The sequence below is a fragment of the Euprymna scolopes genome, chromosome 16 (genome assembly GCF_053919585.1).
Source record: "Euprymna scolopes isolate OS-2025 chromosome 16, ASM5391958v1, whole genome shotgun sequence".
Classification (NCBI taxonomy): domain Eukaryota; kingdom Metazoa; phylum Mollusca; class Cephalopoda; order Sepiida; family Sepiolidae; genus Euprymna; species Euprymna scolopes.
In genome coordinates, this window is record NC_136497.1 from 46,207,091 (window position 1) to 46,278,100 (window position 71,010).

The 71,010-nt window shown below is 31.3% G+C and overlaps 1 long non-coding RNA gene across 1 annotated transcript; it reads right to left on the reverse strand.

The window, feature by feature from the left end:
- Window positions 1-8,284: 8,284 nt before the first annotated feature.
- LOC145295933 (uncharacterized) lies at window positions 8,285-60,227 on the reverse strand. The gene is made up of 3 exons (XR_013869915.1): window positions 59,143-60,227; window positions 23,905-24,160; window positions 8,285-10,941 (listed from the first exon to the last, which is right to left on the reverse strand). It is a non-coding gene; the product is annotated as an uncharacterized LOC145295933 (long non-coding RNA).
- Window positions 60,228-71,010: the final 10,783 nt, after the last annotated feature.

The window sequence follows — 71,010 nt, forward strand, 5'->3', positions numbered from 1 at the left end:
GTGCCTACAAATATACCGAACTGGAGATTCCATCCAAGTTGGAATTAAAATAATTTTTCGAACTGTATTTTTCCACCATCTTTATTGTCACTTATATAATAACTAAATTGATATCAAACATTTATGTCTAGAATCATCATGAATTATTCTGGTAAGAATGTATTAAACAATTTGTTATTTGATTAAAAAAAAAGTCTTTAATAAAAAAAAAAACGGAAGTTCATGAAGTGTTAAAAGGGAATTGGAATTCCAGTAATATTGGTGTTTAATCACTATGAATCACAGATCATGTAAATCTGAAATATTTGAATTTTAGAGTTTGTGCCCAATATGTTACGTAAATAACCTGTAAAATATTTTAGGGAAACCTTCTATATTTACGCCGAATAATTATTAACATTTTCAAATATTTCGATTCATAAGTCTCTGGCGCCTTTTAATCTGGATGGACGAAAGTAAATTTGTCTAAATATAGCCATATAGGAATTGTATTCCAAAACCCGTAAATGTTGTTTACTTTGTATAGTAGAAAATCGAGTACACACACACACACATACACACACACACACACACACACGCAAACACACACACATGCATATATATATATATATATATATATATATATATATATATATATATATATGCACCTTTATATCAATAATAAAAATAATAAATTATCTTTTATAATGATTTCTCTATTCCTAACGTAGACCAGAACGTCAGCTACGGGATACTTAACAAATAAAATCTAAAACAAATCGAAAATTAAATAAGATAAAGGAGTGAAAAAGGTCCAGGAAAACGACTATCATGGCGCTCTCACAACAGAAGCCAGAGTTCATTGGTCGCCGCGTGTCACGTGTCACCAAGCGATGTCAAACCAATTAAATGTCTTCTTTTCGTAGGGCACTTTTACGTCAAGGGTCGTCTTCCGGTATCATGTTGACATAACCGGCGCTCGCTGGTGTCGCACGACATCACGTGATCGACTGTAGAGGCGTAATCTGCCTGCGGGGGAGCATCACGAACTGCTTGACTTTGTGTAGACACTTAGGAAAAAGGGCGGGAAAGAGTGGGAATAAAAATGGAAACGCGATTACAAATATGACGGCTGCTGAGTGATGGAAGGCAGGATGAAGAGAACAAAATATGTAGAATGGGAAGTATGGAATAAAATGCAATACAAAGCTTTTATCTGCGTTGAAATGTTAACAGAAATATGAATCATAAAATGGCTAGCAGGGAGACCCGACGTTTTCCGGGATTAAATTAATATTCCACAATCACACCTTTATACTCATCGAAATTGGTGAAATTCCACATTTTTCCATCAAATCAATTGATTGCCAGCTGATGACAGACTGATTGCTTTCCTGCAGTGATTAGTCGATAATACACTGTAGTCTACGTTGGACTGTAGAGAACCCACTGTTGATTTTTTAAAAATATTTTTATATAATGACTGTAATTAACGTTTAAAAATTCAAAAGAAGCATCATGGTTTTTCTCAACCGAAAAAAAAAAAAAACTATTTCGCACGTGCCTTTGTGTCATGGAAGAACTGATTTTGTACGTTGGCACTTACTGCTCGTGTGGTAATAAGCCTTCTCAAATCTACATGTGATGTTAAACTTTGTTAAGTGTTCACTTTGTAAAAAACAAATCAGACTGTTTCTTCTTTAATAAGATTTTCTATTATCGATGGACGATTTCCAACATTTATCAGAGTTATCCCGATACAAAATGGGAGGACACTCCCATATACATACTGTATATTTCTGCTAAATTTCAGAAAAATCGGCCCAGCCCTTTCGGGGCCCATAGGGATCTTTCTGTTTCTCACACACAGACAAAGCGACATTTTATATATAATTAGAGATAATAGTAATAATAATATCCCAAACAACAACGAAAACAATAACAACAGCAAAAAAAAAAAATAATAATAATAATAATGATAATAATAATAATGAGAAGAAGAAGAAGAAAAAGAAGAAGAAGAAGAAGAAGAAGAAGACTTGACAATGCAAATGTATTTGCAAATGTTATCGAAAAAGTTGGAGATTACTGGAAATCTGAGGAGATCTGTTGGCACTCGGCTTCCATGGAACACCACAGGCTATTTTGAAGGAGCGATCTTTGATAACTTGTGTGGAAGCTCTTTGTGAGCCAATAATAATAATAATAATAATAATAATAATAATTATAATATTAATAATAATAACGACAACAACAACAACAACAATAATAATAATAATAATAATAATAATAATAATAATTATAATATTAATAATAATAACGACAACAACAACAACAACAACAATAATAATAATAATAATAATAATAATAATAATAATAATAATAATAATAAACGAGACTGTGGAAATTGATGTGTGCTTCTTTATATATCTATTACAAAGTGTACAAATGTAATTGCTTTTAAACAATAAATATCCACGTAAAAAGCAAGAGTCACGTGACTATTCCTCACATAAACGCTATTCTTGCCCCGATTTATATATATTTTTTGATCGCACTGAATTAGTAGAGGGGACGACATGATTTGATTTTGAAACAATTTTTATATGAGCAAAGATGTTCTTTTGACCTCAACGAGACAAGATAAATCAGCAATCCCTTTATCGGTTGATCTCATTTGTTCATGTGTGTAAACAGTGATAACATGTACAGGAACACGTGACTGTAAATTACATATTCGTTCAATAAAAAGAACAGATGTCACTTTCACTTCAAATGACTTTGTTTTACTTGACAGAACTATATAAGTTAAAACGTTTTTTATACTATGAAACAGGAAAAATATCTACTACTATATCATTATTTTTCTATAATTTTTAGATTTATTGTAGGCTTTATTCGTTTAAGCTAGTTCTATTCTTTTTTCTTGTTTACTTCATAAAGTCACTGTTGATGTATTGCGTTCTAATATTCTTGTATTCTTCGAACTGAATGTTTGTGTAAATCAAAATATATAAAGTATTTTCTTTTACACATAGTCATGTTCTTTTTTTTAAGAACGTTAATAGGCATATTCTATTTTATGGGTTAACCATCTTTTGTCTGTTGTCTTGAATAAATAAAGTGGCTTCATGTTTCGTCCGTAGCGACTTTCATTAAAAATTCAACTATAAAAAATATAGCATAGAGAGAAAACAAAAGAGGTAGAAGCGGAACAACTAAGAAAATTAAAAAAATAAACGTTAGACTTTACAAAGAACTCCTGATCCTAAAAAAAAATCCGATGTGGGGATTGAGCGAAGAATGCAGTTAAATCAATGTTAATCCTTAGTTTTCATTTGAAAACAAACAATCTGGAATATAATAGAGTTATTTTAAACCAGACGCAAATCAAGAATGAACTAAAGGAGGAAATATTGTAATAAAGCAAACAAAAATTGAGAAACCGAAACAGACAGAAAAAAGAGAGATTGTGGGGGAAAGACGTAGAGGAAAACCAAGTAAAATAGAGGGAAGGGAAAAAGTATTTTTAAAAAATGTAATAATGAAGAAAGGTTAATAGAAAAAAAGGGAATGTACATTGAAAGGAACGCAGGAAACTCTCAGAATAAGAAAGAATAACGAATTACAGTAATTAAAGAAAGCATATAAAGAGGGTGAACTGGTAAGAGAAAGAAAAAAGATAAAGTCAAAAGGGAAATATAGCAGTGGACGCTGACAAAAGGAGTGAATAAATTATTTCAAATGAAATGATGAGTAGGAAAAGGAAATTAAAAAAATGTTTAATGGATATGAGGAGGGATAAAAAATTAAAATTAAAGAAAGAGAAAATAAGGAATTAAAAATAGAAAGAAACAATGGCCGGAAAGAGAAGCTAATAGAAAGTAAATGACGAAATAAAAATAAATACTGAAACAAAACGACGAAAATAAAATAAATAAGTATTTAGTGAATGAGATAACGAGGGAAAGAGGAAAAAAGCAAAACGAAAGCAGAAAAAAACAATGAGTGACAGGGTTAAAATGGTGGAGAGGAGATAATCTGAAAAGGCATGAAGAAAATGGAAAGCATGAAGATGAAAAGGATGAAGATAAAAAGAATGAATAAGATGAAAAAGATGAAGATAAAAAGAATGAATACGATGAAAAGGATGAAGAAGATAAAAAGAATGAAGAAGATTAAAAGGATGAAGAAGATGAAAAGGATGAAGAAGATAAAAAGCATGAAGATGACGAAAAGGATGAAGAAGATGAAAAGGATGAAGATTACGAAAAGGATGAAGAAGATAAAAAGCATGAAGATGACGAAAAGGATGAAGAAGACGAAAAGGATGAAGTAGATGAAAAGGATGAAGTAGATGAAAAGAATGATGAAGATGAAAAGCATGAAGATGACGAAAAGGATGAAGTAGATGAAAAGGATGAAGAAGATGAAAAGCATGAAGATGAAAAGGATGAAAAAGATGAAAAGCATGAAGAAGATAAAAAGGATAAGAAGATAAAAAGGATGAAGAAGATGAAAAGAATGAGGGAGATGAAAAGGATGAAGAAGATGAAAAGGATGCTTTCACAAACATTCAAGGAAACAAAATATGGAAAAGGATGAATTGTGAAAGAAAGAACAAAAGAAAGAATGGAAACTCTATCATAAAAGCAATGTGCATTTATTTTTATATATCAAATACAAATATGACTGGACATAAAATACTTCTTGATTAAAAACAATCCTTTCTAATACTAGGACAACACCATTGCAAATGGTTACTTGAAATGAGAAAGTCAAACAAGTTGGTCACCTATTGAAATGCAACTAGAAATGAATCATAAATATCGGAATAAAAAAATAAAATAATACTAATTTCAGAATGAAAGAAATGTTAACAGAAGATATAAAAGACTAAAAATTAAGAAAGAAAGAAAGAAAAATAGATGAAATAACGATGAGAAAGAGAAGATAAAAAAAACTGAATAAAAGAACTAGTTTATATTATTCGGATTATTCAAACTTCTTATCTTAGATTGTCGTTTCACTACGCTGTGACCAATGTAATCTACCACCTTCTGTGGTGGGCACATCTTGGTTTTACATCGAATTCGTGAGATAATCATGCGGTTAATGAGACGAACCGAGGATCTAGGTGTTCCAAGAGCAATAATAAATAATAATAAATACCTATGGCGTAGCGGGTATAAGTCCCAAGTAATAGTCTGTTTCATGAGATAATGTCTTGGCGTTTCAAGTTTCAATCCCATGTGTAGGCTATATCAATAATGCAATTATGAATTACTGAAGACCTCAAGGCTGACAAGGAATATAAGAAAACTATCATCCGTGGATTAAATAACATGTTACATTTGAAATTCCGTACGGACATCCGAGTCTGATATAAAGATGCTCCTGTTCGAAATGATGTACCTTAACAAAGTCAGAGGTTACATCGATCATAACGTTGAGATAATAATATCCAAGATGAGAACAGTAGTCTGAATTATTTAAATAACATAAATTATGAATCTTTATCTAAAAAATCTGGAACATAATAGAAATAGCAAATACAACAATAAAAAAGAAATACAGACATTTTTTTTTTAAATGACTTCGGCAAGTTTAAAATATTTTCCAAGCCACGTACTGATGTTAAAACTGAATAGAATACAAAAATAAATATGAGTAATGGTTGACCAGAAAAGGCGAACTCATTCAAATTTCTATTTAATTCTTTTTAAAACCATTCAACATAATTTTTGTTTTATTTGTAAGGGATTTCGACGATTCTCATTCCACACAAAATCATAAATAGTATAAGACAAAAAACATGGCAAGGTAAAAGACAAAGAAAGAATATGACGTAATTTATAATAAACATCGTTTAATGCTTTTACATTGTTTTTTAATGTTTTTAATGTTAACTTCAAGTTTCTAAAATTATATTTATGTTTTGTTTTGATGCATGAAAACATAATGCTCAAAAGAATTTACATATTTTTAATGAAATTATCAAATTGTGAAAAAGAAGAAGAGGAACAACAACAACACCACCACCGACAACAACAACAACAACAACAACAACAACAACAAAACAATCTCAACAACATCAAAAATCCTTATTTGTACCCAGGCGATCCGAATTTGATTCGCGGTGTGGGAACGTTCTATTTTTGGAATTAAATGAGAGGAGATTGCAGGGAACCGCAATGATAACATCATCTGAAATTTTTACGAAAATCTTTGCATTCGGCTACCAAACAACATAAACTTTGAACATTAAGCAACAAACAACTAAAAAGAATTGGAAGTGCAGTTTATATATATATATATATATATATATATATATATATATAAACTGCACTTCCAATTCTTTTTAGTTGTTTGTTGCTTAATGTTCTATATATATATATATATATAGAGAGAGAGAGAGAGAGAAAGAGAGATAGAATAGAATAGATAGATAGATAGATAGATAGATAGATAGATAGATAGAAAAGTATATAAATTATAAAAAAAGGCATCGGTTTCAGCTGATAACACACAAAATAAATGTAAAGCGGCAAGGAGGATTGGAACATTACAGGCCTACATTAGAATAGTTCTGAGATAATCGAGGCCTTGGAGAGGCTTATTGCAAACTAAATCCCGATAAAAATTAATGGTTATTGCCAGCGACTGTAATAAGGCAATGCCGTTCTCGAATTTCTGCAAAGAGGTAGAGAAGTTTTGTTGTCACAGATACTCCAGAGAACAACTCTTGTTGTTAGAAGTGAGTAAGCTCTGATTATAACCCGTGTATACTTCTAGTGCCTACATAATGATTAGAGGAAAAATACAACTACTATTAATAATAATTCTACTATTACTACTACTACTACTACTACTACTCCAATTGAATGGAGATCAAGAAATGTTATACACTTTCACTATTTTTATTGTCATCAAAATGGATGATATCGCCCATTTTTTAATGAAATCGATTCCTTGCCTCCTCTCGGCGGGAGCGTATCACGATGCGACATGATGAATCGTCATATGCCTCTACGTAGTGCCTAAGTCTACAATACATTTTAGTCTATTGCATTGCACAGAAACTAATGTTGATTTTATGAAATTATTCTATCTATTGATTTGAATTAAATGCAAAAGTTGTGTATCAAAGTTCAACAGGGATCTAAAAAAAACATCATTTGAAATGCGCCTTTGTCTTATCAAAAGATCTAATAGTTATTTTGTACCATTGTACTTGTGCGTTGATAAAACTTCTTAGATGCATCACAGATGTTAGTCTGTATCAGAGTGTTAACGATTGTCAAAATCGGGCCGTTCCTTATTTAATCGGATTTTTTCGATTATCGATTTTTTAGTTGGAGAGGAACGCGACTGTTACCCTTGATGTGTAATAACACAACAGGGCTTACAATCTCACCGACGTTTTTCTCAAGTAACTATGTGATAATTATCATCAGCTTCCGGTGATTAAAAATAGTATCAATCACAAGAATATGAGTCAATCGCACGACTGAATTACTCCAAGCGAAAGCGTACGAATTGGCGGAAATCTTATCTGGGGTTTTACTTCATATTCTATATATGATGGATTCCCGAACTTGTTACATTGAAACGTTAAATACACAGAACTATTTATCTGATCAGGTTGCAACCGTTTCATAGTGGTTACTTTTATCAAAGAACAGGAAATAATTACAAAAAAAACTAGAATTCAGAAATTATAATACCGTAAAAACTTCGGACTTGGCAGTACTTTTACAAGTCAACTTCAAAGTTTAACCGCCAAAATTGTGCAAAATGTAGAACTTCATTGACTACAAAATGGGTCACAAGGACTTTACAATGAACAGAATCATAATTATCACAAAAACATGATTTCCACTTTATTTGGAAGTGGAACTATAAATTACAAAATTAAATTATTTCTAAATAAAACATTCGACAATCTTTTGTGACAATTAGGTAAGTGATGTGAACGCTACCTTGCAAATTATAAAATGCGATCGAAGAACCTCTTTGGCGGAGTAATATTAATGCTATACATAAGAAGAACTATTTTCCAAATGATAATATAAACGTAAAGATAACAAAACACAGAGACAATAATCATATTCAATTAATAATGTAGATTTGATATCTGTTTCAGACCGGAAGTATACAGTTACTAGATTCTAATACCCAATAACAACTTCCAATACTATTCTTGATGTACTAGCTTTTAATGTTCGATTAAGGTGGAGAGGCAGTGGTACGGTATATATTCTATTTCCATGATACTATTATCATATGATACCTGTATTTTATTCTTTCTTAAAGTAGTTCATCAGTGTTGTATCTGGATAACAACAAATTTGCTGTATGCGTTTTGTCAGCTGATGTAGGATCGATCTGATGCGCTAGACTAAAAAATTATATTGGGTTTTCCCAATCAGGTTAAGTGGCGGTTTATTACGGTTTTGTTCACATGCGCACATGTGTGGAGCATTTTAGAATTTGGTGGTTAAAATGATATGCTTTGATTGCAAATTATTATTTTAATAACAGAAAGTATTAATCTCCGATAGTTCTGGATGGTTATATCGATAATAGATTAGTTTGTAGCCATAAAATTTCGAAATCATAATAAAATTGGTGCTCAGCATATACTGGCCAGTGCGTAAGGAATTGGTACCTTGGAAAGACACGAACGTCATAAACGGTGGGCAGAAACAGAATACTTTTCCCAATGCTTCACAAGCCCGGCTTAATCAAGCAGTTCACCTGACTTTAGACAAGTATTGTGACTGCTTCACTTGCTTGTGCCATGCTTCTCCAGGGTTGACTATGAAGATGAAAGCTGAAGATGTTTGACAGTACTCAGATCCTGCAGCTCAACAGAGATCTAGAGTTCGAAAGCTCAATAAATGAAATGTAACTGGAAGCGTGGAAGTCATTTGTTCTGGCAATGAAGAGTTTTCCTGGAAATAATCAAGCCATAAACTACACAGAACTTGTCAAGAACATGCTGAGCGCTTTCTGAAACGTGGGATGCAACATAATCTTTAAGATTAACTACCTATTTTTACACATGGACAAAATTCCTGTATTCAATGACTGATGAGTAGAGGGACCGATTTTATCAAAAAACGAAAGAAATGGAGACCAGATACCAGAGTCGCTGAGACGTAATCATGATGACTGACCACTGTTGGAATCTAAAGAGGGGCCCCTACGCCGCTGTGCAACCCAGGAGATCGAAGCAACGACAGTTCAAATCCTGACGTTTGAACTGAACTGTGGTGAGGCAACATACAAGTTACATGTGTTTACTTTTATTAAATGCCCACCGTTTACAGCAATCGATGTTTCGGTCACGTAACCAATATACGTTGTTGAAAAAAAATACGCTTTCCCTTAAAATCATATTAGGATAATATGTGTTTACAAAAATCATATTAGGATAATATGTGTTTACAAAAATCATATTAGGATAATATGTGTTTACAAAAATCATATTAGGATAATATGTGTTTACAAAAATCATATTAGGATAATATGTGTTTACAAAAATCAGCTGATAACGCCACAAAAATATGATCAATATCTTCATAAGATCTGGTTTTTGTTGAATCAACTTAACCCAAAAACCTGACCTGATGGAGAAAAGCAAATAAGATTTCTGAATTTAGCAGCGCAAAACTACTTTAAGTCAGTTGTAAAAATCTGGACAACATTCAAAAATTAAATAGAAAATTGTTACCCAATATTATAATTATGTCATTATCACAGTCATAATTTTCTGCTTGTGGGAGAAAGTTTAGTATCTGTTCAGTACTGTGTTGTCATTATATCATCTAGCATTATCTCATCATTCTGGAGGTAGTGTGGAACCGGTCCTGTTGTCATAACATTATTATCGTATGCATTACCTCCTTCTTTGAGGGGGAATTTAGCATATGATCGTTCTCTATGATGGTGTCTTCCTACAACTTTATTTCGGCTTATGGGATGGTATTATCTTATGATTTTTTTTTCTTTTTTTGTAATTTTATAATTTTTGACAGCATTATTTCTTTTCTATTTTTTATTGATGATACCTTCTCTCATGTGATCATGACATTTTCCTCCGAAGAATCGCCTTCTTTTTTGAGGGAGCAGGGTAGTATTTTTCCATTGTTATGATAAATATTCCCTACTCGGTGTTTTGCGGGACGAGTGAGCAGTATATTGTACACTTTTGTTCGCCAGGGAACATTTTTCTCAGTGATTACAAGCTTTTATAGTTTTGTTTAGGGGTGAGAGTAATATAGGTCTTGCAGTCATAGAAAAAGTCTCTCTGGAATTGCCTTTTTGTAGTGAGAAAGTTTGATATATATTTTCATGACACCGTCCTCCTAAGCACTGTGTCCTTTATTTATTCTTCTATGGGGGAGATGTTGTATATGTTCGTACGTCATGACATCTTCACCCTAGATTAGCAAAATATCTGTGTGAAGCAGCATGTACTTACTAATAATAATGATGATGATAATAATAATGATAATAAGAATAAGAAGAACAAGAAGAAGAAGAAGAAGAAGAAGAAGAGGAAGAATTCGAAAAATAAGAAGAAAATAATAAAGATAAAATAAAGGACAAGGGGAAGAAGAGGAGGATGAGGAGGGGAAGGTTAAAAACACTATGTTCAGCATTCACTATAATTGATGGGCGAATAAATAAAATGAACAAATGTAAGATGGACATTTTTTTATTTTTATTTTCGGCATTTATTTATTTTTTATTTGTTGAAAATAATGTTAATGCGTTTGTTCCGTCGAGTCGATATTTGGCAATATGGCACCATCGAACAGCGGTAGTGGATTTGCTTCTTAGACATCGCTCTTCTTCTTTTTCTTCCCCTGCTCCTCCTTCTCCTCCTCGTCTTCTTAGTGTGTTGTTGTTCTTCTTGTTCTTATTTTGGCAGGGCATTTAAAGTGGGCCGCACTGCAGACGACGACAGCCGAATGACGGAAAAAGTAAGTGGGGAGGTGGGAGAAGAATGACAGAAAATAAAGCGAATGCAAAGAAAGATGAAAAAAAAAGAGAACTATACGGAATAAAAATGGTTTTATTAAAGTATTTCAGATTGTCCAACAAAAATATAAACAACAAAATAAAAATGTCGAACGAGACTGACTTAAAATGTGGCTTTTAGAAACATCCTAACATAGTCACCAGATACCCCCACTCACTATCTATCTATATATCTATCTTTCTTTCTTTCTATCGATCTATCTATCTATCTGTCTGTCTATATATATATATATATATATATATATATACATATATATATATATATACATATATATATATATATATATATATATATGAAAGTATAGAGAATAATATAGATAGATGTAGAGTAAGATAGCTGGATAGTAGTACCGTATAACACATACCCGTAATATGCATTTATAAAATTAATGTCGCTGTGTATAAGTGTTTTTTGTGGTGTTCATGTGTCCTTTATAGAAAAAAATGTTAAGGAATCTGCGCAAAAAATAAAAGTGTATTCTAATGTAAATCTTACAATGATTACAATATAAGTAGAAAGGGCGATGAGGGTATAACGTCCTTAAAGCTCTACTATGAATCTATCTTATATCTAATTTATATGAAATTTTAATTATGTATATAATTTTTCCTTGAAAACACAATGGATCTGGTGGTGGCCATATAAGTGCACCCCAATCTAACGAAGCTGCAAGGTCCATACTCACTTTAAAATTTAAAATATATTTTATTGTGATAAAAGTGTGGGTATATTCATGCAAAGTTTTGCTATGCAGAAACAGAAAATAGTTTTCAATCTTTGCATCACTTTCTCTGCCCGTAATACCTGCGTACCTCCGAACATACGTAACTGATGATGGAAAACCACCCTTACTACTTCAAATAAAACGTCTGTGCGATTTTAATGAAACCATACGTATGAGACATTTGATCACAAAGTTTGCAAATATTTCATTTTATTAAGTGGTCAGAGAACGGTATAGTAACTCAGTGGAAAGCGCGAAAGTTAAATAGTATTAAAATGATAGTGAAATAGCATTAAGTAGTGATTATCATTCAATACTGATAAACATCGGGTATTACTACTAATTATATATAACTCATCGAAGTATATATATATATATATATATATATATATATATATATATATATATATATATGTTCATTTACCAGTGGTGAAAAAACCGGACTAGAGTGCTCAATGTGTAGTCAGAGCAGTATATAGGAAATTTATTACTGTAAGTCAAGAATGAGTTTACATATTGTTTCGGCTAATAGTGTTGGGACAATCAATAGGAATCGAAACGGAATCGGGAATCGGAAAAATCGGAAATTTTGTCCGTTATCGGAATCGCAAATGTGTTTATTTTCCAATATCCAAAAACGATTTACTTTTGATTATCTTTGTTTATATGATTTCGTGTAAAACAAAATATTCAACTCCTAATATTAACACAAAAATGATAAATATTTATTGATTTTTAACTACTAGTAAAATTGAAACCAATAAATAATAACTTCAGCAGTCTGTTTATATTTTTAAGGAATATCTACACATTTAACGGGTGTTTTAGAAAATAAGGAAAAACTAATATATCGATAGTTAAATATTAAATGGTTTATAAAGAATTGATATCGGAAGCAGAAATCGTATCGAAATCGGGAATTTAGTGCAGAATCAATAATTTTATAGGAACTGGCAAAAATATTAGAATCGTCCCATCACTAATATATATATATATATATATATATATATATATATATATATATATATATATATATATATATATATATATAAGTGAAACTGTCTGTGTGTCTCTCTGTGTAAACTCCAAAAACTCTGTCAATTTTCGGTTTACAGATTCGACATTTGACATAAGGGGTACTGAGATTTGGGAAAATCTTTTTAATCGGTTTTCGCTCCTTGCAAAAATTTTCAAATCGTCCATATGCATCATGTGGTTACTTTTTTCCTCTGTGTTAGAGAATTATATCCGGCTTGGCACTTTCTCAGAATACTGTTCAGGGGCATCATGGTTATGATGAACAGCAATGATGATAGTGAATCTCCTTGGAAGATGCCTCTTTGTATGTTAAGTTCTGTTATGTGTTATTCCAAGCTGTCAATTCGAGTCTCCATGTTCTCAATGCATTTTCTATTACGTTGGTGATGCCGCTTGGTAGTTTATACATTTTAAGCATTCTATTATCCATACTTGGGTGATCCTGTCGTAGGATTTTTGGAGTCGATCCATGCCATGGCTAAATTGTTTCTTCTTGTTTTTGCCACATTAAGGATCTTTTAATCTATACATAGCAGACCAAGTGTTCCTCTTTTTCCTTTTCGGCATCCTTTCTTTTCCTGGGGGAGGAGTCCACGATTATTCCGGGAGTGGTAGATTTGTTCCCTCAGTTGTGCTGTCAGTATTTTCCACATAGTGGGTAAGCACGTGATCGGCCTATAGTTGCTGGGGGCAGTTCCTTTATCTTTGTCCTTCTGGAGCAGTGTGGTTCAGCCTTTTATCATCCAATCTGGCACGCGTACTTCCTGTATGCATCTTCTTATATTTTGAGCTAGCCTTTCATGTAAGGTTATTATTATTATTATTATTATTATTATTATTATTATTATGATTATTATTATTATTATTATTATTATTATTATTATTATTATTTCTACTAATTACATATGTGTCCTTTGTGTTAGTTTCATTTTTGTCATGATGTCCAGTTTTTAATTGTTTATTTTGTTATTGCTTTCATTTAATATTTTGTTATTATGTGCTTTTATTATCATGTCTAAATTTTCGCAGCAGCTGGGTGATAACGTTAGGTTATTTTTATAGAAAATCTCGTGTAAGGGGTTCGTTACGGAAAGTGTTTTCGATGAGATTATATAGCGCCGAATACCTGATTATATTTCTTTTTCTTCTATTTTTAATTGTATTATAGTTATTGCTGTTTTTTTGCTTATATTTGATATCAATATTTTCGAATCCACTATTTTTTAGGGCTGTTTCGTAGATATTGGTTGACCTGTTAAATACATTTTAATCGCTTGAGTTATTGCTGAGTCTACTTACGATCGAGTTAGGAATGGGTTTTATAATTAATGGTGGGTGATTGGACTTAGCCTTATCTTCTAAGTAGGGTTTATATGTGTATTCATCTTAATTTAAGGTGACGTCCAGGAACTTCTTTATTGTTATGTTTGCTAGCACGTCCACTTTTAGGTCTTATTTTTTCATTTCCGTGTGTATTATTTTCTAAAAGTTATCCCCCTTGACTTTGTAGGAGTCTTTTATTATAGCTAGTTCATCATTTCTATATAGGTCGATATACATAGTATCAAATATGTTTGTGAGGGTATGTAAAATGAATAATCCCACAAGATCTGATACCTCTGCAGAATCCAGAGCACCCATCGCCAAATCAAAAGAATTTGTCATTTTGGTATTTATCAATCGATATTCTTAGCTAATTCTACCTATTTCTGGTTTAGTTGGGGTTATCAAGCAAATGATGTGGTTAATATTGAAGTCACGTTTGTGGTCTTTCAGCAAAATGTATGTTTTTATAGGTTTCAATTTGCCAATTTTATTGCTAATTTATAATTTATCGGTGATTCGTTTACTTTCAGTATTTATTATATCTATGTAGTCGTATTCGTTTGTATCCAGTTTTCTGTAGTTTTTGTAATGTTTTCTGTGATTAGTTTGTTGTATTGTTGTTTATCTATTTTTAAAATAAATCTAGTTTTATCTGCTTTTCAAAGATTTTATTAGAGTTGTTTATATTTCTAGCTATTTTGTGTGGCTTCCGTTAGAAATTGTTCTGTTTGTTGTGGAATTCTAAATTTTTAATTGCGTTTAAAAAGTCATTTTCAAAGTCTATTAAAAGGTTTTTTGCTTTTGCATTTTGGGTTTTTTTTAAACCATAGGATTCCTTTTTGTTTATGTGTTCATTTTTAAGGAAGACATTTGATCGCCATCGCATTCGGCATATTAGTTTAATAACATAGCTATGTTTGTTAGGTGTGGGGATGTTTTTTAACGATGTTTCAAAATTAACCTTTTCCATATCTATTTTTGGTGTTATGATATAAATTCTTTGAGAGTGTTCAACTGTTCCAGGAGCTAAGTATGATTACTTCATTTAATCAAATAAATTAATATACGAAAGTATAATTTTATGCGTAACATTAAGTATTTACTTCAACAGTGCTCAATGCATATGTAGAGCTAGGTAGTTATAAAATATATATATATGGCAATAAAGCTACACATAATATTCCGCGTTTCATCCACGCTCTGATTCGTCAAGCTTATGCAAAGTGTTGTGGTTATCTCGCGATTTTATATACGCACATTTTATTGAGTTTTTAATTAGCCAATCAGCTTCCTAGTTTCGATCGCGCCGCTCCTAATCGGCCAATGGGCAGGCACTTACAGGACAAAGAACCAGTTGACCATAGGTTCAACCTTTCCTTCGTGTGTGATCTAGTGATCAAAACTATTTTAAACCTAGGTGTAGTTAAATGTGTTTTTCTTGTCTATATATATATATATATATATATATATATATATATATATATATATATATATATATTAATATTATGTTAGTTTATATATATATGTATATATATATATATATATATGATAATTTATGGATATCTATGTTCATTTTATTTATTTATTTTCTATTATGTTGTTAGTTTTAAAATTATTTTGTATCGCTATCACAGGTAGAGACCTAAACGATCCATGTAGATTATGTCTTCATGAAAAATTTGCTATCCTGTACTTTAAAGAACTTCAACATCTATTAAACTGTAGGAGAAAAATAGCGAACCACTGTGTACACAGGATAAACTGTACTCTAGGATAGCGATACAAAAGAATTTTAAAATTAACAATAACAATAGAAAATATATATATATATATATATATATATATATATATATATATATATATATAGCGAGAGAAATAAGGCGATGGAGAGAGAGAGATCATATATTCGTCATACAATGGTTAACTATTATTCCTCTAATCTACCAATTCTGTCATTGTAAATGTGAAAATTACCATGCCAATGCTAAAGCGATCTTTAGAAAATATTCAAAATTAAGGAATTATGATCAATTGCTGTTTAATGCCGATGTCTTTGAATTATTTAAATTTCAAATAAGACGCTGTAAGTATTTTATATTTCCCCCCAAAATCTTTAACATAAAAAAAACTTTCTTATATTTATGGATATAAACAGTGAACAATGTCGGGTCAGTCGGAGATATTAAGGTCAAGGGTGAACAAGTGCTGCGATTTCATCAGAACACATACTGTAAAAAATACTCATAAAACAGACACCTATTCAACGTTGCAGAGATTGTGTTGTTGGAGTTGTATTGAGAGTATGAATCCGATTGCTTTCCATACAATTTTAGACCCTGCATGTATCTATAAAAAAACGAGAGTGTTTGTAATTCAACCAAGCAGTTAACCTAAAACACGTGATTGAACCTTCCGTTTCTTAAACCAGATTCTGAAGAGTTTTAACCATCGCTACGAATCTGCGCCGTTAACTTGAAAAACAAATCATCCTTTATCTTTCACTGACGTTTGGATCTTGATAAACAATGATTGATTTGTATGTAAAAACAACTTAATTTTTAAATTAAAAATGAAGTTGTTGATATATAAGTTTCATAATAAAAGAGAGTCGAATAATATTTTCTTTGAATATCTGTACAATTACCTATTCTGTTCGCAATGAACTAAGTATTAGACCACTCACGACGAGTTTTAATTTTTTTTTTAGAGTATTCTTCCTGAGTGAGCTGGCGATTTACCATATTTAAAATCTACTTTTTCCCTAGCTTGGTCTAGCAAGTAAATAAGGGCAGCACATTCTATTACGTACAAAATAGAAAGGAATCAATGAATCAATGAAGCCAAAATCGCCATATGAATAATATAAATGGAATTTCACAGTCAGCAGTTCGAAGAATTTCTTACCTTTTACGATTTTAAACTTCCTTGTTTTTATTTATCTAATATAGCATTTTGTTAATCGATTAAATAAATAGCACCTACACGTTCGATCTGATTGCACCTGATAACAGATCTTAGCTTTTAGTGGCAAATGAAAATTCGTCTTTATCGTTGTCATCATCCCAAAACGATATTTTATTTTTGAAAGAACAATTTTTAATATCTTATTGGCGTTTGTTAACATAATATAAAGAATACCCGAACAGTCGAAGACTGAAACGAAAAATCACAATACTAAAAGCTAAGAATCTAAAAAATAAATATCAAAATAGAATGAAAGCACGCCTACCCTTATTTCAGAAGAGCTGGGTGCCCCCCTCTTCGCACATACACATTAGTAACGACCTTGGATCACAGTCACCTTCCTAGGGAAGCAAATGACTTCATAATACTATAAAACAGTACACGCATTCTTCAAACCACTAAAAGAAAACACACACACACACATCCAACTCTAAAGGAAAAGAAAAAACACAAGCAGAAAGAGAGAGTGAAATAGAGAAACAAAATACAGAGGTGACCACAGGCAATAAAACAGTAATAAAAATTTAACAGTGTTGGAAACGTCTGAAACGCGTTAAAAACGATTTCAATGATTTAAAAACATTATTACAATGATCTAAACATAATTCTCAATGAAAAACCAAGACACGGAATAATAAAATAATGTTTAAAAATGCACATTATTGGTGACCACCTTCTTATTTAAATATAAATCTTTCTTTCGTTGGAATTTCTTTCGTTGGAATTTCTTAACCCATTTTATATATATATATATATATATATATATATATATATATATATATATATATATATATATGAGAAGTTCTTTCGTTGGAATTTCTTAACCCATTTTATATATATATATATATATATATATATATATATATGAGAAGTTTTTTTTGGAAAAAAGAATTCCAGCAGAGTGCTCAATTAAAAGGAAAATATTGGCTGAAGAGAGCTTGATAAGGATACCTTAAACGGGCCTTATTATCGGGATTGAAACCGACGGTACCAATGATCTGTCTCAACTAACAACTTTCTGTACACAATATATATATATATATATATATATATATATATATATATATATATATATATATAAGTGCAATTGCCTGTCTATCCGTCTGTGTGTGTACATTTACCAATCAACTACTCTGTCAATTTTCGGTCTAGAGACTTGAGATAAGACATAACAGGTATTGAGATTTGGGAAACTCTTTAAATCGGTTTCCTGCCAGAGGTTTAGCTGTCAAAAGAGCCAAAGTTATATGATTTGACCTTTTAAAATCCTACCAAACTCCTCCGTCAATTTTGAGTATAAACATTTGAAATTTTAGATGTAGGTTACATGGACATGGATCAAACTTGCTAATTTGATTTGAACTCAAAACAATAAATATTAAGTGGTTTAACTGGGTCAATGTTTAAAAAACAAATTGACCTCAGCGGTTTCTACCAAAGTACTCAACTAATTTTTGGTCTAAACATTTGAAATTTTACGTAAACTGTATTCAGACTCAGGGAAAGCTTTTTAATCGGTTTGTGGCCGTAAATTGGTCTGCAGCAAGCTCTTTAATTAGTTTTTGGGCGAAAATCTGGGTGCCAAGAGGACAAAGTTGAAAGAGTTGAACTTCGGAGACTAAACACTTGAAATTTTAGATGGATATAAAAAAAGCATTTTACTATATATATATATATGTATATGGATGTATATATATATATATATATATATATATATATATATATATATATAGATATATATATATATATATATGACCATAAAGTTATGAGTAGTATATAGGGCCCGAGAAGAGCCAGTCTGAACTGCTAGTGCATATATATAACCCGTAAATTAATATACAAGAAATAATGTTATGGGTACATTTTCAGTATTCACTTCAACAGTGCTACATACATAGCTTGAGCTAGGTAGTGAGTTATGAAATTATATGACAATAAAAGCTATACAGAATATTCCGCGGTTCATCCTTATAAGAAATCGTCAGGCTTATGCATAAGCCTGACGAATTCTCACGATGATATAACGCGGAATATTGTGTGTTTTCTAAATAGCCATATATATATATATATATATATATATGTGTGTGTGTGTGTGTGTGTGTGTGTGTGTGTGTGTGTGTGTGTGTATTAAATTGTGATTCAATGAATTTCAAAAAACCCTTATTGAAGTGAAGTGGTTCAGTTTCATATCAAAGATTTTTATTATTCTAAGCAAGACAAAGAATACTTTAGTATATTAATCTCCTTAACCTATAGGGTTTCGATGTATACCATTTCATCAGAGGATAGAAAATATTAGCAAATATTTATAAAGGTATGTACCCTATTTGCTAAAGTCAGTGAGACGTGGAAAGTCAAAGTCAACATAATTAAATTATCTTTAAAATATTAGAAGTCCTGTAGCAAGAGGATGTGCAGAAAAACAAACTATTCCGAAGTATATATATATATATATATATATATATATATATATATATATATATATAAACACACAGACCTATATATATATATATATATACTTTAAATGAATTAAAACTATTTTAAAATTTTAAAATTTGATATTGCATTTTATTAAGTTTTGGAAATAATTTCTCATGAGAAGCTATGAAGTATTTATTATGTAAGTAAATTCTAAAAAAAAACTGTGCCTGTGTGTTTTTGTGTCTGTGAGGTCACTGTATATATTTGAAACGTCGAGATCGATTTTTATGATATTTCATGCGAAAGGTTCCTTGATAGGTTTTGTATCGTAATAACTTCGATAAGTATCCATAAGCGATAATCCAAATAATCCGATGAAGACAGAAACAGGTGATTTTGACCAGAGTTTACACCTTACACAGCCTCACATTCTAAGTGCATTATAGAAGTTTTATTAGCACACACACACTTTATTAGCACACACACACACTATAAGGCAATAGATAAAACATCAAATATAGGTTCGTTGATTCGAAATGAATATTCTTGTTTAGAGCACGATTGAAGCATGATACTTGACTTTTGTATTTAAAACTTTAATATGATTTAATTCATAATACATTATAGTCTACATTGCAATGTAGATAACAAATATATTCTGGACTAAATCACTGCGGAGGGTAAGTGGAGCTTCCTCCCGGTGTTCAAATATGGTTCCCCAACTAGAACAGGTAATCAATGGAATTGATTGAAAAATATGCGATTTCACCGATTCCGATGCCGATAAAAGTATAGGAGTGTGAAACATTCAGTGATAATCATTCAATCCTGGGCAATATCGCGTCTTCCGCTCGTATATATATATATATATATATATATATATATATATATATATATATATATATATATATACATATATATATATATGTGTGTGTGTGTGTGTGTGTAATTAAATTTATTTTTAATTATTCAATAGCTATTCCCAAAATATTTCATTGAATAAATGAATAGTTACTCCAAAATTATTTCATATTTTGTTGGGATTTACAATCTACCGTTGGTTTGAGAAACTTCATTTTCGTAAGAAAAACCATAATTAACTATAAGTAACTATTAGTACTATAGTAACTATAAGTATTGGTGTTGTCTGAAAAAAACTGCATATAAGATATGCCTGAGCGATTAGATTGGGTTGACCTTCTTCTAATGGGTTGAGGGTACCGGATTGACAGTTCCTGGCTGCTGTTCCCGACTGGTAGTACAGGAGCCCTAACTCGTTGGTAGCGCTTAGAGCGGCTGCTCCATCAACAGTTGAATAATATCGGGTTGTTTGTAGTGCCATGACGCGCATGGAAAGGGACCCTGCACTCATCCCCGGTGGGATTTCCTGAGGCCACAATCCTAATTGGAGAAAGGTCAGCTGATGGTCTACTTGTGATGCATGTCTGAAGCTCTGCATAACCTCTTGTTTAGCTCCCCCTTACCGAAACTTTAAAAAAAAATATGACGACAGTACAATTTAAAAATAAGCTTAAACCAAGATTAGGGACAAACAAATCCAACTTGCCTCCTCCCTTGAGGCTCTCATTCACAAATATCCGTGGGCTTAGAACTAACTTAGCTGATGTTGAAGCATTTCTCTTAACAAATACCCCGGATATCTTAGCACTAAGTGAGACTAACCTACACTCCTACATTCCCTCTAACCACTTTAACATGCCTGGATATCTCCCACTCTGCCGTAAGGACTCTGACAGACATATGCACGGACTTGGAGTTTACATTCGTAATACCCTTCCTTTGATTAGAGAAACAAACCTAGAAACAGATGATCAAGCCTTTATGTGATTTAGACTAAACATGCAACACAATATTAGCTACTATTATTTTCTCTACCGCTCTCCCTCGAGTCAGGACTGCTCCATAATAAACAAAGTATCTGACAGCATAGACACGGCACTGTCCCTCGACACTAGCGCACAAATACATGTATTTGGTGACTTTAATGTCCACCACAAAAACTGGCTTGGATTCTCTACTCACACAGATGCAGCGGGCAGCACAACCCATAGCTTCGCTATATCTCACTCCCTATCACAGATTGTTACGTTTCCAACCCGTTTCCCTGACCAGGAAGAAAAACACGCATCACTTCTAGATCTGTTTTTGACCACAGTTCCCGATGACTGCATAACGGAGGCCCACAGCCCACTTGGGAACGCTGATCATGCAGTGATAATGGTTGAAATCGCCCTAAACTCTAGACCCAAAACTGAAGAGCCAGTGCTCAAAACAACGAGATATTATAATAAGGCTGACTGGGAAGCCATCAGGGAACAAATTAGAGATGTTCCATGGAAAAATATTTTCTCTCTCCCTGCTGAACAATGTGCAAACGAGACCACTGACTGGTTCAAAACTGCAATCGAAGCGCATGTTCCCATGCGGAAATGTTATAGTAAGCCCCACTCTCCCCAATGGTTTACGTCGACTTGTGCAACTGCCATTGCTCAAAAGCAGCATGCATACCGTAAGTTTAACCGACATCAGTCTAGTTCAAACAGACTGAAGTATATAGAAGCTAGAAATAACGTTAAGAAAGAAATAGCGACAGCTAAGAGAGAATTTACGGAAACCACTAAAAAGCGCATCGAAGCACAAAAACTAGGAACTCGAGACTTATGGAAAATCTACAACAATGTAGTAAATAATGGACAATCAACAATTCCCCCACTAACCAACAATCACGAGGTTGTCTCCTCAGCAACTGACAAGGCTAACATGCTTGCCAGTCGGTTTGCCTCAAACTCCACACTGGACCCTTCCAACCACCCCCTACCTGACTTTCCTATGCGGACAGACGCCACACTAGACGATCTGAAAACCACCCTTGCTCAGGTGCATGCTATCATAAAAAACCTTGACACCTCAAAAGCATGTGGACCCGATCTTATCCCAGCTGTGCTATTAAAGTAAAATCAGATCATACGGTATCACTGGTAGAATACTTAACATAATTAAATCCTTCTTAGATAAGAGAAAAATCCAGGTTGTCCTCAACGGTCGTACATCTAAACAATATGATATAAATGCGGGGGTGCCCCAGGGTTCTACCCTGGGACCTCTATTGTTCCTGATATTCATAAATGACCTCCCCGACAACATTGCCTCTGAGATGGGTATATATGCTGATGACACTACACTCTATGGCAGGCACGACAGGAAGACGAATGAACACATTTCTAAAGAAATGGCAGAAACACTAGAGGAAGACCTCCAATCTGTAGTGGAATGGGGTCAAAAGTTGTTGGTCGCGTTCAATGCTGCCAAGACTAAACTAGTTTCATTCAATAATTACAAGAAACCCTCTCTACCACCCATAGCAATGGCCAACGACTCTTTATCTGAGAGTCCATCTTTCAAACTCCTTGGCCTAACGTTCACAGGAAACATGAGTTGGAACAATTACTTTGAAGGCATTGCCAGGGCCGCTGCAAGAAAGGTGGGCTCTCTCTACCGTGCTCGAAAACTGCTAACACCCGAAAGTATCCTGTACCTCTATAAGGCCACCATTCGCCCATGTATGGAGTATTGCTGCCACAGCTGGGCTGGTGCATCTGCTACTAGTCTCTCGCTCCTTGACAAGGTTCAAAAGAGAGTCGCAAACCTGATAGGCCCTGAACTGGTATCTAAGCTTCAGCCTCTGTCCCATCGACGAAATGTTGAATCCCTCTGCCTTTTCTACAAGTATTTTAGTGGTGAATGCTCTGACGAACTGCAATCACTTGTGCCCCCACGACGTGAGCACCCTCGACAAACCCGACAGGCTGCTAAATCCCACCCCCACACTGTAGAGATCCCTAGATGTAAAAGATCTTTTTACTCCAATAGTTTCTTCCCTCTATTCCAGGTCCCTGCTTCCCCAACAGTACTGACGTGCAGAAGTTCAAGTGTAACGTGAACCGACACCTTGCTGCCCAAATCCCTACATAGTATCCCAGTAGTGCTGCCCCTGATAGTAGCCCCCTACACCAAAGTGGCAATTTGCCTTGTTTGGGGTGAAAATGTAAAAAATAAAAATATATATATATATAAACATATACTCATTTATATCAAAATAGACTTAGGTGCAAAATTATATTGGCTGTATATTCTTAAGTTAGCTTATTTGAACATATTCAACTAAATATTCGATTCTAGAGTGTCTCAGTATAAACGTGATCCATCCATACTCTTATAAATCATGAATTCAATAAAATAACATGAAAATATTGAATTGCTGGATAATTTAAATAATAACAATAGTACTGAATGCCAGTTTCCAAAAAATTTTTCTAAGATTACCACCAGACAAGCATTTCTAACGGACATTGATGGTATTGTTCGCTGAATTACTTACCTTGTCTTGCTTAAGTAGATGTTGATTGTACCAGTTGGGGATACGGATTTGGCAATCACTTCCATGGCGGTTTGGTTCTGTTCAGTGCTCCATGCTCTCATGCGCTACTCTCTAGGGAAAGGTTAGTTTATTACTATTCATTTGTAGCGCCCCTGGGGATGCCGTCCGAGCTTCCTTGGTATATTTTGTAAGCCAGGCTTCGCTTATCCTAGTGCAGTACCTGTTCAAAACCACACCTGACTCTGTGTTCAATCTACTAAAAAAAGAAGAAAAATAAACTACTTATTCAACGTCACTATCTTTCAAATATCATACTCAAACCAAAAGTGATCAATGAGGCTAAATTCAAGCCGTCGACTTTCGTGGTGCACGTCTCGGAGTGGAGTTGCCTCTGAAAATCTTCATCTGATCTTTGAGTTCCCTAGGAAACACATTTATTATCGATAACGTCGTATCTCTAATATTATATAAAAGAAAAATTATCTTTCTCTCTCTCCCCCTCTCTTTCTCTCTCTCTCTCTGTATGTGTGTGAATTCGTTCCCTATATACTCCGCAATGTCTGACTGTTTTTATGCAATTTCAGAAGAATGTACTTGTGTGTATGGCAGTGTTCTTTGCGATTATATATATCGGAATATACTCGATAACTATCGAATATCGGTAATCGCGAAGTCCGATGAGAAAATAAACACGTGATTTTAACCAGAATGAGCACCTTTTACAGCCTAACATCACAAGTGCATTTAAGAATTTGTATCTCACACAAGCAGAAATGGCCGACATATAAAACCAACAGTAGATTCTTGATATGAAAAAGGAGCTTTCAGAATCAATGTTTCTGTTTAAATTCACAATTACTCATATCTAAGTGGTTAGTTCACTGTGGGTTCTTAATTCTCTATATCAGGACTAGCCCCTTAAGTAAACACTTCAGCAAATCTCCTCACTAACGTAATGTACTTGCAATAACCCTTATCCCTGAGTGTCTTCCGGGCCTTGATAAGTGGTGATCACTGTGTAAAAAAAACAAAAAAACAGAGGTTTAATGATGATCAACGAATGCTTCAGACTCCCACAATGTTATTCTCATCGAAATCGGTAAAACCGTCCATTGTTCAATCAAATCGATTGATTGATTGCTGTAGTTGCCCCCCCCCCCTATAGTGACATACTCCACAATACATTTTTAGCTACTGTGGAAAATATACTGTTAATTTTATCAAATTATTTTTATATATAACTAGACTACCCGTGACCCGTTGGGTCAGTATGTTATATTAGCGACACTTGTGACGTAAAGAAAATAGGGTTTTTTTTTGTTTACATAACAGAAACAATTCTATAAAAGTATATTAAAATATAAAAATCACGGACGAACACTCAAACATAAAAAAAATCCTCCCTATTCGTGTAAAGTTTCATATTTTTCACAATAATCGCTCAAAAATTAAACAGGATTTTCCTAGGAATTGAACGCCGACGGAGACGATTTAGCAGCAAAAACGCACATGAACCTACCGATGAGAAATATAAGAATGAAAAACTCATATTGGAATCCCTCAACCAAGTGATAGAAACTTAAAATCTAAAAAAAAAAAATAATTAATAAGATCTGAAGCAAAAAAATAAAACCTAAATAAATAAAATGAAATGAAACTAATATTGAAACAGATTTGTAAATGTGTCAACAGATTCACCGTTCTCACACAACTATTTTGTATCTAGAAATGTAAACAAAAAATAAAAAAGAAGGAAGGAATGAAGGAGAAGGGACGGATAGAAAGTAGTAGTAGTAGTAGTAGTAGTAGTAGTAGTAGTCTTGGCTTTACTACAATTGTTCTTATGTTTGCCAACGGGTTAAAATTGTTTAGTTGTAAGAAAATAGCGACAGTATAGTTGTAGTAAAGAATAGTTGCACAACACCCCACTCTTCCCATGTTAAATAATAATTTCGAAATAACGTTAATATTCCAATGTGCAGGTCAAAATTTGCAAAAGAAGCGATGTGTGTTTATTTGTTTACGTTGTTATGGGTTAATGTTTATGCGCGCATGCGCAACCGGGTGTCGTAAACCGGAAAGTGGGTTACATCACTCGTTACAAGGTCATTTGAGTTTTATAATCATATAGATGGCTTGAATTAAAGTTTAAAATGCAAAAGTCAAGTCTAATGTTTAAATTGTGCTCTAAACACAACCATTCGTTCTGAACCCGCCGCTGTCATATCAAAGAATATATTATTGTTTTTATATGACTAGCCTTTGTGTCTATGCAGTGATGATGGCTTAAATTAATTTTTTTTAAAATTAAAACGTAAAATGTCATAGTGCAATTGTGTATTAAATAGAAACATTCATTTCGAACGTGGTCTATCATATCAAAAAACTAGTGTTGATATTTATTGTTGGGTATTTCGGTTTTGTGGCAATAAAACTTGCCGAATACCCCTGTAATATATATTTTGTGAAGTGTTAACTTCGGTCAACATCATTTGTTATTTCTTTCATCGGATTAATTCGATCATTGATTATTGACACTTATCGAAGAAAATACGATACAAAACCTATCTAATAACACTGTCAGGCACATGAAGGATCTTATCTTAAAAATTGATCCAGCTGTTTTCGACTCCATAGGAGACGAACTCAACACATACACACACATACAAATTCCGTTCATATAATAGTATATATATATATATATATATATATATATATATATATATATATATATATATAAGTGAACATGTTTGTGTGCATGTATGTATGTCTGTATGTCTATCTGTGTACATTTTTCGTCGCAATAACTCTGTTAATTTACAGTCTACAGACTCGAAATTTGATACTGAGATTTGGGAAAGTCTATGTAATTGGTTTTCGGCCAGAAATTTGGCTGTTAACGGGTCAAAGTTCAACGATTTGACCTTTGAGAACTATACCAAACTCCTCCGAGAATTTCGGGTTTACACACTTTAAATTTTAGATATAGGTACCTTGGACGTGGATCTAACTTAATAACTAAATTTGAGCCCGAAACAATAAATTTTAAGGGGTCATTTATAATAGGGGTCAAATATTTTTAAAAAATTACCCTTTTTTTTGCTCAACATACACGTCCAAACACCCTGACAACGCCGGGAACCCATGTTAGTATATCTATAAAAGTTAATGTGTCTGAGTGTCTGTCTATCTATATGTCTGTGTACATTTCCCTACGAAATAACTCTGTCAATTTTTAATCTACAGACTTGAAATTAAATATACAGAGTACTGAGATTTGGGAAAATCTTTGCGATCGGTTTTCGGCCAGAAATTTGGCTATTAAGGGGTCAAATTTCAACAATTTGATCATGTAGAACTCTACCAAACTCCTTCGACAATTTTGGGTATAAACAATTGAAATTTTGGGTATAGGTTCCTTGGACATTGATTTTACTTAACAACTGGACTTGAGCTCAAAACAATAAATTTTAAGGGGTCATAATAGGGATCAAATTTTTAAAAATTAAACTTTTTTTGTATTTTTTTGCTCAGCATACATCTCCAAACACCCGGGCAACGCCGGGCACTCATGCTAGTATATATATATAAAAGTGAAACTGTCTGTCTGTCTCTCTGCCTGTCTGTCTGTCTGTGTAAATTTCTCTACGCAATAACTCTGTTAATTTTAAATCTTCAGACTCGAAATTTGATATACAGGGTATTTATTAAGGCAAATCTTTGTAATCCTTTTTTCGACCAGAAATTTGGTTGTTTAGGGGTCAAAGTTCAACAATTTACCTTTTGTGAACTCTACCGAACTCCTCCGCCATTTTTAGATATAAAAAAATTGAAATTTTAGATATAAGTTTCTTGGACATGGATCTAATTTTATAACTCCATTCCAACCCAAAACAATAAATGTTAAGGGGTCATAATAGGGGTCAAAGTTTTAAAAAATTAACCTCTGTTGTCTCTACCAAATTACTCAGACAATTGCTGGTCTAAAGATTTGAAATTTTATATAAAGGCTATTCAGGGATAGGGCAAGCTTTCTAATACGTTTGGGTCGAAAATTTGGGCTATGAATATATAAATGTATGTATGTATGTATGTATGTTTGCATGTCAGACTAAAACTTTCGACTGAGGCGAGGGATTTTCACAAGATCAGTATCATTCAAAGCTCGACCCTTCAGACGAAAGATACCGAAGAATTAGCTAAAAACATTAATTTCTTCACCCTCAACTGGGCACTTTTCTACAGGAAGGGTCGCTTTTTTCGCCGATATTTTCGAAAGGCATCCCCTCTTTTCGATTGTCCAACCTTAATTTAAACCTACGTCACTTCTGGTTTGACGGTGGTCGTAACAGCAAAAACGTTACGTTTTTTCTGTTCTTATTCCGCCTTCACCGTATGGGTTCGAGCCTGCCTTCCTACTACCACTTTTTTTTTTTTTGCTCAACATACACCTCCAAACACTTGGGCATCGCCGGGCTGAAATGCTAGTATATATCCAGAAGATTTTCGAAACTGGGGAGTTATTAAATGGCATTAATTCTTTGAGACACGATCTACTAGTATCTCACATTCAAGGAAGACCAATGTCAAAAGGGAGTAATTTTCACAAGCCTAATGAAAAATAATGCAGCTACAGTATTGTTACAATATTTATGGAATATAGAGGGCTATGATCGCGCATAGTCAGGAGATTCTATTTATAAACAATACTGCTAGGAACTGACGAATAGAATTAATTCCCGTTTTGTTACTAACCAATCAGAAACCAGAATTGCTCCATAAATATTAAACCTTTCTGTATCAATTTCGCATATGTTTTTGTTTTTTTCTCAACACGGAAGAATCTTTTGCTCTGTGGATTCCATTTGGAAATGAATCCAATCTCTTTTCAGGGAGATAAACGAAACCAGAATTATTATTATTCATATTTCGTGATTGAGTGTTGGTATTTCCAATTTTATACTGATGGACGGATCATACATAAACATAGGCTATGAGCATTTTCTTTTTTCCGTCCTGCAGTACTTTCAGCAATATTCTGGCGGTTTCCAACCAGGGAGTTTTTGAAGTGCTCCAACATTGCACGTGATCACACTTTTCTCAATCAAATTGTCAACGTTTTCCTTACTCTCCTCAGGGCTCCTTTCACAATAGGTACAACTTTTAACTTTTTTCAACTTCCACAATCTTTTTATAACCCAGTTAAGGTTCTTGGTAATTTACAAGGTACTCCTTTTTCCTCCACAATCACATCAATTGGCACGCTATATCAATGTTTATTGCCTTGTTTTCCTTTATTTCCTACAAAACTAAATTTAGTCTACTTACTTTAATCGCATTATCCACATTTAACCGTTCACTACCCCTTCTGGAACATGCTCGTATCATTTCTCACTGAATTCGAACCATCTTTACTTGCATATATTCCAATGGAACTTTCTCGCAATATTTCATGCCGTCTCTTGTATTCCTTTTCAGTTAACTTCTCACAACTACTGACGAGGTGGTGTGCATTCTTACCGTTCTCTACGCAAAGAGGGCATAGCGGACTTCAAACCGTTTTTATTAATGTGATACTTTGTCCTGCACAGCACATACTAGGGCTACTGTCCCAAACTTCCAGTCATATTTTGACAACCATTGCTATGTATTACTCTCGTCAACTGCCTTTGATAGATTACAACCGAATTGGCCATGTGTTTTCTTTTCAATCCATTTTTCCACGTTTGTTCATTAATTGGCTTTTATTCATTACTATTAACATCTTGCAGTTTTCAAATGTTGACGTCATCTTTAAGCTTACCCTTTTTTCCAAACCTATTAGTCCTTATCATCCATCTTTTTTCACATATAACCTATCGACATAATATCTTTTCGGGAAAAGCTCCATTCATTGTCATCATTTTACTTTACTTCCTGCCATAACTTTCAGTTTATTTTCTGTTCCATTGAATATCCGCTGCATATCTACGTATAGCTACTTCTCGTGTGTTTACTGCAGACATTTTGTTTCTCCCATGCACTTTTAATCTAAAAAACAACCGTCGTCTTCTCTTATGTCATTTTCCTATTACTTCCTTCCTTCTAGCTTCCTTTATTTTATCTAATTCAATAATTTCTACGTGTTTTCTAATTCTTTAACCTTTTTATCTCATTTCCCCATTCAAATGTTTTTAACAATTTTTCCCTTTTCAATTTCAGGGTACCACACTTATTTATACCAATTCCACGTCTTTGTCATTATTGAACAGTCCTTAGAAGTGTATTTATTGGAATAGTCCTTAGAAGTGTATTTATCTGGTCTTTTTGCTTTGCATACGACATTAAGTCATCCATAAATAATAAATGGGTTACCCGATACTCCTTCTTTACTCACTCATAACACGCATTTTCCTTTCCTAATATGAACGACATACTCAAAACAAACTACAATGGCGACAAGCTTTGTTCTCGGAAAAATCCCTCTCTTCATATCAGCTTCGTCAAGATCTTCTCCGTTTGATGTTCATAATACTTTCTGTTGCTTAATGCTTTTTTCCAAGAAATCCCGCATATTCACTGCTATTTCAAATATTTCCATACACTCCTCAGTCCAACTATGTGGCAATCTACGTATGACATCCTTAGATTTATGGATCATCTCTTACAATTCCGAAGTATTGTCCTATTAAAAATCATTTGATATTTGATCTCTCTACTAATTAATCTACATCCCTTTTTATTCCTCCTGTAAGATCTCATGTTGTCCCAGATATTTTTTTTTCTACAAAAATGCTGGTCAACAGTTTCTGCAGCAGTGGAAAGCACCTGATGGGTCGACAGTTATCAACCGCAGTAAACTTTGATGTATCCTTCTGGCCGAGTACTGTTTTCCCACGCGTTCTCTATTCAGGAATTACATCTATCAACATTCCATCAATTTGATATGCAATACTTCCATTCAAGGAGGTTAAGATTTTTTTACAAATTCCCCTGTACACCATCTAAGTTCGTGAACCTTCAACTTTGAAATGTCTACCCACTTTCTTCTTTTTAACTTTTACTACACCCTGAGTTTCTTCAACTTATATTGCCTTTCTTTTTTATATTTTCCAGCCACAGAACGTTTCCATTATGTTTCTCTGTGGAGTCACGGTGACAACAAGTCTCCTCAGATTCCCGGTACTCTTCACCTCTTTCGATAACTTCACATATGAATTTGCGTTATCGCAACCGCCGTTTACCTTTGCTCTCTGGCAGCGACCATTAGTCTTCACTGAAATTTTATAGATTAAGCTTCCCCAAGGTACCAGTCCTTTTCGCACTCATCCAGCGGAGGTTTGGCTAATACATTTTCTCCTCGGATTTTCCAATCTGTTCGACCCTCATCAACTCTTTGGTATGGTGCCTGTTAATACCAACCCCATTTTTTCTTGTCATATGGGTAAGACGGCGGTGGGGTGATTTACGAATATGGTTTCAGTTTTCTTGTTTCCATGAGTGTTCCTTAGTGTTTTACCTCTGTAGCAGTTTCTATATATTCGGCTTATATATTATGGATCATGTATATTAGTTTCCACATTCAAGGGTTTTCTTAATATTTCAGCCGTTTTCATTATTTTTTCCGTTGTAGCTTCTCAGTCATCCCTCTGAATCCAATTTCCCCCATTCTGTTTTCGAAGTTCTTTTTGTATTATTCCTAGAGTTCTTAATATTATTGGTGTTTTCTTCATTTTCTTCAGCTTCCATATTCTTTTAATCTTTTTGGCCTGTTCCATGTATTTGATTCATTTCTATGTCTCTTAGATCCCCAATTTGTGGTCTGTTGGGACGGCAAAATCTACAAAATTGCAGGATGGTTCCTTTTTATGACATCCTGCTTTAATGAATTTACTCGTTTGTATGCTCATGTCCCATAGGATTTTGTGACGTTCATTTTCGACTATTATTTCCGGTTAGTGCTAGTACCTTTTGTCTAGGTATTCAAGTTGTCTCCATAATTCCATGTGTACTGCCTTCTTCACCCGATCTATTTTTAGATTATTTTGCTGCATATGCTTATTATGTGGTTTATTGCTTCATCACTTAGTTAACAGATTCTGCCTTTACTGTTTTCTTGTGTCTCCCAGATCCTTGCATTGATGTGGTAAGTTTAAAACGCGTTATCTTACGCGGCTGTTATTAGGGATTCAGTTTTTTTTTCTATTTAGGTTTTTCTTTTTGTTACCATGTCCCAGTGTTTCATTAGTGTTTTCTCTTTTGTCATTCTTATGAATCGTCCGTGTAGCAGTTTCTCTTCCCATTTTTTTTATTTCTCGTTTAGTCATTTTTCTCTCTCTTTATTTCTATATTGTTCGTTTTTTTTCAGTGCCTTTTGCTGCGACAATTATTCTCTCGGTATTTTGCATTATACAGTTTTCTAATTTTTTTCATGTCATTTATGCAGGATTTTATACAAAGTAATCCTCTTCATCCGTCTTACATTTTCACGTAGTGTTGGTCAGCATCATATGATGCGTGTAGTGCGTTGTCCATAGCCATGAATTCCAGGTCTTCTGCTAAAGTTGCCTTAGTTCCTTGGTCCAATCTATAAATGGTCCATAGTATTTTTCTAGTGACACTGGCCATGGGTCTATATCTTCTTGCCCATGTGTTAGGTTTCTATTAGATAGCTGAGTTTCAAGGAGGGTTTTTGTTTTTCTGAGGTATTCCTTTTCTAATTTTGTTTTCAATTTCTGTGGCTTTGATGATATCTTTTTCCAGTTATGCATGCTATGTTTTTTTTTGGGGGGGGGGTTGAACAGCGTGGTTCTTCATTTGGTCATCCATTCTCGCACGTTTGTTTCGTGAATACATTTTCAGATTGTGAGTTAGCCCTTCATGTCGTGCTGTAGATTTTCTTAAATCATCGCGCATATATTTTATCGTGATCTGGTGCCCTCCAGTTTGCCATTATTCGTAGGGTATCTTGGCGTTTCCTTACTGGTTTCCTTTCCTGTCCATTCTTCAATTTGCTGTGACCCTTCTTTCTTGTCTTTCAGCCATACAGCAATACTATTATGATTCTGTCCCTCGTGTCATATTCGGCTCCAGTTTCGTTGTGTTTCTGTCTCGTTGTTCTGTTTGTGTATTCCATCGTCCACATTCTGTTCGCAATTGCTTTCATTGTTTACAAAGGTCTTGTTTTGCTTGCACTGTTCAGATTATTGTTGTTGTTGTAGTTTTATTATTATTATTATTATTATTATTATTATTATTATTATTATTATTATTGTTGTTGTTGTTGTTGTTATTATTATTATTATTATTATTATTATTATTGTTGTTGTTGTTGTTGTTATTATTATTATTATTATTATTATTGGTGTGTGTTGGTTTTATTATTATTATTAATATTATTATTATTATTATTATTAATATTATTATTATTATTATTATTGGTGTATGTTGGTGTTATTTTATTATTATTATTATTATTATTATTATTATTATTATTATTGGTGTATGTTGGTGTTATTTTATTATTATTATTATTATTATTATTATTATTATTATTATTATTATTGTTGTTGTTGTTGTTGTTATTATTATTATTATTATTATTATCATTGGTGTGTGTTGGTTTTATTATTATTATTAATATTATTATTATTATTATTATTAATATTATTATTATTATTATTATTATTGGTGTATGTTGGTGTTATTTTATTATTATTATTATTATTATTATTATTATTATTATTATTATTATTATTATTATTATTATTATTGGTGTATGTTGGTGTTATTTTATTATTATTATTATTATTATTATTATTATTATTATTATTATTATTATTATTATTATTATTTCTCTAAATGTTCCTTATTCTTGATAGTCTTTGCGATAAGCCCCTCCACCTGAAACAAATCCCCTCCGGATTTATTCATAATCCTGGCTGCCCAGATCTCCCTTAGGATTTACTGTGGATTTCCAATCATTGCATTATTAATTCCGTGGATTTCTTCTATTCGTCTCCCTCCGGGAATCGTCGGATTTTGGCGGTAACCGACAGCTTTTGTCTTTCCGCGACAAGACGTCGACAAGGACAAACCTATTATTTTCTTTTATAGTATTTCGTCTTTCGTGTTAATTTTTCTGGGGGCGAGGACTACTTGACGTTGCTTTCCTTATTTACCTTCGGGTATGAAAATGCACGACAGTATTTTACCCCCCTCTCATTCTCTTTCCATATATATGTATGTATATATATATATATATATATATATATGTATATATATATGTAAATATATATATATAAGAGCAAATATTTAATAAAACATATTAAAGCCACTTTGAAAAAGAGTTAAAACATATTTAATTTGAAAAGGAAACACTATTTTATATATATATATGTGTGTGTGTGTGTGTGTGTGTGTGCGTGTGTGTGTGTGTGTGTGTGTGTGTGTGTGTGTGTATATAACTATATGTATGTATCCATACATAGAAATAGTGATAGGCGTTTTAATACTCGGGGTAAATACTAATGCTAATAATATATTTGTCTGACGAATTCCACTAGGAATATAATACAAACGATTTGGTGTGACACACATGACTTGAGTATATTACTATTCAATTATTAAACTCTACTCATCCAATGTATTCTTTTGAAATTAATACTAAAATATAAAATCTAATGTTGTAGATAATCACACCCATCCGGTTACGTAAAGGTAAGGTTAAAAGTTTGCACATCATTATTAAAATAACCATAAAAGTACTTAAGTTTTTAGATCAGAGCCAAGTAAACGGATGTGACGTCACATAGAGGAAATTCGCAATCAGACGAATCGAAAAAAAGAGAAATCTACGTTTCTCTTGGACGATGAGCTGGGCATATTCCGACTTTTTACGTCCATCTAAAGGTCCACAGATGTTATGTTGATTTATCTGAGATTTGGCCATAGGACATGAGATATTTAGTATGTTATTAGTGCTTGTTCTATTGTTTTTAATCAATTGTTACTGCTCCCATGAAAGATATTGTTGCTTGTATCACAGAAAAAGAAACATAACAATGGTGATTCCTCTATTCAAACACCATCGCGTTGACGGTTAATGTGATAATTACACGGAAATGTCATTACCTATTAAGCATCTACTAACTTTCCTGACAACAGCCGTATCCGTCGGCAAGGAAACCGAAAAGCTCTATTCGCATATTTTTCAGTATTGGTTTTTATTATCATATTAGTCTAATATATAAAACGCTATATGCCTGTCTGCCTGCCGACAAATTTTCAAACTCTATCTCCTCCAAAGTTTAAAGCAACAGAGCGGCGTTAGGGGCCTCAAATCATTGGATTATTTCGGATCATTCTTTTATGAGTCTTTAGCGGTTGAAATAGTTTTTAGTGATAAAATGGGCCAAAATAAAAAATAAAAAATTGGTATAGATTTTTTAAATTGGTCCTAGTTTATTTATAATTTTTATTTTTAATCAGTTCATATACGTGTCATGTTGGTGGAGTGGTAACGTCACCAGCGTCGAATTCTGCAGTTTTACCTTCTGTTTCGATTCAAGCTGATAGTACTTTAATACTTTTTTTTTTAAATTTAACTTTTAGAATCACGACTCGGTAATAATATATACGAAATCTGGACAAATTAAAATATCATATTTAAGCGTATTTTTCGACCTGGCAAAACTGGGCGACCCCGCTAGTGTACATACATTTTATTAAACAGTAATATCTATGTACTACTGTAATTTTGGTATATATTTCTAGCTTGTTTAATTTTGCTTAGTATTGAGATTGTGGATTTCACAACTAAATATAAAATATAATAAAAATGTAGAACTGTTAATCATTCAGTTCAAGTTCAATGTGGACAATACAGAATTGAAACTGAAACCTCCAAAAAATAAAATTGGGAAATAAGCAGCTATATGGGCGACTTATAATACTTACCAGACCCGAGACATAATAAAACATACTTGCATGGCTTTAAAAATGTATACAAAAAGAAAAACAAAATTGCTAAAGATATCTGCACATAAAATGCTTTCAGCATCAACTATATTAACATTGAAAAATAATATGCAAAGCAAATTAGATTATTTTAATTTCTTTCGGACTATTTCATTTGCATTTCTACTATGTCTACCGAACCAGTCAAGAGTTTCTTTGGAGTGTACCACATTTTTCAACAATTTCTGCATCGGTCTTGAACTTCATTCGTATTATCATTCTATACCATGAATTTCTACATTATTATCAACATTTTATACACATGACTTTTCTGTTATATTTTATAATTTTCAATTTAGGTGCTAACCAGCAAAATTATAGCGTGCCTATGATTAATATCTTGCTATTTTTTTTTTTTTGGCTGTGGAGATGGGAGCCATTCTTTTAAACGTTATTGCATAAAGAAAATGTTATGTTTTCAACTTGTATTCCGTGTCGAATAACAAATTGTGGAAAATTATAACTTACAGAGTTTAAATTAATTTCTTTATACATATATATATATATATATATATATATGCGTATATATGTGCATATATATATATGCATATGACACTATTGATAAATTATAGACACATTAAAAAACACACGTCCACAGAACACACACACGTATATATATATATATATATATATATATATATAGATAGATAGATATATAGATATATAGATATAGATAGATATGTATATATATATATATATAGATGTTATTTCTTTAATGAGGCATAGACGATGAAACACGCGTCAGTAGATAATTATATTTTAAAAATAATATATATATATATATATATATATATATATATAGTGTTATAATGGAATAATTCCAGGAGGAAGTCCGGGTATGAGAGCTCAATGTGGTAAACAGAGCAATAACATAAAGATATAATATAAAAATATAACACGGAAATTACATAATTATGTAATTTCCGTGTTATATTTATATATATATATATATATATATATATGTATATATATATATATATATATATATGTGTGTGTATATATATTCTTTGTCAGAAACAGTTCTGTTTGCTCATAAAGCATACTTTTGGACTTGTCAGTGAGTACTTTTCAGCGGCATACTTTTATATCCCTTTACCTCCTTGCTCTACTTTACGCATATGTATGCAGGCAAATTAAGAATCGTACGTCGAATCGAAGAAATAAAAAAAGGAACAGGAACCGGAGCCATTTTCTGCGTTCATTTTGACGTTTTCATTTTTTTTTTCGTCATCTTCGTCGGCCCGATTGCAATCATCCTAATTACAAAGGAGGTGGCTAAGACGTCGGGATGCGCCGGCCCTCCTCCGTTACCCATTCACTTTACAAACGGACAGGCAAAAACAGGGTGGAAAAATGACGCACGCACACAGAGTGCGCAAACAGCACGAGCGCTTACATACAGCCGTTTGTGCATCCCACTTTCCTAAATGTTTAGTTCCTGTCTGAACAGATAGTTTCTTTTATTTTTATTCTTTCTTCCACGGGGCCCCCATAGACAGTGAAAGAGGGCCTAGAAACATACAAAAAATAGCAAAATATATAATAAACGTCTCTTCTTCTTGAAGATGTTCGTCTCATTGAATATTTTTTGTTGTTTTTCGTTTTCATCATTTCTTTTGGACACAAAAATTGCTAGATATAAAAGCGAAAAGATTAATTGCACGATAAAAAAGGAACTAATTGCAATATCGGTGGCCAATTATTATTATCGTCATCATTAATATTATTTTTATCATAATATTCGTCTTATTATTTTCTTCGTTTCATGAAGTCACTTTCATTTCTTTGAGCCTTTAAATGTCATTTTTGATATTGTATGATAAAATCCAATTTTCCTTAAAAGAATGAACAAAAAAAAAAACAAATGAAAATTCTTAATAAATATAGATAAGAAACAAATAAGAAAGTGAAATATAAGGATGACAAATAAAACACGTTTTTATTAATATATATATATATATATATATATATATATATATATGAAAATAAAATATATAATGAATAAACATATAAATATATGATTAAACAAAGAAATAAAAAAAATAAGATATAAAGCAAACCAATAGTTTATTAATTTTATTTTTAATATATAAACATATACAAAATAAATCACGATAATAGATCAAGAATGAGACACATAAAATGCCGTTTTATTTTCAAGTAAGGAACTATATGAAGAAAAAAAGAGATTTAAATAGTGAAATTGAAAAAAGTAAAATTAAAAATTAAATTACATAAACGGAAATGTAAGACAAGGGCGATAATCGGTTCGCCTTTTTCAAATTATAAAATACGTTCCGAATAGTAATTCACTTTTTTTAAATTAATAATTAAATGAGATTCAAAATTTGCGCCAAAATTAATTTTATGTCACAAACAAGACTGAAAAAAAAAACACGTAAAAAAAATAATACAAAAACACCTTTTGCAATTAAATCAATGTTAAACATATGTTAATATTAAAAATAATAATATACGCGCATATTTTTCAAATCCAGAGAATTTTCTATTTTCATGAAATTTATTTCAATATAATAATAATAATAATAATAATAATAATAATAATAATAATAATGATAATAATAATAATAAACAATACATAAATGGCGTTTTTTTTCATAGCTTTCAAATCAAAGTGGATTTTTTTTTAATTCATGAAACTAAAAAGTATTACAACTTGCCAAAACTAAATATCAGTTCTCTAAATATGTGCATAAATATAAGGACGAACACGTGTATTTAATTACAATGTTTGTCATATTCCATAGTTACACACAAAAGTGAATGCTTGAATTGTTCCAACGGAGGCAACAACAACAACAACAACAACAACAACGTTTATAAGAATAATAAAAATGATGAAAATTATAATACATATTTATAACAATAAGATAATAATAACAATAAAAATAATAATTAAATACTAATAAAATACTGAAAAACGATAATAATAATAATAATAATAATAATAATAATAAAATATTACTACTATAATAATATAATAAATAATAATGATGATAATAACAATAAAAATATTAATAGCAATTCAAGCAGATGCAGAGGAACGAAATCAAAAAATCAAAATTTATAAAATGTGTGAATGCCAATGGTTTGATCTTTAATTTTCATTTCATTATAAGCTATCTAACAGTGTTTAGTATTATTGAACTTTGTTCCTATTGAGATGTGTTTTTATTTTACCTCCTTCATTATTTCTGTAGTGACTACATTATCTCTTATGCCAACTCGTTCTATTTTAAATATATGGAAAAATAAAAGCAACATAAATAAAGTTCCGCTGAAAACTATGGCGTGAGAAATAGCAATCATTAAAAAAATATCACATAAACATGTTTAATAGATTGTATTAAATATATATATATATATATATATGTATATATATATATATATATATATATATATATATATATATATATATATGTATATATGGGGGGTTGAAATACTGAAATACACAGAAACTCGGTCTATTTTTAGACAATTTTAAAAGTGAAACAAATTGAATCCGAAAAAGCTTAATACAAGAATTAGAGTAAATATCAGAATAAAGTAGCATTGCCTATACATTTTATAAGCTCACCAGTTGTTGTAACATAAGGATTTCTCAGATCAAAAGAATTTACAATACTTAACTACGCATATTAGTAAATTAGTAAATGAAGGTAAATAAAGTAGTAGACAATAGTTTAAAGGAGGCCTAAAACTTCTATTGTGAAAGGCGCTACCCCCATACCATCATTATCTCCCTTTTCTTTGATCCTAAACCTTAGAAATATGAGTGTTTAGGAAGGATGTCTAAAGTACTATTCTTTAAAGTTTCCGATATGATTCGACCGAACATTGAAATCTGTGAGTTTTGTCTACCTATAACATTTTTACCATTATGTAAAATTTTCTCATAAATATAATGAGTGGTGCCAATGCACAATGGTTCCGAATGCAGTACTTGCTTGCGAATCATTACTTTCTCTTGCATTATATATCGTCAAAGTATTTGAATATTATGCTCAGTAAATATTGATGCATGCCTTTATTGATTGTTTCCTTATCCTTTATTTCGCCAATCTTCTATTTATTGGCAATATTTTGTAAGAATTCACCTATTTCTTTTAAAACAAACACATTTTGCCTAAATGCTAATATTTATATTAAAATAAATCAGACTATAAGATAATCTTTATACTGAACACTAACGCACGTACATTACATTAGCAATGTTAAAAGTTGTAATTATGTTATTTTTAAAAAATCGAGTTGCACCAACCATAAATCTTTTTGATGTCACTTTCGTTATAAACATTAACACTTATCAAATAATTATCCTTAAATAAAATTATTACTAAATACTCGAGGTTTACGAAGCATACTTACGTTGACATACGGGTTCTCGTCAGATCACAAAGTTTAGCGTCATTCAGCTAGATCAATACCAGGTGGATTAACAGATGATGTGTGTGAGAGAACAAAAAAATATGCGTGTTTACACCCCTGACCAGGATATACATGACAATACTCTCAGTTTCTGGAATAAACTCCTTAGATATATCGTCCTTCGGAGGAAGCCCACTCGATTTGAGCGGCATGAATATCGCACCAAGTAACAGCTTGATCGCAGTATGTCAAAATATAGATTTTAGTTATTTTCAACGAATTATTCCAAATTTGAAGAAATCAGTATAACTAAAATGTTGTTCTCACTATCGAGTTTGGATTCGCTTCATTCATGTAACGAATATTCGCTGTCATTTACTTTTTACATTTAAAAGGCCAATATCTTTCATTAAAATGTACGCATTGTTAAAATCCATATATAAATAAAGGTATTAAAGCGATTGTTTCACTCAGTTAAAATACATTGGGGTGACATGTATTTTTAAGGTAAGAAACGAGAAATAGGCTTGGTATTTATTTAAGTCACAAACTATCCAGCTAGTTAGAAAAGGTGTGTGTTTTTATTATTTATTTATTTGTTATTTTTATACGAAGGAATCATCCGTGGACTATTTAAAGTTAAAGGTTAATGAGAGTGTGGTAGTCACTTAGACAATAGCCTAGCGATCGTTTTGTTTGGAAATTGGGCAGAATTGAACTATTTAACTTAGCAAGAACTTGTTCGAATTGGGATAAAGGGCAATCTTATTTTAGTCATCAGGCTTGTTCAACTAAGTTCACCTGGCGGGCAGTTTTGGGAAAAGAGGCTTTGTTTATAGAATTCGACTTATATTTAGACACTGATAGAGAGTAGTCGAACTTGTTGGTAGCGATTGTAAGTTGACTTGTGCTTATTTTTTGAATGTTTGGTTGAAGGCAGTATTGAATGTAGCCCATGCGAGCACTTCCATCAAAATAGCGATAGAGTAGGTTACAATAAACAGAAAATATGTATGATCAAATAAAGTTGTTGCATATTAAGGTCTACAGTGATACAAATGGAAGTATAATGAAGTTTTATTAAGAATACATACTAGGGTGTTCCAAAAGTAGGACCTCCTATTCTTAGCTGAAAACTAACACGTTGAAGAAATAAGGAAAACGGAGTTGGTACTGTTAGAATGATCAAACTTTTGTGCTCTGCATACATTTTTCTACCTAGTCATCATTATTCTCAATGAACTTTTGCAAGTCAGTTTGTTGCCTTGTTCGTAAAAGTGCGGAACTCACTCTGTCGTTCACATTTTTGTTGCCACTATGAAATCAAGGGGGGCATCACTTAACGGTACTTACAGCAATTGTATCGGCTTCCTAAACGTTCAACAGGTGCCGATAATGTTGATCGGCTGAACTTGTTCTGTATGGAGTTATGCAATGATGCATCTCTGTTACTGGCACATATCCATTGTAGAGGTTGCTTTCATAGAGTCGCACACCGTCAATATCTGCAACAGGGGAATAAATATTTCCGTTCATGAATGAAGACGTTATTCATAAAAAAAGCATTATGCAACCTGCTTTTATCCAAGCGGCGGAATAAAAAATAGGAGGCATGATTCTAAAAACGTCACCCCATGATAAATATTGATTAATTTCATTATGAGGGTTTCCAAGTGGGAATATTGGAATATAGAAAAAATTGTTTTAAGAAGTTATTTTATAAAAGCCAATGTGTTTTGCAGTTATCTGGGTTTTTTTTGTTTTTTTTTTGCATTTTGAGTTACATCAATAATACATTTTTAAAAAGAATCGATGAATGTGTTTCATATTTGTAATACATAGTTTTAAAATCTAAAATATTCACGTAGTATTTCTTGTTAATCGGACTTTATTAGCAAGTGTTGTGGCCGGGCAATCAATGCATTTAGTTAATTTGCAGTAGACAAAGTGAACATGTCATTCAATTACAGTTTTTCTCTTTAATATTAACTGCTTTGTTTCTATTTAAGTAGAAATTATTACTATTTCCTGTGACTATATCATTTGTGCTATTCTTCTTCTTATTCTTATTATTCTTCTTCTTATTATTATTGGCTCACATGGAGGTTTCACACAAGTCAACAAACGGTCTGATTGAAAACCTGTGGTATTCTCAGGAAGCAAAGTGACAACAAGTCTCCCCACACGTCCAGCTATCTTCACCTCCTTCGATAGCATTTGCAAATTAATTTGCATCATCGCAACAGCCGCTTAACATTGATTTCTCGCTGGTAGTGGCCATTGGTTTATACTGGAATCTGAGTGTCACTCAGCCTCCCCAAGGTCCCAGTTCTCTTTGCGCTTGTCCAGCCGAGGTCTGGTTAGCGCTCGCTCCTCGGTCTTTCAGTCCTTCTTGACCCTTCTCGGCCCTTTGGTATCACTTTTTTTATTGGAGGGGGGAACAGTGATGAAACAATGGGGGGTGCATGATGGGTGTAGAACTTGAAGATATGCAGCTTCGGTGTTCTTCATTTCCTGTAACGCTTATTCGTTATATTGTCTTCTTGTATTATTCTCGCATTCAAGGGTTTTCCTTAATATTTCAGTCGTTTTCATTATCGTTAGTCGTTGCACTTTTGCAGTTATTCATCTGATTTCAATTTCTGACATTCTTTTTTCGTAGTTTTTCGGAATTGTTCCTAGTGCTCCTACTATTATCAGTACTATTTGGACTTTCTTCATCATTCAAATCCCTTTTAACTCTCTGGCTAGCTCTGTGTATTTGCTTTATTTCTCCTTTTCTTTCATACTCAAACTGCGGTCAGCTGGGACAGCAAAGTCTACGATTTGACAGGATTTTTCTTTCTTGTTAATTATTACGACATCTGGTCTTCTTGCTTGGATGGGTTTGTCCGTCTGTATGTCCATGCCCCATAAGATTTTGTGATTCTCGTTTTCGAGTGCTGTTGCGGGTTTATGCTTGTACTATTTGTCTGTACACTCAAAATGCAATTCCCAGTGTACCGCCCTCCCCACTTGGTCATGCCTGCTTTTGTATTTCTTTTAGGCCAGTTTGCTGCATTCGCTTACTATACGGTTTATCGTTTCGTCTCTTTGTTCACATAGTCTGCATTTGATGGTTTCTTGTGTTTTATCGATTCTTGCTTTGATATGGTTGGTTCTTATCGAGTTATCTTGTGCTGCAGTTATTAGAGATTCAGTTTCTCGGTTTATATGTCTTTTCGCATCCATGTCCAGGTGATTTCGTTATTCTCATCTTTTGTCATTCTAATGAATCTTCCGTGAAGTTGTTTCTGTTCCCATTTCTCTTTTTTGTTTTTAGTTTTGTCGTTTTTCTCTCTGTTTTCTGTTTTGTTGCTTTTTTTCAGTGTCTTTCACTGCCATAATTATCCTTCCAGTGTTTTGCATTATGTATTTTCTAGTTCTTTTTTCGTGTCCTTCACACAGTCTTCTATACAGATCAGTCCTCTCCCTCAGTCTTTCCTTTTCACGTAGAGTCGGTCAATATCGTCCTTTGGGTGTAGTACATTTTGCATGGTCGTGAGTTACCTGGTTTTCTGATCGAGTTGTCTCAGTTCTTCTTTTGTCCACCTTATAAACGGTCCATAGTATCTTACTAGCGATACTGCCCATGTATGTATACCTTATATTAGGTTTCTGCTATATAATTTCGTTTCCAGGAATTTTCTTGTTCTCCTGAGGGATTCCTTTCCAATTTTCTCTTTCATTTCTGTTGCTCTGATGGTATCCGCTTCCAGAATTCCTAAGTATTTATAGTCGTCTTGTTTCCCTAGTGCCCTCATTTCTGTTTGGTTGGGTAGTTCCTTGCCTTCTATCGTTTCCAGTTTTCCCTTTCTTATAACTAGTTGTGCACACTTTTCCATTCCAAATTCCATCTGGATATCTTGGCTGAAGATCTTGGTAGTGTTAATTGGTGTCTCTAGCTCCTTTTCGGCCCTTGCAAAAATTTTCAGATCCTCCATGTACATCAGGTGGTTCATTTACTTCTGTGTATTGGAGAACTTGTATCCGGCTTGGAACTTTCTCAGAATACTGTTCAAGGGCATTATGGCTATGATGAACAATAGTGGTGATAGTGAGTCTCCTTGGAAGATGCCTCTTTGTATGTTAATTTATGTATTATTATTATTATTATTATTATTATTATTATTATTATTATTATTATTATTATTGGTAGTAGTAGTTATAATGATAATAATAATAATAATAATAATAATGATAATAATAATAATAATAATATTAGTAGTAGTAGTAATTGCTTTTGGATGTTATATTTGTCAAGTTAGTGTGCATTTCTTTTTCTATAGTGTCGTATTTCGTTATTAAGAGTTTTGATAATGATTTCCAAGATTTCATAATGATTTCTAAATTTTGGTAATGATTTCTAAGTCTTGATAATAGTTTCTAAGTTCGCACAGTATCCTTTGGCCATTGGTAAAGTACTTTAGACTAAATATATTTTACTCATGCAATCGAAGAGTGCTCTATTCCTTTTACTAGTGAACTCTAGCTCCCAACATTATATATATTTCAGTTTTCATACGAACTGTATATTTCAATTAATAAAAGAAACAAAAAGAAAATTGTTGGAATAACGAAAGAGTTTGCTAAATTCTCAATACAAGTGATTCTAAGAACACACTTCAGAATTACTTAAAACGTATATACAGTCATGTCTTAACAAAGGAAAATAAGATACTTTCGTGAATCAAATAAAGAATTCCGTTCGAAAGTCGATACAGATTCCCGATTAGACAAGAGAAGAGGATCGGAAGCAACATTGGCCGAAACGTTGAGAGAATGACATAAAAATAAGAACAGTTGCCCGAATGATTTCAATAATACGATGTAATCCATAATCTACATTTAAACGACTAAACATAATTACAATTAGCAAGAAAACATCAGAGAACGGAACGGGGTATTTATAAACTTTGAAAATTAATTTAACTATAAATTGTAATATTTACATATATTGCAAATAAAAAATTCAGAAAATTAAAAAACAAGTCTGTTTGATGTAAAGTAAAATGTTAATTTTAAAAGGAAACTAAAAAAAAAAAGTCATAAGCATTATGCGGGGACGATGGCATGTCTAAATAGCATAATTTGCTCATCTTAACGCAGATGACTTGCTGTGTGGCTTGTAAGTGAACGAGGCGAGTTATTAAATTGACTTCTAAGTGGACGACATTAGCCACGCCCTCTCGCAGAGGAAATATCATGCGAGAAACCAGTGCGCGAATATTGGGGAGTGACGTCAGACGAATCTCAGTCGGCCATTACGCCGCCATTTTCAGAGAGCGATAAAGAAGGAAGGGCGAATATCAAAAATGCAGAATGCATAATAAGAGAAAGAAAAAGGATAATGATGTAATATAGAGAAAAGAACTGGAAGAATGACCGAGAGGTCGAGAGGGGGGAAAGACAGGGGCAAGTATAGAGAAAGGAGGAAAAGGAATTATCCAGAGTTCACGAAGCGTGTATAAAACAAGGGGAAAAAGGCAGATATATCAGTGAAAAAGAGTAGTTTTAAGATTAATAAAAAAACGAAATAAGGTAAGAATGTATAGTTTTAAAGATTTATATGGCGGATAAAGAAAAAGGTAATAGAAATAGAGAGAAAACTATAGGAGAAAAGAGCAAGAGAAAGAATGAAAGAGAGAGGGAGATGGATTTTAAAAAAAGCAACATATTAGAGCACATCAAGGAGCATATTTCATCCGTCCCGTAATGGAGAAAGAGTGAGAAAGAAAATCAGGTTATATATAGGTAGATAGAGTGAAGAAGAGAGAAACTGACATGGAATAATGTTTAGATTACGAAAGAAAGAGAATGAAGGAATTAATAAAAAAAATCAACACAATGTAGAAAATAAAGGGGTCTCTTTCATTCTGGCTCAAGAAAGAAAATCAGGAAGAAATAGAACTAATATATATATATATATATATATATATATATATATATATATATATATGTATATAACTACTTCATTTGCTCACATAAATTAATATACGAAACTATAAATTTATGCGTAAACTTTAAGTATTTACTTCGACAGTGCTTGATACGTAGGTAGAGCTAGTTAGTAAGTTATAAAATATCCATGGCGATAAAGCTACACTGAATATTCCGCGTCTCATCCACTCAAGGATTATTCAGGCTTACCTCAGGCTAAAGAATCCTTGAGTGGATGAAACGCGGAATATTCAGTGTAGCTTAATCGCCATATATATTTATAAATATATATATATATATATATATATATATATATATGTGTGTGTGTGTGTGTGTGTGTGTGTGTGTGCATATATATATATATATATATATATATATAGAGAGAGAGAGAGAGAGAGAGACAGACAGAAAGAGAGAGACGGAACTTTGATATATATATAGAGAGAGGCTGATAGAGAGAGAAAGTAATCGAATGATGATACTAGCTATAGAAAAATAGGGAGATAAAAAGAAGAAGAGAAGAGATCAAAAGAGAGGGAAAGGGAAAGAGAGAGGGGGGTAGAAAGGTATGTACGAATTAGACTGTAACTTGAAAGCTTAGCATTTGGCGCGAGTTATTGGGAACGACGTCAGACCTAGAAGTAGAAATAAAAAGACAAAATGAAAAAGAAAAAAAATAATTAAGAATATATCGCTAAGTTCAGTAGAAGATATTTAGAAATGAAAATCAAATAAAAGGCTGGAAATTATAAAACAGAAAGAAAAAAGAAAGCATAGAAGAGATATAATATAAAAACAAGCAAGAAATGAAAAGATTATAAAATATTACGAAAAATCGCAGAGAAAAAAGAATGAAAAGAATTAAAAAAAAGAAAACGTGTAAGAATCAATTGAATTAAAAACAAAAGTAAAAACATAAAAATACAAGGTAAAATTTTAGATGCACACACATAACAGGCATACTCATGCATGAAAGAGAAAGAAATTCGAGAGAAAATGACGGAAAAAAGAAAAGAAAAAAGAAAACTAATTAAAGAGCACTTGAGAAGCACAGGCATACGCATCAAGACGTATACGTTTGCCCGCACGATTAAATTTACCAATATGCATGAAATAACGAGAACAAAACATACACACACACACACACACACACACACACACAAAACGCACGTATCTCTGACGTCATATTAATGGCGGAAAGAAAATGAAATCTTAATCAATTAATTCATCGTTAATAGAACAACGAATTAGAATGATGCACTCACAAAATCAAGATGGCGGAAACAAGCAGAAATGTAATAAATTACAAAAAAAACATGAATATCAAAGTAACAGTAAAAACTCAAAAACAAAATAAGAGTAAAAATAATTTTCACAAATCAGATTTTGAAATTTAACAATCAAGTGTTCACAAACTATTTTTTGGATCTGTTAATGTATTTAAAGACTCCGCCACTAGGCGAAACTCTAAAAAGATGACGTAATGGAAAGACATAATGAATGCTATTTCTAAAATTAAACGAGTACATTTTCTTTGATTAATCCTTGCGCCTTTTGTCAAGATCACAGTGTATTATATGTTCTGATACTACACTTCATATTTTCTGTCCTCAGTCAGTGAAGGAGAAATCTTTCATGACTGAGACAACCCTTAATTTTGTTCCTATCCAGAGTGCGCTTTTTTGGGGGAAGTTGGAGTTTCCAAATATTAAAAACCGATCGTGTATCTAACTCTGCCCTCGTAGGGAGGGAAGTAAATAAGAACCCTTCTGATATTTCTTTAACATTTATATTATACTATATTAAAGTATTCTATGTCTTTACGTTAATATCTTTAACAAATGAGAACGTATAGTTAGCTAATATATATATATATATATATATATATATATATATATACATATACATATACATATACACACACCCACGCACACACACACACACACACACACACATATATATATATATATATATATATATATATATATATATATATACTTGGTTCTTAATTTTACGTCGATGTCTTTTAAATTTACGCGTTTCAAAAAGTCGTCGTCTCAACTAAAACACTACAATTTTAAATAAATACATAAAAATTACATTCGTTTTATTCTTTTGAAAAATATTAAGCTTAGTAATGTTCACGTCTTGATGACATATTATATTTATTGTTATAAAAATTTTTACCATAATTGTAAATAAATAAATACGGACGAATATTATAGGTTTATAATTTTAGAGAATATGTATTAAATAATTATTCGTACGGAAGAAGGAACGTTTTTTTTTTCTTGTTCTCATTGCGCCTGAGAAATATTTCAAATGTAATTTAATTATTAATACCAAATTATAGAGATTGCTGTTGAAAGCACCGTGCAATTTCCAAAGAATCCCGCTATTCATTTGTCCTTTTTTTCAATTTTTTTTTTTGAGTCTCTGTCTTATAGTTTACTTTATTTTTTTTTTTCTGTTTCTTTTCTTAATGAGGAGGGAAAATAGTTCTATTCTGATGAAATATTTAGTCGTTTCCAACATTAGGGAAGCTGATTTTTCTTACATTATATTTTATTGTCTACATGTGAAGGTAAGTAAAATATATTTTTTTTCTTTTAATTTGTTCATCAGAATTATAAATGACATGAGAATTCACTTCTGGTTAAGAAAAATTCTGCTTCTATTAGAAACTAGTATTTGTGAATATACAATGTAGGACCACACGAGGCAACATTATAGTGTATACCCCCTATTCACCAAATAGTTTTTATTTAATTACGTTTTCACCCCAAACAAGGTACAGGGGCACTTTGGCGTAAAGACTACAATCAAGGACATAAGTTGCGGAAATACTATGTAGGGAAGTGAGCAGCAAGATGTCTGTTTACCTTACCCTTGAACTTCTGCATGTCAGTACAGTTGGGGAAGTAGAAACTCGGAAGGGAGTTCCAGAGGCTAACAGTTCTGAGGAAGAAATTATTAGAATTAAAGGTTTTCTCACGTCTAGGGTTATCTACTGTTGTAAAAGGGGGGGGCTTTGCTGCTTGTCGGGTTTGACGCGGGTATTTACATTGAGAAGTTACAAGGGCTTGTAGTTCGTCGGAGCAGTCACCATTAAAATACTTGTAAAACAGGCAGAGGGATACAACATTTCGTCAAAGGGACAGAGGATGAAGCTTGGATATAAGGTTGCTGAGTCTCTGTTTAATCCTGTCCAGGAATTAAACACTGGTAGCAGATGCACCAGCCCAAATGTAACAAGAATACTCCATACATAAGCGAATGGTTGCCTTGTAAAGGTTCAGTAACTTTCTAGCACAGATTAAATATTTTGAAAAGCACAACTCCAATGACAAATGACTGCATAAAATTGCGAAAATGTACGATCCAAACAGGTTTAATGAAAGCAATAGATAATAATTATATATTATACAACTGTCGATGTCATTTCGTTTAAAAATATTTTATTATAAAATAAGAACAATTGAATCTTTCATTTTAATTTTGTTCCTATCTAACTGCTTACGTTTTCTGTTGTCATTTGAAAAAGGATTTCGATAATCTGTCAGAAAAGACGAGAGAGTGTTACAAATATTTTTTGTGAGCAACGAAGAACTGTGACCCTAAAAGAGATGAAGTAAAGAAAAGAAAACGAATTATTTTAAAATATGAGAATAAAAAACGAACATTCGAAATAAAAAGATTCAATTTTTTGTGCTGTTAAATATCAAGGACAACAATAATAATAAAAAATAAATAAAATGAAAATTACATGTCGGCATTCGCTTTACAGTGTATGAAATAAAAAAAATATGTATATTATTTCGTAAAGAAAAGAAATTAGATGAAAATTTAAATATATCTGTATTATTTGTTAGATATATACAGAAGAGGATACAATGTTATATATGCGTATACATATATAGATATAAAAGTATTATATATCTCTCTATATATATATGCATATTATATATTAGATATATTTATATACATACAAATACAATACAACAAAAAATGATGCTGCAAATAAAAGTTGCATAAATTACAATATCAAATGATCCGTCAAAATTCAAACAGCAAATTTTAATAAAAAAAGTATGTAACCTGATTATCAATGATAGACTCTTTCGTCAAACGATAACTAAAATACATAAAATGCATCGGTGGTAAGCATTAATTTGAAAATATCCCCATTCTCTCTCTCTCCCTCCCTCTCTCTCTCTCTCTCTCTCTATATATATATATATATATATATTTATATATATATACATATATGTGCATATATATGTATGGATACACACACACACACACACACACATATATATATACATATATATATATATATATATATATATATATATATATATATATATATATATATATATATATACACTTTACCTTTCACCGGACGATCCATTCACGTGAAATCACATTTTTCCTTACCATATTCCCTCTGCTTCACTTTTTGTGATCAAGTAAGATCTTTGACTTACTTGCAGTTTCATCAAATACTTTTGTATGCAAAATGCGATCCCGCATTTTGCTAATTCCTACCCTCTGATGAGAAGGAAAGTATTTCTTCGAAACTCCCCGGATTAAGGACTATCCACTTATTAAGTGTTTCCTCTTAAGATTAAATATGTCTTAACCTCTTTTTCAAAGTGTTTTAACAAGTTTTATTAAGTATTTGCTCTTATAAATATATATATATATATATATATATATATATATACACACACATATATATACATATATATATATACATATATATATATATATGTATATATAGTGGATTCAAGTTAAGACAACTTTAATTCACTGTAAATTTTGCTTCCCCACTCTGTATATATATATATATATATATATATATATATATATATATATATATATATATATATATATATATAACTACTTAATTTACTCACATAAAAGTAATATACGAAAGTATAGATTCATGCGTAAACTTCAAAAGTGCTCAATACGTAGGTAGAGCTAGTTAGTAATTTATAAAATATATATGGCGACTAAGCTACACTGAATATTCCGCGTTTCATCCAATCTAGAACTCTTCAGGCTGAAGAGTCCTAGAGTGGATGAAACGCGGAATATTCAGTGTAGCTTAATCGCCATATATATTTAAAAAATACTATATATATGTATATACATATATATATATATATATGTATATACATATATATATATATGTATATACATATATATACATATATATATGTATCTGTATATATATACATATACATATATATATGTATATATATATATATATGACTGTATATATATATATATATATATATATATATATATATATATATATATATATATATATATATATGACGTATACGTACAAATGAGTCCAGATACTTAAATACTGTTTTTATTAATTTCGTAACACAATCAAATTAAAACCAGCATCGTTCTTCGATGAACGTATATAAAAGGGACTATAAAAAGTTTGTGCAATATTTTAGAAACAATAATTCTAAATAAATTTAGCTCCATTAAAGAAGTATAATATAGTTTTTATTATAACTAAATCACATATTATATATGGAAAATATAACAGAAGTTCATATCACAGACAGTGCATCTCTCAGAATAAGTTACCGTGTTTACCTGAACTGCGAAAAGAGTATAAATATTAACCTCTTATTATTAAATAATTGAATATACTGTTATATGTTTTTTTAACAAATGAAATCTTAAACTATACACACACAAACACACACACACGCACGCACACACACACACACATATATATATAAGTATATATATATATATGATTGTGTGTATACATATATGTGTATATGTATATGACTGCTAATTTTATCACATAAATTAATACATTAAAATATAATTTTATGCGTAAATTTTTACTCTTTACTTCAACAGTGCTCAATACATGGGTAGAGCTAGGTAGTAATTATGAAAATATATATTGCAGTAAACTACTCAGAATATTTCTCGTTTCATTCTCGTGAGAATTCGTCAGGTTTACGACATAAGCATGACGAATTCTCACGAGAATGAAAAGCTTAATTCTCACGAGAATGAAACGAGAATGAAACATTAATTGCCATATATATTTTTTATAACTTACTGTATATATATATATATATATATATATATATATATATATATATATATATATATATATATATATATATATAATGGATAAATGACAACAGTCTATATTCCAAATTTCATGATGTTGACTATCTTATAATGTATTCCTTTAATTTAGTTAACAGTCACATTTCTTTACAGTGTCTGTTTCGTAGCACAAGATGTTTCACTTACTTTTTATATCAATCGATGAATCTATTTTGCCGTTAACTCATATGAATAAATAGCAACAATCAGTCCACGAAAATGAAATAAAATGCGTTTGGTCCTGGTTAAAAAATCCGAAAACTGGAAAAGAAGCTGAAAATACATGTACTTTAATTACGCTTTTTGAACGTCTTTTGGTGGATTGTGGTGTCTATTTCTTTTGATTAGTAAATAGCAAAATAGTCTCACTGATTTATATAACAATTAAGTGAATTATTTTGTGCTACGAAACAGATACTATCAGGAACTGTAGATTTGAACTGAATAAAAAGAAGTAAATTGTAAAATGGACAACATCATGAAATTCTGAATATAGACTTTTGTGATTTATTAATTATATGTCCCGTTAACTATATTGAGCTTCTTAAATAAGAATTAGTATATAAAATGGGAAATATAAGTACATAAAGAATATTTCAACAGATACACACACACACACACACACAAACACACACACAAACACCCCCATATATATAAATATATATATATGTATATATATATATATATATATATATATATATATATATATATTTAGTGTGTGTGGGGGTGCGTGTGTGTGTGCGTGATAATTATAGCATTGATTTTGTTTTAAAACGTAATTAGTAGTATATGGGTGTTTATTAATAGGAGTTATATATATATATATATATATATATATATATATATATATATATATATATACATATATATATATATATACATATATATACATATACATATATATATATATATACAACGTATATAAACGTATAAATGTACGAATCTATGCATAATGAGACATAAAAATTATATATATATATATATATGTACTAGAAAAATATAACAGATTCACATACATATACCTGCACAAAAAAAAAACATGTAGATAAACGGACGCACATGCATTATTACGCAAAGCATATTCTGAATTCTCTGTTACTAGAAACACAAACACATACACACAGACATGCGCGGGTGTAAAAATGAAATGGATAAATGTGTGCATGTCTTACCGTATATATATATATATATATATATATATATATATATACATATATATATGTATATATATACATATATAAATATGCGTACATACACGAATATATATATATATATATGCATACAGTTCCTAATATCTAAAAGTCATTAGTAAGCACTACATTAACATTTACTAATACACGAACAACTTTAGCTATATTAAAACATACACATGTGTCGATGTATTGAATAACTTTTTATATAAGCCTACATTTTATATAATTATACGCTTCTATATAAGTATATGCTAACATGTACGTATATATCTACACATACACACACACATATATATATATACATATATACACACGTATAGATGCGTGTATTATGCACATTGGCGAACATATACATGTGAAATATCATATATATATATATATATATATATATATATATATATATAAATATATAGTTAAATAAGGGAGTAGTCACCAACAATGTGTATATTTTAACATTATTTTATTATTCCGTGTCTTGGTTTTTCATTGAGTTTTAAAGTCATTGAAATCGTTTACTGCATCACCGACCGTCTGAAACGATCGTAAACGATTTCAATGACTTTAAAACATTATTATAATGATCCAAACATAATTCTCAATGAAAAACCAAGACACGGAATAATAAAATAATGTTAAAAAATACACATTGTTGGTGACTACTCCCTTATTTAAATATACAACTTTCTTTCGTTGGAATTTATTAACCCATTATATATATATATATATATATATATATATATATATATATATATATATATATATATATATATAGGATATCCCAAACAAATGTATACATATTTAAATAATTGTAAACCAGATGTTTTTTAGCAGATTAAACTCATCGATCTTATAGATGGCTGCAAGGTTAACCTTTGAATAAACACAAATTCATACTAAACTGCTACTGGAAACATGAAAACGCTCTTCAACTGAAGAGACGGTTTAGATGTGGGTATACATCTTATTGGAACACACTATATGCATATATATATATATATATATATATATATATATGTATATGTATATATGTATATGTGTGTATGCTTCTGTCTGTGTTTGTGTATGTGGGTATGTGTGTGTACATATAAAGCAAGACGTACACATTGAATAAATTCATACGTATAATAATTGAGATATACCTTTTAAACATACATGTATATGTATAAATATGTAATTTTTTTATGTGTTCTCTATTTATCTATATATAAATACATATATAAATACCCATATATATACATATATATATAAGCATGTGTAAAGATGTGTGTTTATCTATGTTATACGTGAAGGTGAATACTGCCGCAATAATAAAGTAATTTAATAAAATAATTGTTCAATCTATATACTATGGCATTGTAGTATATTATTAGATTTGTTGCATGTGTATTTCATTAAAATCTAAAAATTGATTACTTTTTTCAGCATGTATATTAATGCAAATAAATTGTAATATGTATATTATATATACATACATGTATACATTATATATATATATATATATATATATATATATAATATGCATATATTAATTTGAATGACATAAAATAAACTTATTAAGAAATTAAAAAACATTAATAAGAATATGTCAACATGTATATGTGTATGCAAACATATCAATACAGCTACACATTACACACAATACAATAATTCAAAAAAATTGTAAAAATAGTTAAAAATATTTTAAATTAAATTCCTGTTCCGATCTTCGAATGTGCATTATATTTTATATCATTACATAAACAAGGATAAATTATGGTTATATTTAAATATAAAGCAGTATATACATACATATCAAAGTATCGTATGTCATACAGCAATGCAGTAATCCTTGAAAAAAATGCAAACCTTTTATTGTACAGTTTCATCAGATGTTGAATTACATTTCAAACATTAGAACATCATGAAAATATAATTCAACGAGACATTAATCAATTAACTGATATATTTAATTAATTAAATTAAGTAAGTAATATTTACATCCTTGATTAAGCTAACACTTTAGAATCATAATAAATCTAAGTAAACAATAACCGTAATAAAGACTATATCCATTTTTATTTGATAATTGAGTTTACAAATACATCTGACTAACCAGTTAGTATTGGTAAAGCGTTAAAAACATACACACACATGTATATTTAATATATACATAGACGCATACTTATAAAATGGGGCATGAAAGTAGTTTCCAAGATTTAAATCTGCTGAAACTGCTGTGTCTAGAAAAATCTCCTCGATGAGCAAACAGATCGTAATAACAGTATAGTTTTATAAAATAATTCTAGCTACACATATGCATACATATGTTTATAGTTCCTCCTTTCGAATAAACTAAGTTATTTGAGCAATGTATACCTTCGGAACAAGTCGCGATATATAAATGTATGTATACACACACACATATATATATAAATATATATATATATATATATAAGTATACATATATCCAAGTATACATGTGCATTAACCTAAATAGAATAAATATAAATAAATATATATACAGTAAATATATATGCATATACAGTATATGTATGTATATATATATATATATATATGCATGCATCTATGTACATATCTTATTATATATAGAAATGTTAAAATATATATGTGCTAGATATATAATATATAATGATATATAATACATAATAGTATATATTGATATATAATATATATAGATTCGCACATGCGTATATATATATATATATATATACATATATAAACATAAATCTGTATATGAAAGTGTACGTATACATATATTCACATAAGTATATATATGTGTATATATATATATATATATATATATATATATATCGTAATCTGTATACTATAATATACATGTATCCATATACAGTACTTACATATATCTTCATAGTTATGTCATAATATATCATAGTCAGACGGATATGCATTTAAAAATATACGATATGAAAAATGGCTTTACATAGTGCTTAGTTCTATTTTATGTTCTATTTTATGTATAACAATATTCAACATATATGAAAACCCTTCCGTATTAGTAAAATTTTTATTTAAATATATTTATATATATGTATAGAAGAGCATAAACTTAGCATTGTAAATATATACATATATGAATATAAATATATGTATATATATGTATATATATACATATATAGAAATATGTGTATATATATATATATATATATATATATATATATATATATATTAATCTGAATTATAAATTAAAATATGAGACGTATTTCATACGGTGAACATTTTTTACATGAAATAGAACGTAATTGTATAAAAATCAATTTATAATATCTTTAATGTTAAAAATATATGTTATCTGATCTCTCTTTATATATATATATATATATATATATATATATATGTACATATACATATATATATATATATATATATATATATATATATATATATATATATATATATATAGATGTGTATATTTTAATTTGTGGGTGTATATATATATATATATATATATATATATATATATATATATATATATATATAACCATTCCATCCGGTGTAAATTAGACGTATTGTAAAACGGCACATTTCATATTTATTAATATAAAGAATATACGTTTTTAATCGTTATATTACCTAATGTAAAGTTCTAACTAGCGGGTACGCAAATTACGCTTTAATATGATTTTTTAATTAGAGTCACGATTTCAAATGTAAAAAAAAATGTATTTAGGTGCCCTCAGTTAGAATCGATATAGAAATTGTAGCATTTAAAGCTGGTGACGTTACCACTGTCCTAACATGACGAGTATATTAAAAATTAAAAATTAACTAAGCTCAATGTAAAAATGTATAATGATGTTTTCTATTTTTCCCATTAAAAAAATCTAATCATTTTAGTCAACTAGTGCTGCTCTGCGACTTTTAGTTTCGAAGTAGAAACAGTTCAAAAATATAAATACAGACAGGACGACAGAAAGACAGCACAACAGAATGGCAGACAGACAGACTGACATCCTGACAGACAGACATATATCCGTTTATATATTAGATTTCAGAAGTTTTAGAAATTTACTTCATAGCCATGAGCTAAAAGCTAAAATAAAACCTTTAGTTCTGTAGCCTTAATCAATAGAATTTAAGCCATCGGCAGATTGTAAGAAAAACTACAATTCAAGCGACTTCCAAATTTAAATAATTATTTGCTATTGCGTATCATGATAATTTAATTAATAATAATAAGTATCCTATTTTTTTAAATGTAACCACCTAACAGCTATTTTACTTGCTTCAACTTCATTTATAAGTAAAGATGCACTCTGTAAATCAAAATTGAAAGATAGTTTTTGCAGTGACATTTAATCATATATATGGTCATTTAATCATATATATATATATATATATATATATATATATATATATATATATATATATATAGGTATGTATGAATAAATATATTATATGAGAGAAAAGGGTAATTTATATTTATTACATGTAATAATATTGTTTTATCCTGTGTAAATGTTACATAACTTACTCAAAGAGAATTCACGTTTTAATAAAGATTAATTATCAGAGAATTTTCTGTAAATTATATGCCCAATAAAACGATATTATTTATGTCAATACTAAAATGTGTACATGCATATGTATATATATATATATGCATATATATATGTATATATATACATACATATATTATACTTTTCTTCAAAATTTAGTCACAGAGACTCATCGATTTAATGAGGATTTATTATCACAAGATTTTCTGTAACTTGTGTCAAAATATGAATATATATATATATATATATATATATATATATATATATATATATATATATATATACACAGTAAGAAAGAATTTAATTAATATAAGTCTAATTTAGAAAAATTGACCACAATTTTATCAATCAATTCTCAGCTAATTGGAAAACAGATATGATTTTCACAGAGAAAAATATTTTATCGTAAGAAACAATTTAAAGTATGACAACTTTATGTTACTTTTTTCCATTTAATATAGTTTTTATGGTTTCGAAGGGAACGTTTTATTTTATTTTTGCTATGTCCTTTTAAAATATACGTTGAAAAAGAGAAAGGAATTAACCAGAATCCTAGATAAAGAATTAATCAGTTATGAAATGATAGCCATAAACGTAATTTTTTTCTTAATTTTCCTTGCATTAGGTATGGTATCTATGTTCAATATATATGTATATATATATATATATATATATATATATATATATATATATATATATATATTGAACATATATACTTATATATATACTTATATATATATACTTATATATATTTATAAATATATATATATATATATTTATATAAATATATAAATAATAATTATAAATATGTTTATATTTATATATATAAATGTTTATTAATATTATATTAACAATCAAAATTTTAGTGTGTGTATATATATATATATATATATATATATATATATCTGCTCAACGATTACTAAGGTAGTAATACATTTATATGAAAAAAAAGAATGGATGCATATATATATATATAAAGAAAAAGATAATTGAAAACTTACGATCGGACCAGGCGGTCGTTTGCGGTACTCCGTGTTCATACATGATTGCCGTGACTGGAGAAGAATGTTTGCCGGAAAAGCCCTTATCAGTTCTCCGTCCAGTACTACAACTCAGACAAGACGAACAAATGATAAGGAGTCATGGGCAGTTTTCATTTTTTTGTTTGACAAAATTAATTTTTTTTTGTGTTTCGTAGCTTTTACCAGAATGGCTCTGTTTTAGATTATGTTATGATATTCGCTTTCAGTTCGTCCGCCCTCGGTAATAACGATTTTGATTCCTTCGAGAAACTCTGTCGTTGCTGGCAGTGGTGGTGGTGGGGGGTTACTGGTTGCGAGGCTGAGAGTCCGGATCCAATAGGATCTCTCCCAGAGTTGCGTTCTTGGAGTTGGTAAGAATATTCCGAGGAAGAGAAGAGTGATTAAAAACGGAGGGAGGAGGGATCATGTGGGGGGGGACGAACGCTGCACAAGTTGTCATGAAAGAGGAAAAAAATCCCCACATCCAAAATGAATCGCACTTAAAAATCGAGAAAGAGGATGGAGAAGAAAGAGAGAAAAATGAGAGAGAGAGAGAGAGAGAGACGTGGGAGGGAGAGGATCGGACGGGAAAGTGTATTAAAGAGAGGAAAGACCTGGAGTGTAATAAGAGGAGTGATTTTGGTAAGTGAAAGAGAGGGAATAGTGTGGTTGAAGGGGGCAGGTGCAGTTCAAATATATAAAGACGGAGAGGAAGGGGGGCAAGCGCACTGTAGGAAATGAAATAAAATATTTCGATGATTAATCAAACATCGTTTCAGCTAAGTGTTGAAAAATATTAAGAGGAGAAATACAGATATTAAAAGCTGAATCTCGCCTATATCTCCTTCTATCTCTCTCTATCTATCACTCTCTCTTTCTTCTTGGTTAACACACACGTACACACCCATTTGCCATCTCTCTCTTATTTTTCTTTTAACATATCAGGTGACACTTGTATAAGAGCCTGGACGAAAAAATATAAAGTGTATAATTCAAAGAATAGTTAATTTTTAAATGAAGTCACAAGCCGCACAATAAATCTGGACTGTTTAAAAAAGACTGGAAATGAGAAAGAAATAGTAAATTGAGTGTTTAAATTTGATCATATATATATATATATATATATATATATATATATATATATATATATGAATATATATATATATATATAATGAGATTCAGCGTACTGAAGAGGTTATATTCAAAATTATATGCTGTGTGAAAAGCATAAAAAGATATCGTTTTTTTTTTATATGTTTTCTTTTATTTTCATATTACTTGCTCACAAAACGCGATTAAATTATCAAAATGTATATAATACTAGAAATCATATCCTTAAACAACGGGCATTATATATATATATATATATATATATATATATATATATATATATATATATATAATAGAAAAGTCCATAAATGAAAAGATATAAAAGATAAAATCACATTAAAACTGAATGATAATGAAAGTCTACTGGGTTTTTTTAATCAGCGTTGTTGTAATCTGTAGCTTCGCAACTTTCTTATTTTGCCTCTTCTATACTCTTTGGAAGGTTTTATCATTATATAACTATTTTCCTCAGTATATATACTCATGTATATGCGTATATATGCATATATATACATATATATGCATATATATATGTGTGTGTGTATGTGTGTGTATGTGTGTGTGAATAGAAGAAAATAATCAACAATTAATTCTACATTAGACGAATAAAGATACAATGATCAATGCCCTCTAAAAATGACCTGCATGCAATAACACATCGCGTGATATGCTGGTTACTAGATGGTATACGTAATAATTTCGTATAAAGGAATGCAATTGGGAGTGCGTTTGAATGTTAATGACAAGTAGACACCGATCTGGCGATGCCAACGGGAAGAAACAAATGGTCGTCTTCACAAATGAATTAGAAAAAAAAATGTAATACCTGCAAGGCACAAACGAAAGAATGGAACAAAGTGCAGTTTATTCTTTTATCTTTTTTTTTTATGTGTTTTTTTTATCGTTTTTCTTTTCTTTTATGTTCTTGTATTTCTTCATCTGAAAAAAAAAAGAATCTACATATATTCTAATATTAAACTTACTGTTTTGCCGTGATAACTGGTAAAATTGTGTCCTCAGGTCACAAAGTTGATGCGTAATCTGAAAATGAGACGTTTTTGGAATGACAAGCTGTGGAATCTTGTCGAAAGAAATATGGTAGTAGCAATTGGCCGCATGAGCATGAAAGAATCCAGGGTTTTCGAAATTAAGCAAGAAGTTAAATTATTCGTCAGCGAAAATCTCTTTCTGATTTGACTGGAACTAAATGGAAGTCGATCAAGATAGAAGTGAAACGAACTGATTTTGGAGGATGTTGAAGCGGTTGATTTAAAAAAAATTTTTGTCTTTTTTGCCTGGGCGTGGTGAAAGCGGATAAGAGTTGGAAATATTAAAAGCAGAAAGAATGGAGACGAAGATGAAATGTATGAACGGAGGGAAATTATGTAAAGGATTTTTTTTTTCTTTTAAAAACATCACGAATAAAAAGTGGAAGGACTTTGAAATGTAAAAGTCAAAAAGAATATCTTGATTGAAGTCCAACGTTGAAGAAAATCAGAGGCAAAAAGTGACGCTGCGGTTTTGTCCCAGATAGAGTCGAACTGAGAGGCCAAAAGTGAATTATTGCATCCTCGCAGGAGGAATCAGGGCCCCTTGGTTGGGGAGATGCTGCGCCACGCCCACTTTTCGTAATAGTGGATTCTTTGACGGTGAATAGAGGCAAAGAGGGAGTGGGACGGGATCGGTCATGAGATACACTAAGAAATATACAGAGAGAGAGAGAGAGAGAGGTAAAACATAGTGTGTGGAAGAGAGCGGGAAAGAGATGGATATAGTTAGGTAGAGGAGGAGTACAGTGAAAGAAGGAGGGCAGAGATATGTTGAATGAAGATGAAGATAGGATGAGCAAGAAAGGAAAGGAGAGGGTGTAGGGAGTTGAATGAGTGAATGTAATAATAGCAGATTAAAACGAAGGGTAAAACTGATTACAACGATGATGATGATAGAAGTTTTGATCACGATGATTCTGCGAGGGAGGCGGAAGTGGAGTGATATAGGAAACGGGCTGAAAGAAGAGACTGTGATTTGAGAGAGATGGAGAAAGGGAAGGTGTGCGTAAGAGGGTGAGAATAGGACGTAAAAATGGATATGCTGAAGGAAGAGGGAGAAAGAGAAAGAGAAGGCGAAGAGAATAGAAGATAGAGAGAGGGGAAATACGAAATATAAAGGGGTGTGTAGAGTGAAGCTGAATGAGTGAACGTTTTCAACCGAGTAGAGAGGGGGAGAAGTCAAGTGGGATAGATGAGAAATGGAGAAGTGAAGAGGGTATACGGGAAATAGGGAGTAGGGAGAGTTGAGGTAAAGAAGGAAATAAAAAGCAAGAAGAAATGAGCATGTGTATAGCAGGAAAATATAGGAAGGAAGAGCAGAAGACAAAGAAGAAGAAGAAGACGATGACGAAAAAGAAGAAGAGGAAGAAGCAGATGAAGAAGAAGAAGACTCAGATGAAGAAGAGGAAGAAGAAGAAAAAGAAAGAAGCAAACGACGAATACAAAATATGAATACATACAAGACCATAAAAAAGAAATAAAACAAATGTCGATAAAAGAACAAAAAGGGGAGAAAAGAAAAAGGGGGGGGGGAATAAAATAAAGGCACGTAAAAAACTTAGTAGAACGAAGAACAAACATCTACAAATTGTGCAATTCTGAAAGGACACGTAAGATTGTTAGAGTAGATGCTCGATAGCAGGAATAACTGTTAAATTCGTGAAAATAAATTTTAAGAAAAATATGAAGAAAAATGCTTGAATTGGTACAGTTGAGTTTTATAGAAAAGAAAATATTTTTTAATTGCGGAAAATGCAAATGGATCAAGCGTTGAAACAAAATGTCCGACTTGTAACAGAAAAAACGCAGAGAATCACTGTATAAATTCTAATAAAGAAAAGTTAAACGAAATTTAACTGGTTCCGACTAAAACCAGAACGATGGCCTGAAGTAAAAGAAATATATTTGTTTGATGACTTGAATAGAAAGAAATACGAATAGTTAAATAAAGAAAGAATTAAGGAAAAGAGAGGAGATAAATGAAATAGGAAAAAAACGTTGATAACAAGAAATTAAAAGATTGCACTGTAGAGAGAAAGAAATCACGATTAAATGAGATCGAACGAGTCAAAAAAATAGAAGGTTTTAATAAAAGGATGATTACGGGAAGTTGAAAAATATAAATGGAATTAATGAAGTCCAATATCAGTGGTGTCTGTAAGAAAAGTAGATGAAGGATGGAGATTGCAAATTTTTCAAAGTAAAAATCAAGGGAAAAAAGAAAAAAAAGAAAATAGGAAAGAACGAAGAAACAAAATGGGCAATGATAAAAAATAAGAAAGAACAAAAGCTGAAATAGAATGCATTAAAAAAGAGAAAATGATTAAGGAGAATTTAAATTAGAAGTCATATTGAAGAATCTGTTATTAAGTCGAGCGAGACGAGCGGATTGAACTAGATGGCGATTGTTACTTATATATATATATATATATATATATATATATATATATATACATACATATATATGTGTGTGTGTGTGTGTATGTGTGTGTGTGTTTATATATGTATGTATGTCTGTGTAGTAGTATGCGTGCGTGCTTACGTGCGTGTGCGGGCCTATAATAAAATGTGTACGTCAGTTTTCTTAAAGTTGTAATTAGTAATGTCTAAAATTATTCTTTCATACTTCTTTTGAATTCTAAAGTGCAGATCTTCCTCTTCTCGTTCGGCGAAATATTTTTAAGACTAATGCAATAACCTGAAACGAATTGTCTTGGAGTGGGAATGACAAAAATGGAGAGGATGTGATGGAATAGTGAAATGGAGGGGGGGCAGCAATAAATGGAGAGAGTGTAGAAGAAAGTAAGAGACTAAGTGTGGGGGAAAAGTAACGATGACGAATTACGAATGATTCGTAGAATTAAGGATAGAAAATGAACAGAAATAACGAGCATTAACAAAATACACTGATATAAAAGAAATAAAGGAAAAAAAGGAAAAATTGGTTTTGTACGGGTTATTAAACAAAATGGCGACCCTATCAAGATACTGCTCATGTGATAAGAGGAAAATTGAAATAAATCCTAATGTGAATGATTTTCACGATAGTATGAATTAAAAGTAAAACAATAAGGACTCCCTTGCTATAAATATAATAACTGCAACGAAATCATATATATATATATATATATATATATATATATATATATATATGTTTATATACATAAAAATATACATACACACGCACATATATATATGTATGTGTGTGTGTGCGCGCGTGTGTGTGTGGGTATATGCATGCATTATTTTCCTTAAAGGTAGCGTAGATGAAACTAGAGATAAATATTAGGAATTGGCGGGAAACGAGATTGATAGACCGATAATCGGAAACGAAATGACGTAAGGGGGCTTTAGGAGTGTGTCTTTAATAACATGTCGGCACAGATGGAGCGATAGATAGATAGCTAGATAGATAGATAGATAGATAGATAGATAGATAGATAGATAGATAGATAGATAGATAGATAGATGGCAGGACTGATAGATTAATCGTTTTATTGAATTGTTGGGATTTATTTCTGGAAAACAAATGAACGGGAAAAAATAGAAAAAAAAACTATAATGCAGCATATAGTCACACAGATTACTATCGGTGAAACGAAACCATTAATGTAAATGGATCTTAAAAATTATTGACTATATATAATGGTATTTATAAATATGTATGATTCAATGTTGCCCGATATATATATATATATATATATATATATATATATATATATATATTGTTTTTAATATCTTATATTTTATTTGTTTTCATGGGCTTAATATTATTTAATATACATTATATGATAAAAAGACGGGGATTTTTTTTCCTTTAAAAACGTCTTAATCAATCGTATAAAACACTTCTTCAAAATGCATTCAACCTAGGCTATATGAGACATTAATTAACGAGCAATATATATATATACATATATATATATATATATATATATAATTTTAAATGCGTATTTTCTGTCAATCTATCCATCTATCTTTATATATATAGATAGATAGATAGACAGATAGATAGATAGACAGATAGCTATCGTGTGCGAGTGTGTGAGCAGATAATCAAGTAAAAAAGAAGATAAAAATATTAAGTTATGCTAATTAAATGGAAACATGTTTTATTTATTTATTTTTTATTTTTTTTGCAGGAGGAATTATGGAGTCGGTCGGCGAAGAACGTCGATTAAGTCAGACAAGTCGAGAAGACATAATTTGCAGAAGGCGAAATATAATAATGACAAATGCAAAACAAAATAAAATGATGAAAACGTACAAAAATGTTATACGAACCGTTTGTGAGAGAGGCGATAGAAAATGCATAGAATTCCATGCATATATATATATATATATATATATATATATATATATATATATATATTAAAGAGTTAATATGAACGCAATAGATGTTAGTGCCTGCGTGATTCTCTTTCTCGTCCTCGTCATCATGATCGTTGCTTTTTACTAGACGATGTTCGCCATAATGGAAAGAGACGGCCATTACTGGCCAAGTATCCAAATTCCTTCAGTACTAATACTGTATTCTAAATTAATCACGTCTTCATATATTTCTTATAAAAACTAATTAATATTATCAAATCCAAATATATATATTTTTAGATTTGGATTATATTTTCCTGATCTAATTATATTGAAAGCATTTACAATGGACATTTGTATCTTTTTTTTTATTAATATGAATACGATGTGAATTAAAAGAAAACAAAAGAAAAAAAAACAAAGTAAAAAAACGAATCTACTTACTGCATGAAACAGAACGATTTCAAGTGTACTTGAAAGCTCAGATGAAGTGGTAGTGGGATGGACCCGAATCAAATATGTCGAAAGATTGAATTCCAGATCCGTGTTCGTTTAAATATGACGATTTTGTTTTCGAAATCTAACGGTTATTTAGATTAATATTCTATTCGATATTGCGAACCGTCTCACAACGAACAGTACATTGTTACATACATTATGAGTACACGATATAACTCCTTAACATAATTTTTGAAGAGATATTGTTACAATAAATCTATCTCCCAGTCTCCAGCTCACACACACACACACACACACACACACACACACACACACACACACACACACACACACACACACACACACATATATATATAGTGAAAAAGAAGGAAAAAAGTGAAGGAAAAGGTCGTTATATATGGTTGGAGTAACATATGTATAATAGTAAATCGCTCAATCCTTTTCTTTTACGCACACTTTCTGTCATATATATATACATATATATATATATATATATATATATATATATATATATATATATAGTTAGAGAGCGAGAAGGAGATGAAGATAACTAGGAGAGAAAGTCAGTGGATAATATATATATAAATATATATATATATATATATATATATATATATATATACAAAGATATTCAATGTAAAATAGCAACTATCATCTGTCACCTTACTTGTGAAGAAAAATGGAGGATCATCACATTGTACTCGTTACAGATGTATTATAATCACAATGCGAGGGTATAAACCATTGCATGTCGAAAGATTGTATATATATATATATATATATATATATATATATATATATATATACGTATATATATAAATATATATATATATAAATATATACATATATATAGATATATATATTACTTGCCTGTTTGATAACATTGTTCCTTATCCTGTGAACAATTTCTCATAAAGAATCTAGGCGAGCAACATATTGGTATATTGTTGCACCTCCTCGCAAAAATGTGAATTTGAAAATGTTGCGATAGAAATTCTCTCCAGGAAACTACATACTATATAAGCCTACGTTGAACTAATTATGGATGACTTGCTTGATAACAATTCTAAGATGATATCATCTTTCATGGAGAATATCTTTAACATTTAAATATATAATCCAAACCTCTCTATTCTTACTCGAGAAAGGTTAGTTTAAAATGTGCTTATAACTATTTTTTTGTAAAAGAGAACAATATTTATATATGAATAACATCTAAGCGACTGCGGGATATTACTACCGACAGATGAACTAAATATTATACAAATCAAAGTCGAAATAGTTTTTAAAAAATCAAATGAAATCTTGACTGGATTTACGAACATGTTGACTATGAAATAATAGTTTTCAGAAGAAAAACGAACTATATTTAATTGTTTCAGTTTCTTTAAAGTTTAAAAAATATATGTAAATCTTAAAACCTTTTTTTTTAAATTATGTGTTCCCAATATTTCAACATTTTTCAATCCGCCCTGCTGACTGTCCCGTTCTGTACCGTCCTGTTTGGTGATTTAATTTTTCGATGGAAGGGAGGTAACATGAGGGTGGGCATGTTGTGTGGGGAGGTATTGCAGAAACGGGTAGGTGAGAAGGGTGGGAGGTCCTTGAAAAAATCGTAAAAACCAGAAGGTAGGAGGATTTTTGAGATTCTGAAAGGAGGAGTATGAGAGGATGGAGAAGATGGTTCCGAGCTGGGGGAGGCGGTGGAAGACGGAGGAAAGAGGTGGAGCGGGGGAAAAGGAGGAGTCTGCTGGGTTGATATGAACTGCTCTGGTCTTAGACTCTCGTTTCAATATCTTCTGACAGAATTTCAAATCTAGTCATGGGACGGGCATCTCACATGAGACTCGCACAAGAAAACAATGCGAAAATCAACTAAAAAGATAAAAACGAGAATAGAAATGTTTTTACAAGTAGTAGAAGCAGAATCAGTAGTTGTTGCAATGAACTGCAACTTGTCAAATGGGGAACAATCTAGAGAATGTGCAACCTCCGCCGCCACCACCACCATCACCATCACCACCATCACCGCTAACTCCACCACTATCGAGGAATATCGCATTTCCAGGATCATGATTAGTACTATGGATCAACGACGTGTACTATTACTGAGGCTTTTACTAAGAGTACTATTGGAACCACAGGTTTAAGATGCGGTGGTGAGTGGTTGGATGTATTAGTAAAAAAAATTATGGAAGGGAAAAGAAGCAGACTGAGAAAAAGTGATAAACAGAAATACAAGAGATTAATAGATAGATAGATAGATAGATAGATATGTAGATAGGCATGTAGATAGGTAGATAGATATATAGATGTGTAGATAGATAGATAGATAAAGAAAGAAAAAGATGTAGACAGAAGACAGGAACGAAAAGTTAAAAAGAGTAAGCGAGTGAGAAATAGATACAGAGTAAAAAAGAAAGATGAAGAAAAAATAATTACTGATACATTAGGATAGAGAGAGAAAAAATTGCAAATGGATGAGGAAACAGAATGAAAGCCAGTGAGAAATGTAGAGAAAAACACGTACACATGATAAGAGAGAGGGAACATTTGATTCGGGAACAAAAGTGTCTCTGAAAGAGAAATTTATAATACATAGTACATCGTACATCGTATTTATTAATCTAATAATAAAATATTCGAAGAGGAAAGGAAAGGAGAGTGCAAAGTGGGAGGTGAAAAAAGAAATAGGGAGTGAGATAAAAAGAGATTTTAAAAGGAGAGATAAAGAGAGTTATTTTGTGAAAGCCAGTCCATAGACATCGGTCGGATACTTAAATAGCCAAAGAAGGAGAAAACGAAAAACGAGAGTACATATATACAGAAAGAAGGAAAAAAAGTGAAGGAAAAGGCGAACAACGAGAATGAGATAGACATAGTGGGAATCAAAGAGATAGAAAGTAAAATAACTGCAGAGAACACATTGGGTCACAACAGAAGGAAATAGAAAAATGGCAAAGGCAAAGAGGGGGAAGAAGGCTCTGATTGAACATTAATTCAACACTTTACACTTAGTGACTGGTTGCGTTTCACAGGAAAAAATGGAGATGGATGAGAAGAATAGATAGAGGCAGAGTAATAAAGATAGCGAGAGAGAGAGAGAAAGAGAAAGAGAGAACGAGAGAGAGAGAGAGAGAGAAAGAGAATGGATGAAAGAAAGTGAATACGAAAGGGCAGTATTGACAAAGAAAACGAAAGAGAAAACTAAAAGATATCTCGCCAGAAATGTATGAAACATTGTACGTACATTAACAAAAATGAATGGAATAGCAAAATCATTATTACAAGCAGAGGAAGCCGGCATCGTCCGGATACACAAGTAACATGTATTCATCCATTCTATAATAAAACACAACATATATGTGTGTGTGTGTGTGTGTGTGTGTGTGTGTGTGTGTGTGTGTGCTTTTTAAAGCGATACACATTAGTCGAGCATAAATGGACAATATAAACCAACTTTAAAGAGAAGTCCAAGTAATATAATTATGTACTGAAAATACTACAGTGAATTTGGACAATAAACCGGTTGTGATGGAAATATGTTATGATCTTTCTTGCTTGTGAGACATATAATTTAAGAATCTGATATTCAATTTAAAATCAAGTCACTGATTTATTTTTTAATAAAGCTAAACCATATCGAAAACAAATATATATATATATATATATATATATATATATATATATATATATATATATATATATATATATATATACTATCATTGGATACTGCAAAAGTTTGAACTATTGAAAACTCGCATTTTTACCAATTGTAAGACAGATACATCTTTATTGTATGAAATTATTAGAGTGATGTATTTCTATTAAAACCACCTTTTTGTTGTTCAGTATGAACTGAATAACAGCGAATGTTACTTGCTGACACCATACATATCAGTTGAGGACTGATCCTTGACTATCAGTCACTGGATTATTTCGGTTTCCTTTTATATGTTTTACTGTGTTCTTAATTCTATGTTACTATATAAAATCAACCCTCTTAGGCCTTGTCGTTCATCTTTGATAAAGTGTTACTAAATTGCTTATTGCCTGAAGTGCACTCCGATAGAATGCTGACGGGCGGTCCAGGCAATTTCTAAAAGAGCAGAATCCTTAATCTGGCGTACTCGCTAATTCTACACACCTTACAGCTTTAAGCCACATCATCCAAAGTGTAAAGATGTAACTACCGAGTAATAGTCAATTGTTCAAGAGTTCCAATCGATTATTACGTAAATGATTATACCCGCATCTGTCATCACCGGTATGTTATACGCTACTAATTTAACAAGTGCGCATGCGTAGTAAGAACCCTAGAATAAAAAAGGGTTTCACAATCTCCAACTATATTCCTTTAGACTTGTCCTTGCTTAAGTGAAAATACACAGACGACTGACAAGATATTTGGGACCCGGATCATTGTGTAGTATCTGTTTTGATACTACAATTTATATTCTCGTTCCTCGGTCAACGAAAGAAAGATATTTTTTTAGCAAGAGAAATTTTAATTTCTTCCCCATTGTCCGTTTTTCTGGAGTTAGATATTCCTCACGCTATAACTTGACCTTGTAAGAGGAGGGAATTAATAAGGATTTAGAGTAGAAATCGTTTAAGAAAATATGAAGAACTTGGGCTATTTTATTTTTTGATCTACTTCTAAAGTAGTTGACATACCAAAGCATGAAGAACTATTTTGCTATGTCATATATATAGCGTGAGAGATGAATTAATAGTTTTTCACAAGAGGAGTATTAGATAGAACTATTGTTTTATTATCATTTCCACTTCCATGTTAGAGTATCAAAATGGCTTCCCATCTACGTAGTAATCAGGTTCAACATTGTTTAACTTCGATGACCCAACAGAAAACGAAAATGATTAAAATTAATACAACCGTCACTTTGATTAAATTATA